Source organism: Typopeltis vanoorti, chromosome 17, assembly GCF_054136105.1.
Source record: "Typopeltis vanoorti isolate ZY-2024b chromosome 17, IOZ_Tvanoo_1.0, whole genome shotgun sequence".
Classification (NCBI taxonomy): Eukaryota; Metazoa; Arthropoda; class Arachnida; order Uropygi; family Thelyphonidae; genus Typopeltis; species Typopeltis vanoorti.
The window spans coordinates 65,687,474-65,759,562 of NC_143565.1; the positions used below are offsets into that span (position 1 = coordinate 65,687,474).

A 72,089-nucleotide genomic window follows, 5' to 3' on the forward strand; every position below is an offset into this window, starting at 1 on the left:
TGCTGTTTGTGCTTGTGGAAAGCCATTGTGTTGTTCTGACCTGGGAGAATGGCAGATATGCAGAATTTTCTGTTAAGAAAGAATATATGTGGAATTACTAAGTGGGTGATTATGATAAACTGAGGGGGGTCAGCTATCAGTAACACCATGACATGAGAATTTAAAAGGCGCAGATGTTGGTGTTGCATTGGAGGTAGTCAATTAAAGATAGCGGTACTAGACTATAGCCAGAGTCAGGAAGATAAATCAGGTAGTAGTTAAATGGATTATAGCATCATGAAGCAGGAGTTCCTGATAAAGAAAAGTTTTGAAAGGAGTATAAAAGAAAAGAGTGATTGGCACATACTAGCAATACAAGGAATAGGAAAGTAAATTAACTTGTATGGTAAAGAAAACCAAAGATAATTATGAGAGGAAGCTATCTGATAAGAAATCTTAAAGCAGGGGTCTTCAACCTTTCAGACAGTGTGGGCCGCATTAAAAATTTCAATGAAGTCCGCGGGCCACTAACTATACTGCAGTATTTAGAATTGTAAGATGCTTTCCAGATTCACAAGCAACGCTGTACATTTGATATCTTTACATAAAATCCTATAAAAATAAACAAACTCAGCTTTAACAGCGTGGGTAGGAGTCGAGTTCATGATAAGTAAATACAATCAATACTTGAAAAAGATAATTTAATGAAGAAAACATTCATTTTTTACAATGTCAATGGGCAACTTGGTAATGTTTTTCTTTGACCAGCTTGTTTGTCGATGTTGGCATCAGTGTTAGAAGTTGCTATGCGCAGAGTATTCTCGAGATGTTGATCCGTAATCTGAGTTCTTGTCTTGGACTTCACATGCTTCATTCTGCAGAAGAATTTCTCACATAAGTATGTGCTTCAGTGGCGGCCGGTGAAAATTTTAAGTGGGAGTGCTGCATATACAGAAAAAAAAAAAAACACTTTTTTTCCTAATCAGTAACGAATTTATTAATATTAAAAATATTTCTTCCTCACCACGAACAAACACCAGTAATAAAAGTTTCGTATTAATGGCAATGACAAGTGCAAACGAATATAGGCGTAAGATCGCAGTGCATTTGTTTCGTGTAACAATAATTGAAAAAATGTTAATCTTTTCATATTTTCAACAGTGACACTCGTCATAATTCAGCCTTGTATCTATAATAAATAAATAATTACGTAATTTTAACAAACTAAATAAGATTTACAAAAAATAGTTCACCACGCACACGCACCAATAATAAACGTTTCATATCTCACAGAAATAAGGCACGTAAGCATACTAAAAATACACTGCCGTTTGAGCAGTTACAGTTGGGAATGACGTAACGTGCAATGACAAGCGCAAACTATCGGTGTTAGATCGCAGTGCATTTGTTTTGTAATCTAAAGCGTTAATCGAACAATTCCAATTATTAACTATTCAATCAATGTCAAAACATAAGCTGTAACCTTTAACATTTTGTATTGCATTTATATAATGTTGTAAGCAGTGTTATTATTTATAAACACAAACAAATTAAAATTTTTTCATTTTTTCCTTGGGGAGAGGGGATGCTTCAGTGTCGCAGTGCTTATGTATGGGCTGCTACTGATGTGGTTCCTAACAAAGCACACATCTTCAAAGAATGCCGGCGAAGATTAGAGAATGCGTCCTCAGAAATGTAGTCTTTGTAAAATGTAAGCAAGGGCACATTGAATAATTTTTATCTCAAAGAAGAGTTGTTTTGGAGTTCAAGCAGCTCCATTTGTACTGAGCCTAGCATTTCGGCGGCATTGACACTGAATAGCATCCCCTCCCAAAGTTTGAGCTTGACAACAAACGCTTTGATGTGATCAAACAGAGTGTGCACCAGTTGATCTTTGGATTGTAGCCGCGTATTTAGGTCATTCATATGCAACGAGATGTCGGTCACAAAGGCAAATTCTGTCATCCACTTCGGATCGTTAAATTCTGCAATCTGATTTCCCCTTGGTTGGCATGAACTGCTGTATTTCGTTCCTTAAGTAAAATATTCTTTTAACAACCTTCCCTCTACTCAACCAAAGCACATGACTATAGTAAACCACATCGCCGTGATCCGCTTCGCACTCTAGGGTCAAAAATCGTTGGAATTGATTCAATTCCCTTGCTCTAATAATGTTGACGACAGTCACAATAACTTTCATTACATTCTCAAATCCGATAGTTTTCGCACAAAAATTCTCCTGGTGGATTAAACAGTAGTAATTGATGAAATCTTTTCCTTCTATTTCCGGTTCTTGCCGTAGCAGCGCAACAAGCCCTTTTTTTTTCCACCATAGCAGGGGCACCATCAGTTACCACACCCTCGAGGTTGGTTAAGCTGAGGTCGAAACGCTGCAGCGTTTACTTGACGGCTTCAAGAGTATTAGTGCCTTTCGTCGTTCCCTTCATAGTACGAGCGCTAGCAGTTCTTCTGTCACACTGAATTGTTGATCAATGCCACTGACAAAAATAGCCAATTGTGCTGTATCCTTCACATCTGTGAACTCATCTAAAACAAGTGAATATGACGTAAATTCGGACTGCCGTTTTTTTAAACTTTAAGCAGGTGATTAGTGGTGTACCTCAAGACTCAGTACTTGGTCCTCTGTTGTTTAATTTCTACATTAATTATATTAAAAATAATTTGACAGAAAATATCCACTTATTTGCTGATGATGCAAATCTGGGAAGAGTCATAGTTAATGAAGATGATATAGAGATCTTATGGAATGACTTAAAAATGCTGACAGTATGGGCAAATTAAATGGCTACCAGTTTAATGTGGCTAAATGCAAGGGAATGCACTTTGAGAAAGTAGGATCACATGTTGTGTTCAATATTAATGGAACTGAACTGCAGGAGGTTAATGAGGCCTGGAGACTGTTGGTGATTGCCGACAGGGATTTGAAGTGTAGAGGTCATATTACAAAAGTAGTCAAAAAAGTTCATCAGAGTACACAGTTGTTGAAGAACACACTTACTAGCAGAGATAGGGAGATTATTATTTCTCGTTATAAGATGTTACTAGGGCCACATCTGAACTACGGTACAGAGAACGAGGGTAATCCTTCGTTCTCTGCACCTGTAGTTAACAGGTATGTTAGGGCTAGATTTTTTTTCGTTTGGAGGATGGTGAATGGATTACCAAAGGTGGTTGTGAATGCTTCAACAGAGAATGAGTTTAAGGAGAGGCATGACAGATATTATGTAATGATAGTTATTATAGGAAATACCCATATAATATAATGATGATGAGGAGGAGTTCTGTAATTATGATTACATTGATTTCTGTGTAGCTCAGTGGAAGCGACACTTGCATCCTCCGCGCTAGGTAGCCCAAAGGTAGACTAGGATCAAGTCTAGTCGCCGACTGGAGGAACTTATTCTTAGCCTTTCTTTGACTAGTTCCCGAGTTAGTCGATCTTTGATCTCTGGCACAGGACAGCAGATCTTTTCTCCTGGAAACTTGGGTTTTCTTCCAGTGAACTCAAAAAATCGACTGACAAGCCCACATTATTTAAGACAAAAAATATATCCTGTTAGAATTAGGTATCAAGAAATGGCAGCACTTTTTTGCCTTTCTCTTCACCGATGCCATGCATAATTAATGATAGTCTTAAGCCAATTATCTCTGATTGGCTACTGGTGGAGATTGAACTCCCCACTCAATCTCCAAAAGCTACATATGGTTTAAAGGACTCGCCCACTCTCTATAAGGGAATGAAATGCATTAGATGATTTTTTTATCATTATAATAATAATGAGCGCCCGTGTAGTTCAATGGAAGTGGCGTGAGACATGACTGGACCGATCAAAGAAAGGAGCATGTCTTAAGTTCTATTCTAGTCACTACCTAGAGGAATTTTTACCAAGACTTTTATTCGATCAGTTCCCGAGTTAGTCGATCTCTGGCACGGGCAAGCTGGTTTTTTCTCTTGGAAGCTTGGGTTTCTCGTCTAGTAAATTCAAGGAAATCGACCACAGAACCCACATATTCAGGCAATAAAAGTGTTGGGATTAGGGACCATGATACGGCAGCACTTCTCAGCAATCTCTCTTCGCCAGAGGCCTTGTATAATTAGTGATAGTCTTGGGCCTGCTATCTCTGGTTAGGTACTAGTGAAGATTGAACTCACCCCATCCCCATATCCAAAAGTTAGATAAGGCTTAAACGGTCTCGCTTACTCCCTATACAGGAATAAAAGGCATTAGCTGATTTTTTTAATAATAATAGTTCTTTGCATTTAATATGATAGGAAGCCTACACCTTTTGTTTATCATTATTATTATTATCAACAATGAATGATAGTCTTAAGCCAATTATCTCTGATTGGCTACTGGTGGAGATTGAACTCCCCACTCAATCTCCAAAAGCTACATATGGTTTAAAGGAAGGGGTGGTGAAGCGCAATACATAGCCTCTCCCACTCAAATGTCAACCTCACCTTCCCGTGGTCCATCCTGTTCTAAAAGTACAAACGAGGCACTGGCGACCGAGTATGGGCGGTATAACCTTAACACCCTAACAGAGTAAATGCTGTTAGATCTGCCTGTCCAGAGGCGTTAGGTAGCAGCCCTACCATTGGACTTACCCAGCGACAGGTTAGTAACCTTCCCAGGGGAAATTCAAAATACTTTCAAGTTTCATGCAAAGAAAAGCCGGACGGACTGTCAGGGAAAAGATCACAACCCAGGAAACGGTAAATGAAATTGGAAAAAGAAACACATAATGAAGATTGCAACATGGAATGTGAGAAGCATTGCACACAAAGAAGAAGAACTTGATAAACAACTAAACCAAGCTAACATAAAAATATGTATAGTAACAGAAACAAAGAAAAAACAAAAAGGTACAAAAGAAACAAACAACTATATACAAATCTACAGTGGGGTAAAAAAAGAAGAAAGAGCAAAAGCAGGTATAATGATTATGGTACATAAATCCCTAAAGAACAATATTGTATATTACAACTATTTGAATGAAAGACTAATAGAAATTAGACTCAAGACATTAAGAGGCCACATAACAATAATTGGTGCATATGCACCATAAGAGGGAAAAGAAGAAGGCAGTAATATATTTTATAAAGAATTACAGAATGCCATAGATAAAACAAACAAAACTGACTATTTACTGCTAGCAGGAGATTTAAATGCCAGAATAGGAAACAAAAAATACAAAACAAACATAGGTAAATTTGGCGAAGATGCATGTAATCAAAATGGTCGCAGATTGCGCGATTTTGTCATTTATAATAATATGAGAATAATGAATTCAATGTTTAAACACAAGGAAATACATAAATATACTTGGTCAGCCAGAGGATACAAATCAGTAATTGACTACGTTATCACAAATTTTAAATTAGCGGAGTTAATTTTAGACGTAAGAGCATATCGAGGCTTTGAATTAAACTCTGATCATTATATGGTATCAGCAAAAATTCGTTTTAAACCAAAGTGGCTAAAAACACATAGAATTGAAAATTCTTACCAGCCAAGCTACAAAATTTCTTCATTACAGGATCCTCAAGTTAGACTACAATATCAAAAATGCACAAACTTAAAAACAGAAACCACATATGAATCAAGGGACATAGAAGATGAATGGGAAAATTTGAAACAAATTCTCACAAAAGCAGCAACAGAAACCTTAGGAATAAAGCACAAATGGATTAGAAAAAGAGGACTACGAGACTGGAACAAAGAAATAGAAAATATAATAAAAACCAAAAAGGACAGTTACCAGAAATGGCTAAATTCCAAAACAATAGAAGCAGAAATAGAGTATAAAAGAAATAGTGCAATTGCAAAACGAGAAGTAAGGAAAAAACATAGAGAAAGATGGAACAATTTCGTAACAGAACTAGAAAAGGATTTATTTAAGCCACAACCCAAAACCTATAAAGTAATAAAATACATGAATAAAGAAATAAAAGAAAAGATAAAAATACAAACAATAGATTTAGAAAAATGGGTGACCTATTTCCAAAATCTCTGGACAGATGAGAACAATGAATTAAAATTTTATAAGACAAAGAATGACCAAATAGAAAATATCACAATGTTAGAACTGAAAAATATAATAAAGAAGATGAAAAATAGGAAAACGCCAGGAGAAGACAATATAAATATAGAACTATACAAAAATGCAGGTGAAAAATTTAATGAAAGACTTTTGAAATTTTTTAATATAGTTTGGATGTCTGGAAAAACTCCTAACTCTTGGAAAAAAGCACTGGTCATCCCAATCTATAAAAAAGGAAATAAAGACAATTGCAATAATTATAGGGGAATTAGCCTGCTGAATACAGGATATAAAATATATGCAAGAATATTAAAAGAGAAACTAAGCAGCATTGTAGAAAACAAATTACTAGAAGAACAAAATAGCTTCCGAAAAGGCCGATCCTGCATAGATCCAATTTTGAAAGTAAAAATTATTAATAGAAAAGAGAAGAGAATTTCAAAAAGAAACACATGTGGCGTTTATTGATTATGAAGCTTTTGACAAAATTAGTCGACAAAAATTGTTTAAAATATTAACCAATTTAAACATACCAAACCAACTTTTACAATCTATTCAAGAAATATATACAGGAAATAAAATAGCAGTTAAATTAGAACACACCTCAGAATGGAAAGATATATCAAGAGGAGTACGACAAGGATGTACCCTCTCACCTCTGCTTTTCAATATATATATAAATGAAATATTAACAATCTGGAAACAGCATAACCCATTTGGTATACAAATGACCCCGCAAATGAAGATAGATACACTACTATTTTCAGATGATCAAAGTTTCATGCAAAGAAAAGCCGGACGGACTGTCAGGGAAAAGACCACAACCCAGGAAACGGTAAATGAAATTGGAAAAAGAAACACATAATGAAGATTGCAACATGGAATGTGAGAAGCATTGCACACAAAGATACACTACTATTTTCAGATGATCAAGTTTCATGCAAAGAAAAGCCGGACGGACTGTCAGGGAAAAGACCACAACCCAGGAAACGGTAAATGAAATTGGAAAAAGAAACACATAATGAAGTATTAGCTACATCAGAAGATGACTTACAAAGATCATTAAAATCATTAAATGATATCTCAAAGCAATATAATATGACAATATCCAAAGAAAAAACAAAAATAATGGCATTCAAAGGAGAAAACCCAATAAGAAGTAAAATAGTGATAGATAATAAAATACTAGAACAAGTAAACACTTTCAGATACTTGGGATGTGATCTATCATACGAAGAAGAAAAAGACATAGACACTAAAATATCAAACTTTGTCAAAGTAAATGGCATAATAAACAGTATATTTAAGCCATCCCTGGTACAAAAACACACTAGAATCAGACTATATAATGTCTTGTCAAAACCAACTCTACTATACGGAAGCGAAACATGGACCATGAAAAGGAAAGATGAAAAACGAATTCAAACAGCAGAAATGAAGTTCCTCAGAAAAACAGCTGGATATACCAAGTGGGACCACAAAACAAATGAAGAAATCTTACAATCCCTAAAAATCAAACCAATTAATTACTACATAAGACAGTATAAACAAAAATGGCTAGAACATTTAAATCGAATGGACAACAGCAGACTACCAAAAATATTATACAGATACAAAATAAGTGGAAAAAGAAGAATCGGAAGACCAAGAAAGAGATGGCATGAGACCGGAACAGGCCACATGGCCTTCCATGTTAGGAAGAAGAAGAAGATTATTATCCACAGACTTGCATTGAGTTAAGAGACTGATTGTGGGCGGTTCCACACCCACAGCTCATCACTCCTTAACTTAAATGCATTATCCCTGCGCTCACCACACCCTCAGGCAATGCATTCCAATTACCCACCAGTCTTCATGCTCACACTCACTTTATACAGCTTCCAGGAATGGCCTCTTGTTCTCCCCCTTTTGGCACATGCCAAAAGTGGCATGTGCATCCTCTTAGCTAGGCCGCCCAAAGATAGACTTAAGTTGAAGTCCAGTCGCCGACTGAGTAATTTATTTTAAGCCTTTCCTCAAGCGGTTCCCGAGTTAGTCAACCTCTAATCTCATTTACTTCATTTGTAACTGGCATCAAAGGGTGGTCGATTGGAAGAGCCTCTGCTACTAATGGCTCACCCAAAAAGTTAAGCAAGTTTGAGCGCCATTAGTAGTTGGAAGGAGTTGAATCGTTTGATGCTGTTGGCACACTCTCTCTCTCTCTCTCGATGAGTCTTAGGACTCCCTGGAGGTGTTACATAATAATAATAATATTGCTTTTCTCTTATGGCGTTTGTAATACATTTTTTTTTCTTATTTAGTAACATGCTAGTTTTATTTAAGAACTTTGGGGATCTCTTTGCAATGGCTTAATCTGAGAAGTAAAAATTATGCACCTTTGTTTCATTTAATTTATTTAGTTGCATTTTATTTTATTTTGTAAATGTATACCTTTAGCAAAGTTACATTTACAAAGAGCCTCTGCTACTAATGGCTCAAGCAAAAGTTAAGCAAGTTTGAGCGCTGTTAGTAGTTGGAAGGGATCAATCGTTTGATGCTGTTGGTACACTCTCCCTCGATGAGTCTTTGGACTACTTTAGGTGTCACATAATAATAATAATGTGTATTTCTAAATATGTAATTAAATATTATTATTATTATTATTATCAGAATCAGCTAAGACCTTTTATTCCCTTATAGTCCTTATAAGGACTGCTTTAAAGGGGCGAAGCAGGAATGCTTTTCATCTTTCCTGTTATCTGTAGAGAACAGTGTAGGGATAAGGTATTATTGAGCTATTAAAGCTCTGATCATGGCAAGAGGGTAATAGCTATAGCCGAGCCTCAGTTAGAACTTCATTGGCTACAGCATTGCCATCCATTAACCTCCCTTTTATTTATTCCCTTATCGATTGTAGGCGAGGCTTTTATATCCTATCTAGCTTTTGGAGACTGAGTGGGCAGTTCAATCTCCACCAGTAGCCAATCAGAGATAGCTTGCCCATATCTATCATTAATAATAGCAGCTACCGATGAAGTGGCTGTCAAACAAGTGCTGCCATCTCTTGGTACCTAACACTAACAAGATATGTTACTGTCTGAAAATAATGTGAGTGCTACGGACGATTATCTGGAGTTATTATTATTATAATTATTATTATCTGAGACTTCCAGGAAGTCAAGGACTCATCGAGGGAGGCAGTAAATTACCCAACCCAGTTATCATATGTTCCCTTAAATTCATTTGCACTAGATGCACTCACTTCCCCTAAGGGCAAATTATTTCACCCACCCACTCACTGCTCTCTTGGAGAAAAACCTAGCTCTTACTCCTTTCTTGACTGAGAACAACCTTAGTTTCCATGGATGTCCCTGTGTTCTCTTCCTGCCTTCCATATAACGAAAAATTTCATCATTTGAATATAACACCCATTAAAAGTTTACTAACCTGTCATATCACCCCTAATTCTCCTGTTAATCAGAGTCTGCAGTCCACACATTCGCAATCTGTCCTCATAATCTAAATCCCATAATCCGGATATAATCTTTGTAACTCTTCTTTGCACCCTTTCCATAGCTTCTTTATCCCGTTGAAACCCGGGAGACCAAATCTGCACACAGTAATCCAGGTGTGGTCTTATCAAAGCCTTGTAAAGAGGCAAAATTACTTCCCCTACATGTCATGTTCCCTTCAACATAGCAATTATCCTCCTCTCAGTTGAATTTGCAACTTTTGCTATGTGACCTTTGAACTTTAAATTCTTATCCACCAATACACCAAGATCCCTTGCCTCTTCAGTTTCTTGTAGCATAACCTAATATAACATACCAATGGAACTCTAATCGCACTAAAGTGCATACTTTACCCTTACTAACGTGAAACGGATAGTCATTTTCGTTTGCCCAGATTTCCAGTCTATTCAAATCATTTTGTAATTGCTGAATATTATTTAGTAGTATCCCTTATTGACCTGCCTACCTTCGCATCATCGGCAAACAATTGCGCATCTGATGTTAGATCCTGCCTGATGTCATTAATGTACAGATTGAACAATAATCGCCCAAGGACTGAACCATAAGGTACACCATTGGTCACCTTAAATCTAGCAGATTCGCACCCACTGTATACAACCTTTTTGATATCTGTGTGTCAACCATCCACTGATCCAAGTCACATTGATTATATTCCAATCCCATATTCCCCAGTTTATGCAACAGCCTATCGTGTGGTGTCCTATCAAAGTTATAAAATATGAGAAAATTGCTAAAACATGACCTTCCTTTAGTAAATCCATGCTGTTTCCTGCAGAGTATAGAATGTTTCTCTACCCTCTCTGTATGCGAGTTCTTACCAACTTCTTGAAAATCTTCACTACCAACACCAGAGACACTGATAGGCCAGTAGTTAGACACATCAGTTTTTTTCACCACCCTTGTACAATGGAACTATCATACATTCCTGAGCTTAGACTCAAGTTATACAAACCAATTCAACTGAACATTCGTTTAGCAAACGGGCTGATATTCCAACTGTCCCTATAGACAAATTCTTATCCAGGTTATGCAACAGCTCTTCAACCTCATTTTCATGAACCTCTAACTCTTCATCTAATGTAGCAGTAGCACTGTGTACCATGCTACATACACCTGGTTGATATATCATAGCAAAGTGAGCACTAATTAACTGAACAATCTCCTTAGCTTCTGACACTCGTGTATCATATGCATTCAATAAAGTTATTCTTCTGCATTCATTTTTTCTTTTGCTTGTGGCATAACGATAAAATTCTTTTGCATTGCCTTTAGCTTGCATGGCCGATTTATTTTCATACTCCGTTTTAGCTTTTCTCACAATACTCGTTACTTTTCTGGCCTGAGCTTCATATATTTCATAACTCCTCTCACTCTTATTCTCACGATATTCTTTCCACATCATCATCTTCTTGTAGATCTCTTGCTTAATAAGGTTGCACATGCATTTCACCCCCAGCTTATTTATTCTTCGAACACTAGGGATACATTGAGCTACCGCCTCAATTAAGCACTTTTTCAAAGATTCCCATGCATTGCTGCCATTTTTTTCCCATTCAGTAACAGATACCATGGGACCAAAGATAGTATTCTTCTAAGTTGATCATAATTTCCGGCTTTGTAGTTCAGCATGTAGCCTGTTTAAATCAGAGCTTCAATATAAGTAGATATTTCCCAAGAAAGAACAGCATGATCACTGTCACCAATTGGTGGTAAAATAGCCATATTCTTTTCAGAGATCCCTTCTGCCGCTATAAGTAAATCCACACTCTTTGACCTCGAGTTCCTTCTTTCACATGCTTGCTTTCATATGATTTGATTACATATCTCGAAACGGACAGATATCAATGTAATTCAAAACGTCATTAGATAACTTTCATAATTCATAATTATATATATAAATATATAATTAAATCATGTGTAATAACATTTAGAAATCTCTCACTAAACGCTTTCTATACTAGACCTTCTTCCAACCGTTTTAAAACTTTTTTCGTCATAGAGAACGTGCTGTCGAGAGTATATGTTTTCTTCCGTGCTTTTTTTTTTAAAAAAATCAAATTTGCCTTTAGTTATTTAGTTATTTATTTATTTATGCTGCAGTGTGTAGATGTTATCGTACGCGTTTAAATACTTTATTATCATTATATATGAATAACATTTTCAGTTGTTATATACAGTATTTTTTTTTAATTCTTTTTATATGCGTGGGTTGATTTCACATAATCGCAAATCATGGATTATCTGTTGCTTGTATTGTGTTTATCAACTGTCTTATAAACTTTTTTATTTTCAAATAACGTAATCGCTGTTAGATAATAATAAGGATATATATAGATTTTTCGCATTGAAACATAGAGAAACGCTATTATATATATAGAAATAATTTAAAATACGGAATTTCAGTTGTTGCTATACATATACAGTGTAAATATGTCTCAGCCACACATAAATGCACGTGTTAATGAAGTTGTGGTTCCTGGTGATGTATTATTTGAACTACAGAATGCCGATTTCCAGAAGGTAGTGCTTGGACCAGGTATACGTAGAGATTCTAACAAAGTGTTCGTTACCAAGTCCGGTATTTTAAAACAGAGAGATCACAATATTTATTGGGTTGAAAGTCATCAGAAAAAGGTGAGATTTTTCCCACCTAAGATATTGAATTCCCCCCCCCCAATATGTTCTTGCTAATATTCATTATAAGGAGTATATTACTTGGTAATCGGAAGATGACAGTGTATTATTATTATTTATTATTATTATTTTTGGGAAGAAAAGAATTTTTTTCAAAAGATGGTAATTTAAATACTGAGTCTTACCATTTTAGTAATATAAAGAAACTTTTAAGGATGTGAAGGGATAGATGGTTGGTGAGCACTTGTTGATGTGATTCCTGTAATATTTCTGGAAGAATATATTGGAGTTAATGAAAACAGTGAAACACAAGAATGGCTGGTTTGTGAATATATCAAAGGTGTAATAAAAGTGACTGGAGAAAATAAGTTGTAATTGCAAATGAACTAATATATGATTGTGCAAGAGTGATTTTCAGGGTGTGACTCAGTGAATAGTTTGCATTTAAATCAGTTTGGCATTTGATAGGTTGCTTATTGGATGTTAGTAAATGGAAAAAGTCAAGGGAGTAAAAGTTATTTTGAAGAAAGCTGGAGTTTTAAAAATAAGAATGAATATGAACAGTAGGGAGATTGTTTAAAGAGGCTAGTGAGGAAAAATAAATGTTGCACAGTGGTTAGTGCTAATTCTCCAGGTACATAATTGTTGCATAATCAATCATACACCATGATTAGTGTATAATTCTCAGTTATTGACATCTTTGTTCGACCAAAAGAGAAGAAGGTTATGGCCATGTGGAGAAAATATGAGTATATTTCAATTTTTTGGGCAGACAGATATGACAGGAAGTAGCAGGATGAAATAGTGTTAACAGCAGAATTAAGTAATCAGCATAGATATTTAGGATTATGACTATAGGTTTGATGTCATGTAGTGTTAGGAGGGGGAAATGGTGATACAGAAGAGGATGAATATGAAATGCATTTGCCATATTGACACTCTGAACATGAAACAAGTAATTGTTTCATGTTCAGAGTTAATTTTAATTTCAGAGCAGTTTAATTTTGTATCCATCTTTGTATATATGTGGTTATAAATATGTCACTTGAAGTTTAGAGGGCATATTGCTAGGGTTGCAAAGGTTGCACATTGTAGTGCTGCTATGATAAGAAGTATTCGTATTCTAACATGCAAGGATAAGGAAGTGGTTGTGTCACTGTATAAGGCACTGGTCAGACCACATTTGGGACTATTGTGCTCAGATCTGGTCACCTGGTTTTCAGTGTTATGTGGAGACATTGGAGAGGTCCAGAGACAAGTGACTAAGACAATATCAGGAGTTTGGAATGGTGGCTATGGAAGAGGTTGGAGAGATGTGGATTGCAGAATTTGATGGATAGGAAGAATAGAGGTGATATGATAGAGATGTTTAAGTTAGTGAGAGGATTTTATCAGGTTAATCCAGAGGAGATTATAAAAAGAGTAGAGGGTGAGAGGCAAAGAACCAAAGGTCATTCCTGGAAGTTGTGTAAGAAGGGTGTGGGGAGTAGATTTTTTACATGGAGAATTGTCATTGAATGGAATGCATTGCCAGAATGTGTTAATGCAAGGAGTGTCAAGGACTTTAAGATTCTATATGATAAATATGTTGTCAGTTGAATGAACTTTCCACAATGAGTCTGTCAACTCCATGTAATAATAATGGTTGGTAATTTTTGGGTATTCTTTACCATTCAAAATTGACAACTTTTATGAGCACATAAGTCCTTGGTTTCAGAATAGTGAATTTCATGTCATGCTTTGCAAGTTTGTAGAATTGTACAACATATTGGAAGAATAAAAAAAAAAAAAACTTTTTAATGTGTTTTTAAACACATTAAAAAGTATTTCATTGAGGATTGACAATGAACTTACTTCTTTCTAAATAACCCAATTTGAAAGAAGACTTGAATGCCTTTGGGTTGACAGTTATCCTGAGTACTTATTTCAAAGTGATAAGATTTCTATATAAGAATATCACTTTAAAACTGTAACAGTAACACCACCATGCACAAAATTTAAAACACTGCACCAATGCTGCATAATGTCAACAAACCTAACCTACTGGTTTTCTCCTTACCTCTAATGCTTATAATACAGTATTCTCACCATCCTAATACTTCTCCACTATATACACCCTAAGACACCTCATAGAGAGCGGTCCCAACCAACCCTGATGGAAACCTCCATCCTTTATAGCAATACTACACCATTTATGAAATAAGTTGCTAGGAAGGCTGTGACATGTATCAAAACTCAGAGGGCCTTGCTTTCTGAGTCATCTGAGCTTAAGAGACTCTAGTTTATCTATTCCTTCAGACTACTGCAAATGCAGAAATAAAAAAAATAAAAAAGACGCCATCTCTTCAAGTAAAACTATTTGCTTATGTAATTGAAACCAGGTATGTCCAAAAAGTGAAACAAATACCATAATAGACCCATTGATGACTTTCTCACAAATTTCTTCTTGGATTTGTCAGTAAGTAATGAATGATAATCAAATATCAGGCATCTTCACATCCCTTTTGGAACATTCATAAGTTTTCAAAACTTGTCAGTGTTCCAAAAGGGGATAAAATATCAGTTTTCAAAATAATATCCATCCACTCCTCCTTCCAAATGTGTGTATGTGCATACATTCAAACCCACACATAAAGGCTGCTAAACCTATAGCATACCAGTGCCACATATGGTAAGTGATTAAGCAAAAGAAGGAATCTGTTGTGCTCTTTTTTAAACAGCTGGAGGTTTGTCTTTAAGGAAGGCCAAGTGGGGGTGGGAACATTTCAAAATTTCAAAAATTGAGGTAGACAGTTATGAATGAGGAGAAAAAAAAAAGTTTATATGATAGGGGCCTGACAGTAAATGGATGTTGCTGCTTGTTCTTATGGTCTTATAAGAACTGATAATGGCATGTTTTGGCAGAACATTTTATATGAAAATACCTATAGAATACCTGCAGGTAGAAATAGAACATCTGTCAGGCAGTGATCAGAGTAATTTGTAAGAAGACATCACTTTTTTATACACAGTGTGCCTCAAAAAATGTATATGCACACACTTTTGTTGCTAATAACTACTGTGTTTATTTCTTTAAATTTAATTTAATAATTTTATAATTAAAGGTAAATGTTACTACAAAGATTAGATATAAAAGCATTACATGTTTTATGTTTAAATGATGCATTATCTCAAGTGTTCAAAATGTCTTTCATCTCCCACGACATTGCTGACATCTGTAAGAAACTGATCTGCAAACATCAGTTAATGCTTCTCTTGTAATTGTCTTTGATTTCTTCCTGTAACTGTGTAAGTATTGTCAGTTATGTGGCATAAACTTTATCTTTGAGGTACCCCATAATAATTTTAGATCAGGTGAATGTGCAGGGTACTCAATGCTACCCCTTTTTTGGCAGTGTTTGGAAAGGTTTCAAGATAAAATTTTGACATCATGATGAAAATGGAAAGGTACCCTATCTTCTTGGAAATAGAAATCCTTCCCATCCTCAAATAGCTGAAGAACTCGTGGTGCAATTGACCTCTGAAGCATGTTGAAGTACAAGGGACCAGGTAACTGTTTAATCAAAAAAGAATGGTCCAATCAAACCCTTGGATGATAATGCACACTGTGCACTGTAAGACCCATCAAATTTACTTGCCTTTCCACAATAACATGTGAATTCTCTGTTGACTAGTATGTACAATCGCACAGTCAACTGTACCATTCAACTTGAATGTTGCTTCATCACTCCAGACAATTTTATTGACAAACAGTGAATCCTCTGTTAATTTTGACACAAATCATTCACAAAATTCAACCCTATGATCAGGAACATCTTTGTTCAGATCATACACTAATCTTGGGATGTAGATTTTGAATTTTGCATGCTTTAAAATGTGATGAACATTTGATTTTTCCGGTTTCACGAGCACCTTATCAGACAGATTTCCTTGGTGATCGTAGGGATCATTGCAGCACTTCTTTTGATTTCCGAGTGCTCATAGATGTTTGAGTTCTCCAGATCATTGCTTGTGTATATTTTGCACTGTACTGTGAGTTTTCACTCTATCGTGGATATGTGAAATTGTAGTTCACGTTGGAGGTTCTGATGAAATTAATTTTCCTACTATCTCTAGACAGCATTCACATTTCACAGTACGTACTACTTCAATACAAATTTCCATTGTTCAAACACAAGTCTGTCATTATCTATTTCCAAGACCAATTTTAATTCCCTGAAAAAGAAAAAATGATCGAGGTGATAAAGTGTGTATACATGTTTTTGGGACACACCCTATATATATTTAGGGTGTCCCAGAATGCGGGTTGCAGAAATTGGTTGATAGGCAGAAAAGGGGTGATATGATTGAAACATTCAAATTACTGAAGGGTTTCTATAAGATTAATTCAGAGGATATTTTTGAGAACAGGTCTGGTGGTGGGAGGACTAGGAGCCATCGATGGGAACTGGGCAAGAGTGTGGTTAGCAAGGGTGTTAGAACTAGGTTTTTTACTTGAAGAGTGGTGAATGAGTGGAATAAGCTGCCAGAGTGTGTTATGGGTGCCATGACTGTGAATGAGTTCAAGGCAAAGTATGAAAGATACTGTGCGGATGTTAATAGTTGTTCTTGACATGATGTTTAGGGGACTCCTTGGAGTTGCCCATAATAATATATAAAAATCAATCCCACTCATGAGAGGCTGTCTGAAGACCTCTGTTAGGACAGTGCTGTGTGGGCAGGTAATTAGAGGAAAGGAATGTGCTAGTGTTTAGGTTGGAGGTTGTATTCATTGTGGGAAATATGGAATCGAGAACACTGTTCCAAAATACAGAATTATATTTCAGAATGAATGAGTTTGGAGCTGAACGGTATAGTATATACTATAGATGTTGACCTGCAGATGCCTATGTTCATACATGATTAGAGGTAAATAGAGGAATGCTGGTGGCCAGTTCAGTGGAGTAGCATCCATGGAAATATCTATTGAAAAGACATAATTAAGAGACAGAGCATGTATGAGTAAGTGATTGGATGAATTGGTGAATAAGTAGTTGCCTATTAGGTAAATAGCTCTCTTCTTGATACTGGCATTCTGGGGGAGGTTTGTGGTGCACCCACTCCAAATGTTGGACAGTATTCTGTGATGTGCAGCATTCAGCATAAGAAGTAATGGGTAGAATAAAAAAGAATACCAACCTTTTTTGGAAGCGAAAAAAGCTCTGGAAATGAAATATTAATGCTAGGATAAGCTAAGATGTGAAAGTCATTCCAAGAAGAGAAAACATTCCTTTCATCAACCAATATTGGAAGAACAATGGTACATTGCACCCTTTGATTGGAAAAGAATGGAGTTTGATTCTCATCATGATGAGGGGAATTTGAAGGTTAGTTAACTGATCTCATACAGAGGTATCAGTTTTTTTCTCTTGTAAGCTCTACTTTTTCATCCTGCATACAGGCAAATTGACCCTGAGAACACACAATTTACATACAATATACACTATCGGTGGTGGAGGGCAGTAGATGCCGTTATGTGTTCATGATAGTACTATCATGTAGTTGGAGAATTAAGTAAGCGAGATGATAAATTGTAATGGAGCAGTGCATGTCCTCCCATGTTGATTCCTGGGAGGTGTCGCATAAAAATAATATCAGTTATCAAAAGTGACACACAGTGTGAGGCATGGTCTCTTCAGGAAAATAAGGTAAGATTATGTTTTGGTAGCAGCAAAATTTACTAAATTATTTTCAACCAACTTGAGTATGGCTAGAAGATTGGTATTGTCATCTGTGGAGTGTATCATCAGCAAAACTATAAATACAATTGGACATTAATGAGAAAAGATTTTACACGTTATACACAGTGAGTTAGAGAGGAAATTGTTTAAAGTTTTTCACTTCGTTATAAATTAAAGATGCCAAGAAATTATATTCTTGTTTTATTGCTATTATTAAACCACCATTTTCTAAAGAATTTTGCTGATGCAAAAAATAAAATCATTTGTGAAATTGAATAGCAGATGTATTTATTAAACTTCTGATTATTTTTATGAGTGTGTATCATTTTTGAATTTATTATTATACACTAACACATATCTGTGAGTTAAATTATTTATTCATTTATTGTGTATTTTCCAGTACATTCCGGCAAGAGGTGAAACTGTGATCGGGATTGTAACAGTAAAAACAAGTGAAATGCTGAAGGTAGATATAGGTGGTAGTGAACCAGCTAATCTCTCATTATTAGCCTTTGAAGGTGCTACAAAGAAAAATAAACCCATTATTAAGGTATGCACATTTTTTGCTTAGTTCTGAAGTCTTTGCATCTTCTAATGAAATTGTTTTTTTTGCTAGTTGAGCTTTATAGAAGATTCATCAAATCATAAAGAACTGTACATTCTTCCATTTTGTTTCAAATATTACAATTCAGAAAACGATCAACAGTATTTGCACTCAAATGACATTTGGAATGCGATGAATAAAAAGCTGTTTTGAAATTTTTGCACATATGAATTAATAAATGTAATTATGAGAAATTTTTAGATCTTTGATTTTTTTTTTTTTCCTAAATATTTTGCAGGTTGGACTATCTGCACATAAAACAGTGAAAAAAAATATTTAAAATATTGTTCTTTATTTGCCTTTTCTTATAATAGGATACAAAAAAAATGAAGCCAATTGCAGTTTTACCTATTGCAAATTTAATATTATAACTGCATTGAAACAGTGTAAACTTTTCACGATGGCTTCATGAAAGGTTAACTTCATTCATTAAGGTGTTCTTTTTCACACATTTCATTTAAGATGCTCAATATTTTTAGAATTTGATTATAAAGCTTTGTTTTTTCCTTTATTTTAATTAGCTGAATGATAAAACTGTATTAATTGGAAAATCAAACTGAATTTTTCTTTGAAACCTATAACACTTTAGTATGACAGCACAGTGTAGTGCTGTCATACTAAAAACAAAAAGCTTATATTTGGTCTATAGAGCAAACATAAGTTTTTTTTCCTGACCATTTCCATCTTCCAGTCCTCCACCTAAGGCCATCTTACTGCATTTACATTACATATTACATTAGGATTCATATTTATGACCTGTTTTGGAGAGTGGGAATATCCTACTAGGCCACATAGGCTGGCATTGTAGTGATTATTTGTTACTTAGCCTTAACAAATGATATGACTCATAATTAAAGTTCACAATAACTTTGTTATGTTGTAAACAGTAAGTGACAAAGCTTTAAGATCAGTGTTGTTGAGTCCATTGAAGAGCTTCTAGATATGACCGTGGATCTGTAGAACTGCTTTGGCAATCTGTTGAACCTTGATGGAGTAGAGCTTTACTTTAGGGTTATTGTCAATTTTCTGCAGAGCAGCAACAATTGCTGGACAAGAATAGATATGGGCAAGTGTTTGTTCAACTCCTGGACAGTTCTTGCATGTTTCATAGCTTCTACTACCATCTGGCTGAATTTTCATGCCTTTAAAATGTTCTGTCCTTAGTCTGGTGGTGATTGTGTTTATTTCTGTATTTTCATTAATTTTGCTGATTTCATTCTTCTTCTTGATAGTTTGTTTTAACAGTCTTATATTGGCAACAGAGTTAGCATCAATTAGTGATAGTGGGTTTATGGTGCTCAAGCAATGGTAGGAAAGATGAAGGGAGTTGTAACACGTATCCTGCAAGTAGCTACAAGAGGCACCAAAAGTCATTGTGTTTTGCATGAACAAGCACTAGTAACAAAAAGAATTCCTACGTATTTAAAAACTATTTTGGATGAAGCCGTAAAAATTATCAATATGTAAAATCTCAACCACTTCAATCCAGATTAAACTTTTGTGCGATGAAATGGGTAGTGCACATAACGCACTTTTATTACATACTGAAGTGAGATGACTATCCAGAGGAAAAGCATTATTGAGTCTTTTTGAACTTCGTAGTGAGTTAATGGTCTTCTTGACGTCACATAATTTAGGACAAAATTTTATTGAATTATTAAGAAATTCTTCATGGTTGATGAGTCTTGCATATCTGGTATTTATTTGTATACAAAGTGCAATGAAATTAACTTATCATTACAAGGAAAGAATATTACAATTTTTAATACAAGAGATAAAATTGCATCTTTTGATAGGAAGTTGCAATTCTGGATTTCTACAGTTGAACAGAATAATTTTGATTGTTTTTCCCACCTTGCATGAATTTTTGACTGAAATAAATTCTAAAGTAAATGAAGAAGTTTCTAATGTAATTTTTAGAACACTTGCATGACTTACAATCAACCCTTTTGCAATATTTTCCAAAATCCAGTGAGGACAATTCCTGGGTTTTGAATCCATTTACAGTGACAGCTAAGCCAGCTGGCTTCACCGCAAGTGATTATGAAAATCTAATCAACTTAATTAGTGACTCTGATTTAAAACAAAAATACAAGGAACTGCCAATAAATGATTCCTGGACAAATTTAACAGAATAGTACCCCAGCATGTAAAAACTAGCTATTCTTGTTTTACTTCCTTTTGCAACGACATATTTATGCGAGGCAAGATTTTCATATTATGCTGCAACCAAATCAAAGTCCAGGAACAGACTCAACGCTACACTAAATATGAGAATTCAACTTTCTAATATTGTGCCTGATATCAAAAGAATTTATAATTCAAAGACCCAAAAACATCGAGTCATTAAGAACTTAATTTGCAATATACATGTATATACCTTAGTTTATTTTACTGTTTTTGTGTTTTGTTTTAAATAATTAACATTTGACAATAAATGTTTGTTTATTCTTAACACTTAGATTTACTCATTTATTTTATTTATTATTTATATTTACCTACCCTACAAAACAACCAAGATGTTCCGTTAAAATTTCAGGATTTGTGAAGTGTTCCTTCGTAGGAAAAGATGAAGAAAATTTTTCCACTAAAATTGAAGATCAAGGTAGTCTGTATCCAGTTCTCAAATCTAGTAATACTGAATACTTTCTTCGCAAGTTCGTATTGTAGGGTGAAAGTTTCGAAACCATAGTGCTGTGATTTTTTAAAAGTAATAGGCCTGCGGATTTAAATTTTTAATATGAATAAGAGACAAGGGACTTCGTTTAAATTTGGTATTAAGAAATCTCTTATTGAAAGTGTTTATGACACAACAGATAGTGAGTCATTCACTACTAGCCTACCAAGCGATTTCCAGGATGTACAAAAGGAGGGGAAAACTACCAGCACACGGGAGAAAAAGGCTGCATTCACTCGTAAGCACTTATAATATAAATTTTTGGTGATCAGAATGGGATATGTCAATGAAAATCAGCACAAATTAATTTAATGATGGTTTAATTGATGTTTAAATAATTAATAATTATTAATTAATAATAAAAATCAGTTAAATTACTAATTAATTATTAATTAATACATTACGAAATAACCAAGGTGTTCTGTGAAAATTTCAGGATTTGTGAAGTGTTCCGTCGAAAAAGTTTGAGAAACCCTGCTCTAAAGCATCAAAAAAATTCCTCCACTTCTATCTTAGTAGAACCTTCTGTGGGACCATAGGCACAAATAAGTCTCATTGTCCAATTCCCCATTCTGATATTTACCCACATCACTCTACTTGAGACTGTCTGCCATTCAAGAAGATTATTTATATGCCATTCAATTAGCCTCATATTTTGTGTTGAATACTATGGCTACTCCTTCTTTTCCTTGATTGTCATTGCCTGAATATAACATTTTGCATTTATTGCTCAGAAAGATCTCACCAGTTTTTGTCTTTTTTTTTGTTTCAGTCACCCCTATTATATCGATCTGGTACTTATCTAATTCCTCAGCTAGCTCCATCTCTTTGCCATTCAGGCTTCACTCCTGAATTTTCTTCCATCTATTTAATCTATTATTTGTCTGTTTTGATTCATTGCTAATTTTCTGTCTTCTAAAACACTTCTAACTGCATCAACTTCAATTTTACCAGAGCATGGTGTTGTTATTTGCAAGTCAGAACCTCCATAGTAAAATCTCTAACTAATGTAAACATAATGGCTTTATTCTTGTTCTATATGCAAAGAATGTTTTCCCAAAGTCAGACATAGACTTTCACACTATTTAATAAGTAGAGAAAGACGTTTATATTCTTCAAGTAGAGAAACATCATAATCATATTATAATGCTCCCTTCTTTATGAGCAAAACTTATTAAACTTGACTTGAAATAGTATTCAGGTCTTGAATTCTTCAATCATCTAGTTCAATTGTTTATTCAAATATGTTTATTGTTTATTCAAAAATTCAGATACAGTCATCAAATTCCTGTCATGTACCCTCATGGGATACATATCAGGAATATATGACATTGATCATGGAAGATGTTGTATTTTGGGATATGAGTACTGCAAATTTTATTAAATGATAATAAGAGTAATGGAGAGAAATTACATCAACAAAACTGTTTAAAATATGTGGTTAGTTATAAAAGAGCATTTATTAATAGGAGAAAGAAGTAGTGAGTGAAAATACAGAGTCCTCAGGAACTTCAGCATTTGACAATCTGAAGAAAGCATGCCATGATAGACAAGAAATTGGATTCATTTGCAAAGGGTTGGCTTTAGTAATTTGATTAGTAAGTGTTTTGTGTCTGACTAGTTCAGGTGCCCTGGAAATGACTAGATAAACAACAGAATTTTCAAAGATCTCCATTGCATGACAAGGAGATCTGCTGTAGATTGAGAGTGGCAGAAAGCATATTTGTCGCTAATTAACTAGTGGGCTTTGTGGTAGTGAAAGAGTTTCTCTGTTTGATGACTTTCTCCATTATTTCTATTGAACTGATATATGTACATTGAGTAATAACTTGATGGCTGGCTTTTATCTCCTTTCTTTGGAATGTTACACTTGTATAGACTTGTTTCCATGCTGTTAGGATAGATGCTAGATAAGTACAGAAAGTTGTAAAGGTGTACGAGATGAGCATTATTAATTCAAGAGCACTTGATTTAAGCACAGGGAAAATAGGTAGAAACATTGAAAACATTGACTGTATCCTAAAACATTTCAGCTATTTAGGCACAATTCTTAGTGTGGATGGCAAATTAAATATAGAAATAAACAACAGAATTTTCAAAGCTGGTATGGTAGGAAGTCAATTGAATAAATTTTTATATGGAATAAGAGAGAAATTAGTCACACCACTAAATTAGCTGTATACAAGTGTTCAAACTAATTTTAACTTATGGTTCTGAGAGCTGGGGTAAAAATAAAACACTTGCTCAAAGTCTGGAGACTGGATATGACAGTTCTGAGAATGATTATAGGAGTGAACAGATGGCAGCATCATATTAAAAATAAGGATTTATTTTTAATCAAAACAAGCGTTCTTTGCCAGGATGGCAGGAAAAAGACCTAGAAGAAGACCAAGATCTAGGCAGATTGATACAGTAAGAAACCCTAAAAGACAGAAATATAAGATCTGATAATATTGGAGTCTACAAATAACAGATTAATTTGAAGGAAAATTGTTGGTAGGAAATTATTAATGATGTAACTTTTGTTGTACTGTCATAATATCTTGTACACCCCTTGAGTGAGGGTACATGTCAAGAATTTGAGGATTTAAAGCATAATCTGGGAAAGAAAACCTGTTTATATATAAGCTATTCATTCTGATGAAAGACTTAAAGGAGACATGTAGTGAACAATTTTTGGTAAAATGGAAGCTTTTTTGTCATAGCTTCCAGCACACACTGGAAGATACACACATAAACAATCACATTATCATCCAGCCCAGTAGTATGGAATCCTGAAAGCACTAACTCATAGTAGAGCTAGGGCTATTTGTTCTAGTAATGCATCTCTTTTCACAGAATGCAACTATCTTTGCCATGCTTTTTTGGCCAACAACTACAGCTGCTATAAAATAAGATTTTATAGGAGCTGCGTGCTTCCTTGCCCCAAACACACAATAGTTGAACATTACTATTCCATATATCCAGGGTATACTGAAAAGATAGCCAAAGTACTAATAAAATATAATTTACAAACCACATGTCATTAGCAACTGATCTGCTCTCCTAAGGACAGACTTCATCCTCTAACACTTCTTGGAGTATATGAAATTCCCTGTGACTGTGGCTTGACATAGTGTGGAAAGACAGGAAGATCAGTGAACATCTGCCTTGGCAAACATAAGAAATACATTTGCTTCTATTATTATGGCAAGTCAGGACTGGCAAATCATTCTTTGGATTCCCTTTCACACAGGATTAGTTGAAAGAAAATCAAAGTGCTGAATAGAAGTCATTACATGCCAGAGAGACTATTTCTATAATCAGCAATGGCTGTGAAGCATTATATACTCCTAACCTTAACAAATATGGCTGCAATAATATGCCAAAAATTTGGAGGACTGTCATCCTCATTCTTAGAACTTCTACACAACTGCAATAACTTCTTTTATATTTTAACTTGCCAATAATTTATGTGCTGGTTTAATGCTTTGTCCAAGTGTAAGCAAACAAAATTTGCACATGAAGTATCTTCACGACTTAGCTGCTTGTATATAGAGGCTAATGATATATTAATTGACTTAGTATCCCATAATGCAAATCACACATCCTTTCAGATGTGTATAGTGCTGTGCATTATGGGAAGGACCACTGTGCAAATGGTTGTAACCTTTATTGAGGTTTAATTAGTGGGAGCCACACCCAGAAGAGATACCAAGATTGCAGAAAGTAATGCAGAAGTCATTTCCCATATACAAGTAGTGAAAAGGTGTGTCAAATTATTATTAAAATACTCCAGATTAGAGATAGTTGTAGAATTTTTTTTTTGCCCCTCACTTGGTTATAAATAAGTGTAAAAACCTTCACAACTTCATTTTTATGTTATAGGTTGCCAAATAAGACTACATCTTTTGTCCATTACAATTTGAATTGTTTCATTATTAATCATTGTTGCATGTAACCTGTGACATCTTGCATGTTGTGCTCTGAAGATGCTGGTTTGAAATCTAACAAAATATAAGCTACTCAGTAAGCATCCTTTTATAATTTAGTGTTTTGGTTCTGTAATGCTAATAAAATAAGTTATGAATAAAACATTCAACATGTAAGCATGAAGGATATCAGGATTATCAAACCCTTTTGTCTTTCTGTTCATGATCAAGTGCTGTAAGTTTTAATCTTTTCATGGGTGGAATTGTCAAAAAATGAAAAAAAAAAATTAATAAATAAGCATGATGAACCCATGCTCGTTTTTTGTTATTCATTTTAGAATACCATAGCTTAGAAACCATACAAATCACACATCCTTTCAGTTGTGTATCCCAGTTGGCCTGTCTAATGCAAAATTTAGAAAAGATTACTAAAACAGACACTTCAGGATTAGCCCATCACTTCTCGATCTCTAACCACACCATTGATTGGGATAACAGCTCCATGCCTTACATAGAAGAAGATTTTCGATGTAGGAACTTCAAAGAAGCCACGGTTGTACTCCGTTTGGCAGAAAATCTAAACAGAAATCAAGGAATGATTCTGAAAGACATCTGGAAAAGCCTAATAAATTCACTGAGCTTACCAGAATTTCATTTCACTAAAAACTATACAACACACTCAATAAACAATGACTGAGACTCCGTGCTCATGATGTTACACGTCAGTTTTAATTTTAATTTATTTGACTGTTACTACATTTTTCTTTTTTACTAGTAAACATTATTGTACCATCATACTTGTTCCGAAGAAGCCAGACAAATAGCTTGTGAAACTTGTTGACAATTTGTGTATGTCATTTATTAATATATGGTCAACTAATAAAGCAAAAAAAAACTCAAGTTTTAATATTGTGACCAAATACAAAACAATAAAGATAGGTCATCACTTGGTAGATCAAAGAAACAATATAACAGATAACTTGCATACTGATTTGATAAAAAGTTGGAATGACTATCTGCCAATTTCTTTCCAAAGTTCCATCTGTCCCCTTTGGAGGAATATAAAGACTTTTTTTTTTTTAATTATCTGTTTTTTTATATATGTTTTAAAATATCTACATCATGAGTATATCCCTAAATAGCATCTGTTGTAGTAATTAAATTCTTGTTTCTAGGTTGGAGATTTAGTTTATGCTATGGTTTTGACTGCTAGTAGAGACATGGAAGCCGAGCTAGTATGTGTTGACAGTTATGGAAAGAAAATTGGTTTGGGACCACTTCCTGATGGAGGTCACCTATTTACAGTATGTCTGGAGTTAGTAAGAAAGTAAGATGTTCTTCATGTTATATTTATTTCTTATAAATGGTTTGTAGAATATATAGCAAAATTGATTATTTTCTAGGATGAATGGAAACAAAACCATAGAAATTAGCTACAATATCAGGCATATAGAAATGAACTGATGGTAATTCTGCATATGCTTTTCTACATGACTTAGCCTTCTTAAGTGTTTAACTTCAAAAAAAGTATATGATATTTTTGCTATTAGAAGACATTAAGCTGAATATTAGGCCTCTAATGGGCAGGTGCAATACACCAATATGTCGACTCTCTCTCTCTCTCTCAAGTCAACCCTGCTTTCCCATGGTGTGGCCTTCCCCAAAAGGAACTTTGTCACATGCAGCAAGCATTCCTGCTGCAAAAGGATATCTTCCTAGTTGGAGGAAATTTTAACTAGACCACCAGATGGTAGATGACGTTCTTCACCTGGTGAAATACCACCACCCAACCTATTGGAAACCTCAAGTGGCATATTCCAAGTTTGGTCTCCAGAGCAAGGATTCTGGTTTCTGTTTAATGGGTAGGGGTGATACACATTATATATATATATATATATATATTTAAAGACTCTCTCTCAAGTCAACCTTGCCTTTCCCAAATGGAACTCTGGCACATGCAGTGAACATTCCTTCTGCAAAAGAATATCTTTTTAGTTGGAGGAAATATTAACTAGATCACCAAGTGGTAGATGACCTTCATCAACTGGTAGGTGATACTTGATTGTAAAGCTTGACTAGCAATGCACTCCGGTAAGATGAGATCCATAGCACTTCGGTCTTATCAGAATGACTCAAATCTGTTTCGGTCTTCCTTATATCCACCAGCTTGTCAGTAGAAACAGTGAGATTATGCAAATATCATGTGCTTATAGTGCTAAATGTCCCCTGGTGGCAGAATTTTTTGTAAATCAAAACCTCATGTTCCAGAGTGTAGTTATTACTCCGAGTTTGGTTGAATTTCGTCCAATACATTTTTTGCTTCAGAGCTCTGAACACTTCCTCTTTAATTATGGCCATCCTATGTGATTAATTTTTCAATAGCCAAAAAAATCTAAAGTTTTAAATCACTTGATTCGTACTGTTTGCATTAAAAGTTTAAATTTAAATATCTTGAACCATGCAGCTGGAACTCTCCATTAAATTTTAGCATCATTCATATCTTAAATTGTAATGGTTTTCAACAGTTGTTTTCTCACCTGTGCATGCACGTACACATGTCTAATCATGTTTGTGTCACAAGTTATGACAGATGTACAGGTTATACATGCATGGATATAATACTCTTAATTTTTTAGCAGTTGTGTTGTTGGTTATTAACAAGTCTTGAAGTGCAGTCTAATAATAATAAATATTAAAAATGTTTTATTAATATCTGTCATATATGTCTTAAACATTTTAATATAGATCACTGAGTAAAAATGTTTTTAACTAGTTCATAATTTTTTGTTTCTGCTGCATGTATATTAGATTCATATAACAATGTATCTAATAATTTAAAAAATCATTTCACATGTTTCTAATTTATTATAATGAGAAATGTTAAAAAAAATAAATGCCTTTATAATTATTCATGTTTCAAAATCATAACTTCTCCCAAGTTTCCTTTGAGAGTGGGTACACCAATGTTACTAAAATTTTAAAAGGATACACAAGTACTGAAAGTCAGAGAAACACTGATAGATGATTGAGTGGATGTTTTGTTACCTAATTATCGGTATGGTTTAAGGGAAGTCTGCATGATATCTTAAGAATGTGGGAAAATTTTTCTGGAATGTCCCAGATATAAGGGATGGCAATAAATTTTTTGTATTCTGGTTTTTTTGAGGGATGGACAGACAGTTCTGTTGATTTTGAAAAGCCATTGGCTAAAAAAAAAAAAAAAGCTAATTTATATCTTTTATCATATCTCAGTAGCCAACTTTTGCAATCCTCCAATCTAATGTAGGAAGCATTCTATAGATTGCTTAATATCTTGATCACTCTCGTGTGGTTTCTCTCAATTAGTTTCTCATTTCCAAGAAACTCAGGTGACCGGATCTGTTCATATCTGTTCACATGTGGATATATCAAAGCTTTATAAAGAGAAATAATAGCTTCCTTATCTCTGTTTGTTGGTGTATTCTTCATTAACCAATGAAGTTTACAACATGCTCTGTAAACTTCAGCTTCTTGTCTATCTTCACCCTTAATCCAAACCTTGTCAGTTTCCTGGAGTCCAGTTCCATTAATGTAGTATAGTTTGCCCACCGTTTGTAGGTCCCTGCTTCGCGTCTTTCCAAGAATAGTCGATTCATGCTGAAGGGGAGAAAGAAATGAAGGACGTCCGAATTGGTCGCCAACACGCGAAATCACGTGCTTTATAGGTAAAATTTTCCAACTGTTATACAAGCAACATAGTTAACTACAATAATCATAAAAGAGAAGTTAATTTTCCGACCGGTAATAATAAACAACTCATCCCACAATACGGACTGATTACCCTATTATCGGAATGGATTCTCCTTTTTCTGAGATGCGCAGAAGTGTCGAGGGACCTCTAATCGGTGGGCGAACTATACATAGCTTGCATCTTTTCTTCCCTAAGTGTATATAATTTTGCATTTTTCCACATTTAACTGGCAACTATAATCCTTTGCCATTACTATTGTATTGTTATTCACAAATTAAATATTGGCAGCACAAGTACACAGCCTCCTGGCACACCACCAGCCACTTATATTTGCTAGGATTCTACTCCTCCATAGGTAATCTATTCATCAGCCATGTTATAACCATATGACTCATATCAATTCCTATTTCTTCCAGTTTGTGTAACAGTTTCATGTAGTATCCTGTTTGAATGCCTTTGCAAAGTTTAGCATGTGTAGCTGTTCTTTTTATCCAACTCTGCTTACACTATTATAAAAACTGAGTGAATTATTATATCATACTTACCCTTCACAAACTCATGCTCTCTCTCTCTCTCTCTCTCTCTCTTCCCCTCCCCACCTCCATATTGTATCATATTCCTATCTACCATTCCTGGATTTCACCTCAGACTAACTTCTCTGGTACTTTTACCACCACTCTTGAGATATCCTAATCATATCCTGTTCATCTACTTCTATTCCTGCATCAGTGCTGTCACATCTGTCATTGCACTATCTTCACCTGAATGATAGACCCTTGCAAAGTGGCCTTTGTTAATCAGTTATCCAATCACAAAACACTAGTAATAAAAATGGTAGTGCTTGTAGGAACAAATGATTTAAGAAGTGATAAACATGGTATGAGAGAAGATATGAAAGGATTGCTGGAAGAAGTGAGAAAGAAGAGCGAGTGAGAGAGAGAGAGAGAGAGAGTGAAGATATGGTAGCAAATGATTTGATGTGCAGGCTGTGTAGAAGAAATGGATGAGTTTTTGGATGAGATAGATTTCATGGTAGAAAAAGTTTGTGTAAAAGGGATCCCCTGTACTCCAATGGATTTGACATTTAGAAGCTTGGACAACTGTTTTACTGGAGTGAGATGAGTGAGACCTAATGCAAAGAGTCAGGAAAACTGTGCATGCAGTAGTCCACATTTGGCCTTATTAAAGCTTTATATAGGGGAACAATAACTTCTTTCTCCTCGCTTGTTTGAATGTTCTATAACAACCATGTAATCTGATGATTAGACCCTTGGCTACCTTTGCAATATGCCCTCTGAACTTGAACTCCTACAATCACTCTCAAGTCCCTAGCCTCATCAGTTTCTTGCAGTTCATTTCCATCAATATAGTCCACAGCTAGATGATCTCTTCTTTCCAAAGTGCATCACCTTACACTTGGCCACATTAAACTGGTATACTTTTACCTTTGCCCATACTGCTAGTCTAAGTCTTCCTGCAGAATTTTTGCATCACCTTCATTTACCTTTACTCTTCCCTTTTAGCAACATCTGCAAACAACTGAATATTTTGTGTTAAATAATTTCATGTATCATTGATGTACATATTAAACAACAGAGGGCCAAGTGCTGAGCTTGTAGTAAATCACTGGTCACCTTCCTTTTCCTGGACTCAACTCCTCCATAAATTGCTGTTTGGTATCTGTCTATCAGCCATCCACTAATCCAAATCACCAGATTCATATCCATCCCCATTTGTCCAATTTATGCAACAGAGTTCTATGTGGAATCCTCTCATATGCCTTTGTAAAGTCTAGCAGTATTATTGAGTAGCCACTTCCCTTATCCAACTCTATTGTCATTTTATTCTAAAAAGTAAACAGATTACTAAGGCAAGACCTACCCTTCACAAAACCATGTTGTTCCATGTACAGTATCATATTCTTGTCCACCCAGTTCTGAATTGTGTCTTTCACCAGTTTCTCCAACACCTTAACCACTATTCCTGAGCTGTTGATTGGCCTATAATTTGCTACTTTTGTCTTGGACCCTCCTTTATAAAGCAGTGAGACTTTTTTCCTCTCTTTCCACTCCATTGGCACCATTCCAGTATCAAGGCTTAAATTAAACAGTTTGGTCAGAGGAGCTGATCAAATGCCTTTGCCCATGTCTCATAAGACATGGACCAATATGTCTGTCCTTTGTAATGTGGATGCTATACACAAACTATTGGATTCTTTAGCCCCAAACTGCATTCCTCATGTGAAGATATTTCAGTTACAAAATTCTCTACCCACTAGTATTGAACTACAAAACTTAAAACCAAAATCTGCTATATCACCACTAACATAATTATTATGATACAGTGGGGTTTACAGATTTAATTGGCATTCCAGATGCAATACTACATATATCAGTTCCACCATTCACTCTTTAAACTGCCTTTATTCAAGATTACTGTGATTCTAATATCCTTAAAACTTGGCTACCTACATCCTGCCACAATGAAAAAATACAAAATAACATGCACATGCTAATAACATTAACAAAAATCCACTGACTGAAATATCACTACATGCTTTATAGTTAAAAAACACACCCATGAAATCAGTAAGGCCACTTATTGATTTCTAAGAAAACAAAAGCAAACTTTGTCGATCAGAATGTCTTGCTAACTGACCAATATGTGATAACATGTAAAAACCCTAAGTAATCTTGCCCTCGTGCCAATTAGGTGGGTGTTGAATTTCATCACTCAGTGGGAAACCATATCCTGCTTATTGGAGGCCTAAAGTAATTTTTTTTTTTCCCTTGAGGGGAAAAAAAAATCTTTGTATTGCTATCTAGAGCAGGGTTTCTGGACCAGATAAAAAATGAATTAAGAACTAGAAAAAAAAAAAAAAATCATTAGCCCATTCACAGTACTATTGTACTACAGGTTTACAGTCTTTCATGGGTGGGAGTTACATAAATGAAAAAGGGAAATTATTCCCAGCCAACCTCCACTTAACATATTTATTTCATGAACTGTAGTTAACTGATAACAAGTTTCACTTTCTATGTTCTGATGGTAGTTTCTCCACCACCATCATTCACACTGCTGGTTTGCAATGTATGTTACTTGTTTATAGTGTTTTCATACTTAATTCATTTTATTTATTTGTTTCATTCCATATGTCCACGCACACTCATCAGTCCTTAACTTCCACATTTTTTTCCAATCTTGTACTACTTTCAGCACAATTTTAAACTCTGCTATATATTAATCTTCCCTACCATCAAGATATCCAGGTATGTTCAGCTTTGTACTCTTTATATCAAAATTTCAATTAATGATAAATTAATTAACCAGTAAAATGCTAATACCTGCTATTGTATTTTAGGGACAGCTCCAATCTATTTTATAAACCTTAGTTAAGTTTCTTTTGCTACAGAGTATTTCCTTTAGGATGGCATTGTTGCAATGTTGTCTTTACTGTAGTTTGTTACAATGAGCTCATTATAATGGTGTTTGCTGTAGTAAGAGTGGACTGTATTTATTAATTAGAATAAAAAGAAACATGAGTCATAGAAAATAACCATGATTTTTTTTTTTTAGTTATCAGTTTTGAGTAAAAAAAAATTTTCACTTAAAAACAGTATACAAGAATTTTGAAAACAAACATTAAAATTTTATTTGTGGTTCTCATCTTTCTGTTTACAACATTTTCTTATGACAAAAAACATTTGTGTGACATCTGCAATCTATGTAGATTCATGTTGTGCATTTCTTTGGGGTGCAACTGAGTTTATTTTATCCATTCTGAAGTCAAGGGCATCCTCAGTTATTTGTAGTCTTTGGTTTCTGTGTAATATACATTCTATGCTGTTTGCTTTTTACTACTATATTCTGCATGGTGTTTGATAGAATTTAGTGTGCAGATCAATGTTCAGTTTGGTATGAGTTCTTCCTTTGAGCATAGAAACTTCCCAATTTTCCGATTATTATAGAATGTCTGTGAATAATAGTTATCTGTTTTTATTTTCATAATAGATTATATGCATTTTTCATTTTTTTGCATTTTTTGTCTTGGACCTTATGTTGATAAATATTCTAACAGTTGCAATTAACATTTCATTATTGCACAGCCTACTATGTTTGAGTAATTATTAGACTTAAAAAAATATTGTTTGATACTAAATTTCACTGTTAGATTAAGAAATGTTTATACATTGAGCGTTAATTTTGTCATTTCATTTCTCATTCTATAGGATTTTATCTGTTCAGTTTCCATTACTGAAGACATTAGGAGAAAAGATGAAATACGAGATTGCAGTCGGACAGAATGGCAGAATTTGGGTGAAAGCTGATACTATTAAAGAGATAATGATTGTATATTATGCTATTTCTTTAGCACAAAATATGTCTAAATCAGAAGCAGAAGACATGTGTTTACATCTTTTCCATCTATTTAATATTGATTAATGTGTGAATATTTTATGCCAAATAAATGTTTATTTATTTTTGACATTATCTTTAATTGTGTTTATCAGTATTTAATAATGTGCAAGATGAGCTAATATGATATAGTATGGTGTTTAACATGTTCACCTCAGGGCAGTTGTAGCTCTCGCCATCACCCTTACTCTGACAGGACAAGAGAAAACACTGTATGCCATGGAAATTTTGTGCTTGCATTTCACTAGCTGTTGTAGCAGTTCTTTAATTTTCACCAAATCTATGTGGAGGGGAGGGAAACAATGTGTTCATTTGTTTTAAATTCACATGCATAAGTGAGTTTATGATGGCTTAATTTAAAATAAAAAAAAAATTGAAGAGGGAAAGAGATTTATTTGCCAAGTACAAATAACAGTCAATAATAAACAGCTGCTATACACAATTGGTAGTTCAATAAATAACTAAGGAAGGGCTAATCCAATGACTTAATAATTTTGATCAGGTGATTCGTTTAGTTGTGGCAGGAATACATGTGGGTTGATGGAGCAGCAAATCATCTTGTAAAATTTGTTGTTCTTGTTATGTGTATTTATTTCTGTTTTATTTATATTTTGCTTCATTTCTTAACAATTTTCTTTTGTTTAATGAGGATCTGTATATATACATTTTACACAGTAATAGAATTCATAATATCCAATATCGTTATCGGAATTATCCACACTTTCATGAATTTTACATTCAGTTTTACAATAATAGTTATCTCACATATTCTAGCATTTTGTTGTAGATCAACCACTTCTTATAAGACATAGAAGTATTCATTTTTTTTTATTCAGGAATAAATGTTCTTATACCGTGATAAACATTCCAACCACAGATGCTATACTGCAGAAACAAGAAAAACGAGTAGCTTTGTTGATCACTAAATACAGTACCCAAATTATTTACAGTATGTACTATATTTAGCAACAATTAGTATAATTAGAGACAACTGGAATGATACCCATAATAGAAAAACACTCCCCTCCCACAGACTATGTATGCTGCATGTTTGCAAGCAAAGCAGATTTATTGTAGCACTAAACATAGCAGCTAACCATACACATTTATCCTAACATCCTCTTTTTCAAATTTTCAATTCCAGAAATTATGTATAACAGCTGTTTATAATGCAGTCACTGAATACAGAAAGGATGCAGTTTATATAAAGCAAAAAGATGCATATGAAAATGAATATATATGTATATATATAACTTGAAGGGGGTGCTTAAGGGTCAAAGCTGTATAACTGAGAGGAGACCTCCACATAGCCTTTAAAGGAATGTGGAGAACCGACCAGAGCTTCTGACCTAATGTTCAATCCTCGCCTTCTCGTGGTGCACCCTGTTGGGTATCTACCTGGATATTGAACGAACAAGGATGGGCTGGCAATTTTGGATTTAGCTGACCAAATTGTAATTCTTATTGGCTTAAACCAAATTACAAAATGATGGTACAACATGACAAAATTTCATGTCGGCTGGGGCATCGCCCTGTTAAACAAGGCCCCCATTGTTTTCACCAGGGAACCCAGGTGAACAGCGAAAAGTCAGCTACTGGAACAAATCTGAAAAAACACCCGAACTCAACATCACCAGAATTAAAGATCGGTACTATCAACATAAGAAGCCTGAATGGCAAAGAAATGGAGCTAGCTGAGGAATTAGATAAGTACCAGATCGATGTGATAGGGGTGACTGAAACAAAAAAGACAAAAACTGGTGAGATCTTTCTGAGCAATAAATACAAAATGTTGTATTCGGGCAATGACAATCAAGGAAAAGAAGGAGTAGCCATTGTATTCAACACAAAATACGAGGCTAATCTTCTTGAATGGCAGGCAGTCTCAAGTAGAGTGATGTGGGCAAATATCAGAATGGGGAACTGGACAATGAGACTTATTTGTGCTTATGGTCCCACAGAAGATTCTACTAAGGTAGAAGTGGAGGAATTTTTTGAGGATTTAGAGAAAGCATCTGACACAATGAAAAAGGAAAAGTTGGTCCTTGTTGGGGATCTAAATAGCAGAGTAGGAAATGATTGTCAGACATACAAAAATATATTGGGAAAATTTGGAGAAAAGAGCAAAGCTAATAATAATGGCAAATGTTTGTTGGATTTCTGCTCAGGACATGGACTGGTTATTATTAACACCATGTTCCAACATAAAAATGTGCAGAAATTTGCATGGAGAGAAGAGGCAAGAAATAAGAAAAGTCTCATTGACTATGTTATTGTTGATAGTGATGTTTTCTCCCTTGTGTAGGACACCAGAGTGTACAAAGGATTTGAAATTGGAAGTGATCACTATTTAGTCTTGAGCAGGATAAAATTGAATTTCATATTGAAAAGAATAACATGTAAGAAAGTTTTAAAGCGAACAAAAGTTGAGCAGCTCTCAGATGTGAACTGTAGACTAAAATACACAAAGATTATTGAAGAAAAAATGAAAGAGTTTGAGAACAGGAACCAAACTTTAGAGATTCAGTGACAAGCCTTGAAGAAAACCCTGATTGATTCAGCCAGAGAGGCATGTGATGAGGTTGTCTGCAAGGATAGAAAAATCAGAACTCCATGGTGGACACAGGAAGTTAAAGAGGCAGTGAGGAAAAGAAGAAAGCATATCAAAAGTTCCTGGCAAATAAGTCAGCTTTTGCTCTTAGAGAATACAGAAACAAATGTAAGAAAGCGAAACATTGTGTAAAACTAGATAAACAAAAGACATGGGAGGAGTTTGGCAAGAACATAGAAAATAAATATCAAAAAGGTGGTAAGATATATTCTGGAGGTTGTTGAGGAAGCTTAGAAGTGGAGGAAAGAGTACCGTAAAAGGAGTTAGAGATGATAAAGGTAACATGAAAACGGGAGAAAAAGATATCCTTGAAGTATAGAGTAATTATTTCGAGAAATTGCTAAATGAAACAAGCAGTGATAGCGCGGTGGTAAAAAACACTCAACAGGCATACATATCCATACTTGAAATAGAAAAAGCCTTCAAAGTCTTAAAATTTGGAAAGGCAGCAGGAACAGATAATATTCAACCAAAAATGCTGAAGTATGGTGGTATAAAAGTCTTACAGTGGCTGCACTGCATAGTTCAGAAGGCCTGGACAGAGGGACGAATTCCTGATGAAGTAGAGCTCTCATAGTACCCATATATAAAAAGGGAAATAAAACTGAATGTGAGAATTACAGAGGTATTTCCCTACTGAGTGTTCCTGGTAAGATATATGCAAGTATACTTGAGAAATGATTGAGAAGAATTGTAGAAGAAAAGCTTGGTGAAGATCAAGCTGGATTCAGGCCAAATAGAGGCTGTCAGGATCAGATCTTCACTTTATGACAAATAGTGGAGAAATCATGGGAATATAACAAAGATCGCTATTTGAGTTTTGTACAAATTCCCGATGATTAGAGTAGAGCTCTCATAGTACCCATATATAAAAAGGGAAATAAAACTGAATGTGAAAATTACAGAGGTATTTCCCTACTGAGTATTCCTGGCATCCAGGAATCCGTTAGCAGAGTTAATCTCAGGTGGTATGGTCACCTAAACAGAATGGGCGAGGAAAGATTAGCAAAACAAGTGTTCTCTGCCAGGTTGGCAGCAAAACGACCCAGAGGAAGATCAAGATATAGGTTGATACCGTACAAAGTGCCTTAGACGATAGAAATATAAGATCTGATAATGTTGCAGTCTTGACAAGTAACAGACTGGTTTGGAGGAAAATTGTAGATAGGAAGTTAGTAATGATATAATTTTTTCATGTAGTACTATCATATCCTGTACACCCCTTGTGGGTACATGGCAGGAATTTGATGATGATGATGATGTCCCTGGGAAGATATATGCAAGTATACTTGAGAAACGATTGAGAAGAATTGTAGAAAAAAAACTTGGTGAAGAACAAGCTGGATTCAGGCCAAATAGAGGCTGTCAGGATCAGATCTTCACTTTACGACAAATAGTGGAGAAATCATGGTAATCTAACAAAGATCACTATTTGAGTTTTGTAGATCTGAAAAATGCATATGATAAGGTGCCAAGAGAGAAGTTATTCAATATGCTACAGTTATATGGTGTTAATTGGGCATTATATCAAGAAATACTTAGTCTTTATTTGAGTTGTAAGTCAGCAGTTAGAATTAAAGGAAGTATACAGGAAGGTGGTTTAATGTTTAATCTGGTGTGAGACAAGGATGTACATTATCCCCTCTGTTATTCATTATCTATATGGATCACATTGTGATGGAAAGTAGTATGAAAGATGATATCAAAATTGGAGATGTTGATGTCAGCTGTTTGCTTTATGCAAACGATGTTACACTTATCAATAAATCCACTACGAGTCTGCAAGATTCCTTGACTAAATTGAATAACTGTTGTAATAGATATGGTATGAAGGTCAGCAATAAAAAGACAATGAAAAGTGTCAACTGCATTGTGAATGGAGAACCTGTGGAACAAGTAAAACATTTCAACTACTTAGGCACGATTTTTAGTGAAGATGGTAAATTAAATATGGAAATAGACAACAGAATCAATAAAGCTGGTATAGTAGGAAGTCAATTGAATAAATTTATATGGGATAAGAGAGATGTTAGTCGGAACACTAAATTAGCTGTATACAAGACAGTGTTCAAACCAGTTTTAACTTATGGATCTGAGAGCTGGGTCAGAAGTGAAACACTTGACCAAAGACTAGAGACCACAGATATGAGAATCCTGAGAAAGATTGGAGGGGGTGGACGGATGGCATCAATGGCAATATCATATTAAAAACGAGGATATTAGGAAAGAACTTGACATTGTCGGCATCCAGGAATGCGTTAGCAGAGTTAATCTCAGGTGGTATGGTCATTTAAACAGAATGAGGGAAAGATTGACAAAACAAGTGTTCTCTGCCAGGTTGGCAGGAAAATGACCCAGAGGAAGACCAAGATATAGGTGGATTGATACAGTACAAAGTGCCTTAGACGACAGAAATATAAGATCTGATAATATTGGAGTCTTGACAAGTAACAGACTGATCTGGAGGAAAATTGTAGATAGGAAGTTAGTAATGATGTAAATTTTTCATGTAGTACTATCATATCCTGTACACCCCTTGAGGGTACATGGCAGGAATTTGATGATGATGATGATATAACTTGAAATCAGTTTGAATTACATGTGAGAGATTCAGTAGCATCCAGACACTTCACAAATGATAATTTTACAAAGAAAATTGTACAGGAAAAAGTTGCAACATGCTGTGTAAGCGTTGTGAAAATGTGACTGTTTAATGTGGCATACAAATTCTTAAGGTAGTTCCCACCAGCAGTTTACACACTTGCAGGCACTGCTCATCATGAACATGTTAAACAGAATTGCGGATGAAATAGTAGCAGAATGTGTATTTAAATTTTAAAAATTGCAGGAAAAAAGTCTCAGTAATTAATGAAGTTAGTTGTATCTCACAAGATTAGAATGTGGCACCTAACCATACTAGCCGACAAATCAGTAGTTTTCTTCTGATTTCGAAGAAAATTATTGATAAGAAACTATTATGGAAACCTTAATTATCGGCATCTTAAAATTGAAATGTGTCTTATTGTAAGGAATAAAAAAAATACAAAAAGTGACTAATTTTCAAAGTATACAAACAAAACTCATTGAAAACTTTCGCAGGAATATAGAAGACAAACCATAACAGGCATTTACAAACATCCGTGTCCATGGTAGGATTTTAATGCACCTCTGGAGGTTATTGGAGGAGGAAAAAATAGAAATGGAGGACAGGGTACAATCAAAGGAATCATAGATGATAAAGCTGACAAAAAAGTGAAGATAGAGATATGTGAGTTGTGAGAAAATTTAGGAGAGCAAACGTATGATATCAATGGTAGAATCATATGAAAAAATAATGATATTAAGAAGGAAGTGGACGTTGTTAGCATTCAAGAATCTGTGAGCAGAATTTAGTGGTATGGTCACTTAAACAGATTGAGAGAAAAGATAAGTGAATCAAGTGTTGGATGGTAGGAAAGATCCTGAGAAAGACTCATGTTTGGGTCAATTGATGCAAATAAAAGTGCCTTAAAAATACATGATCTGATATTCTTGGAGTTCTAACAAATGACAGCCTAATCTGGAGGAAAATTGTTCATAGCATGTTACTGATAATGTAAACTTAATCATGTACTATTATCATCGTGTCCTGTATGTTGCTTTGTGAGTGTATATCATGAATTTGATAATGGTAAACTTACATGTGGGAAAAGAAGTAATTTATTTTCATAAAATTTTATCCATATTTCATAGTTATCTTTAATATGAACTAATTGTAGGTCAAGTGTACTATATAAAATTGTGCAGTTCATTACAGCAGCAATAGGTAGTACAAATATCCTAATATCTGTTGTAATAAAATAAAAAATAAAAATGCATACTAGTTGCATGATATTGATGCTCAGTCTAACCATTATCCTTTTTTAAAAAAAAAAAAAAACTCTCCATCTGACCCCTGCTCCTATGGATCACTCCCCGTGCTCCACTGAAGTCCTTGCTACTTCAAGAAATGCATGCTGAATACCTTTTTTTCTAATAGTTTTAGGGATTCATTCATCAGAGTCATAAACAAACATGAACTCAACGGTTCAGTATTTATTGACAAATATCCTTTGGTGGGATACACCTGGGTTTAAATCCTTTTTATGATACATAGAATTTTATAACTTTTCCACTGAAGGTGAGTTAACTGATTTCATACAGAGGTGGAAGAGCTTTCTCCTGAAAACTTTGGTATTTATTCTACAAAACAGGAAACCACACAGTGAACATACACGAAATAGACAATATACTGGCCTCATAACCTTAGTTTCTCTGGCTGTAATTCCAGTAACAACTATAGTTCTCTTCTTCCATTCTCAGAAGAGGAAGTCATAATATATTCATTAATTCTGAACATATTGCAAAGATACTTAGGCTTCACAATATTCAAGTGGCTTTTCATTCTGTCTAAGATTCCTGCATTTTTTTTTTTGTTTTGGTGTAAGCTAACAGCTCCTGTTTTCTATTCAGAAGATCTACTGATGTTCATTGTAAGGAAGGAACATCACTAAAAAATTACATGAAGTCTACATGTCTTCTCTAAGGATGATTCCTTATATAACAATGCCTCATAGCTCTATTTATGCATTGTCTCAGTTTTAATGTAGCTCTGGATTATGTTTATCTGTGTGAGGAATGATGCTCTTTAACTCTGCTTATCTTCATTTTCAAATGGCACATATAAATGTTGGAGTCTTGACAAGTAACAGACTGATTTGGAGGAAAATTGTAGATAGGAAGTTAGTAATTATGTAAATTTTTCATGTAGTACTATCATATCCTGTACACCCCTTGAGGATACATGGCAGGAATTTGATGATGATGATGAGTTATAGGAAATATTGTTTTAAAATATTTCAGATGTGCAATAAAAAAACATTTCACAAGATCCACAAATATATAATTAAAAGCAAAAAAAAATTACAACCTTGAAAGTATCTAATTATTTTATAAAAGGAGGAGCAATGACTGTGGTTTTCTATGTGTTTTTTTTTAATTGCAGAACTGAAAGGAAATAAGAATTGAAACATTATTACATAAACAATCTTATTCAACATCAGTATATGATATACAAGTAACCCTCATGTAATGCGGATGTTAGGTTCCATAGAAATGCCCCGTTATATAAATTGCATTACGCAAGACTCGCATCACATAGAAAAAGTAGGGTTATGTTCCGGGGTCATTTTTTTTAAGATTTATATAAACAATGACATATCCAACAAACATATTTTTATTTAATTCAGGTAGATGTGAGAGCTGCTCAACTTTTATTCGCTTTAAAGCTTTCTTACATGTTATTCTTTTCAATATGAAATTCAATTTTATCCTGCTCAAGACTAAATAGTGATCGCTTCCAATTTCAAATCCTCTGTACACTCTGGTGTCCTGCACCAGGGAGAAAACATCACTATCAACAATAACATAGTCAATGAGACTTTTCTTATTCTTTGCCTCTTCTCTCCATGTGAATTTGTGCACATTTTTATGTTGGAAGATGGTGTTAGTAATAACCAGTCCATGTCCTGAGCAGAAATCCAACAGGTATTTCCCATTATTATTAGCTTTGCTCTTTTCTCCAAATTTTCTCAAAATATTTTTATATGTCTGACAATCATTTTCTACTCTGCTATTTAGATCCCCAACAAGGACCAACTTTTCTTTTTTCATTGTGTCAGTTGCTTTTTCTAAGGCATCAAAAAATTCTTCCACTTCTACCTTATACACAAAGATTATTGAAAAAAAAAATGAAAGAGTTTGAGAACAGGAACCAAACCTTGGAGATTCATTGTCAAGCATTGAAGAAAACCGTGATTGATTCAGCCAGAGAGGCATGTGGTGAGGTTGTCTGCAAGGATAGAAAAATCAGAACTCCATAGTGGACACAAGAAGTTAAAGAGGCAGCGAAGGAAAAGAAGAAAGCATATCAAAAGTTCCTGGCAAATAAGTCAGCTTTTGCTCTTAGAGAATACAGAGACAAATGTAAGAAAGCGAAACATTGTATAAAACTAGATAAACAAAAGACATGGGAGGAGTTTGGTAAGAACATAGAAAATAAATATCAAGAAGGTGGTGGTAAGATATATTCTGGAGGTTGTTGAAGAAGCTTAGAAATGGAGGAAAGAGTGCTGTAAAAGGAATTAGAGATGATAAAAGTGACATGAAAACAGGAGAAAAAGATATCCTTGAAATATGGAGTAATTACTTCGAAAAATTGCTAAATGAAACAAGCAGTGATAGCACAGTGGTAAAATCACTCAACAGGCATACAGTCAGGAATACATATCCATACTTGAAGTAGAAAAAAGCTATCAAGGCTTGAAATGTGGAAAAGTAGCAGGAGTAGATGATATTCGACCAGAAATGCTGAAGTATGGTGGTATAAAAGTCTTACAGTGGCTGCACTGCATAGTTCAGAAAGCCTGGACAGAGGGACGAATTCCCAATGATTGGAATAGAGCTCTAATAGTACCCATATATAAAAATTGAAATAAAACTGAATGTGAGAATTACAGAGGTATTTCCCTACTGAGTGTTCCTGGCAAGATCTATGCAAGTATACTTGAGAAACAGTTGAGAAGAATTGTGGAAGAAAAGCTTGGTGAAGAACAAGCTGGATTCAGGCCAAATAGAGGCTGTCAGGATCAGATTTTCACTTTACGAGAAATAGTTGAGAAAGCATGGGAATATAACAGAGATCTGTGTTTAAGTTTTGTCGATCTGGAAAAGGCATATGACAAGGTGCCAAGAGAGAAGCTATTCAATACGCTACAGTTATATGGTGTCAATGGGGCATTATATCAAGCAATACTTAGTTTTTATTTGAGTTGTAAGTCAGCAGTTAGAATTGAAGGAAGTACAGGAAGGTGGTTTAATGTTAAATCTGGTGTGGGACAAGGATGTACATTATCCCCTCTGTTATTCATTATCTATATGGATCACATTATGAAGGAAAGTGGTATTAAACCTGATATCAAAATTGGAGATGTTAATGTCTGCTCTTTGCTTTATGCGGATGATGTTATACTTCTAAATAAATCCGCTACAAGCCTGCAAGATTCCCTGACTAAATTGAATAACTATTGTAATAGATATGCTATGAAGGTCTGCATTAAAAAGACAAAAACAATGAAAATAGGTAGAATAGTTGAAAATGTCAACTGTGTTGTGAACGGGGAACCTGTGGAACAAGTAAAACATTTCAACTACTTAGGCACGATTTTTACTGAAGATGGTAAATTAAATATGGAAATAGACAACAGAATCAACAAAGCTGGTATGGTGGGAAGTCAATTGAATAAATTCATATGGAATAAGAGAGAAATTAGTCGGAACACTAAATTAGCTGTATACAACACAGTGTTCAAACCAGTTTTAACTTATGGATCTGAGAGCTGGGTCAGAAGTGAAACACTTGACCAAAGACCACAGATATGAGAGTCCTGAGAAAGATTATAGACATGAACAGATGGCATCAATGGCAATATCATATTGAAAACGAGGATATTAGGAAAGAACTTGACATTGTCGGCATCCAGGAATGCGTTAGCAGAGCTAATCTCAGGTAGTATGGTCACTTAAACAGAATGGGTGAGGAAAGATTAGCAAAACAAGTGTTCTCTGTCAGGTTGGCAGGAAAATGACCCAGAGGAAGACCAAGATATAGGTGGATTGATACGGTACAATGTGCCTTAGACGATAGAAATATAAGATCTCATAATGATAATATTGGAGTCTTGACAATTAACAGAATGATTTGGAGGAAAATTGTAGATAGGAAGTTAGTAATGATGTAAATTTTTCATGTTTTACTATCATATCCTGAAAACCATTGAGAGTACATATCAGGAATTTGATGATGATGATGACATATAAGGGCATTAGGATTATCTAGTTGTTACTGTTCTATCTGAATTTTTATGTATATTTGCAATTGTATTTCAATTAGTTCTTTCCAAAAATGTCTCTGAAATGGCCAAAAATTTTATAATAAATTTCTAGTTTCATGTAAGATCCATTTGGTTATTATTATCATCATCAGATTCTTGATATGTAACCTGGTGGGGAGGGGGGGGGATAACAGGAAATTGTGCTAGTACTACATAAAAGGTTTATATCGCCAACATCCTACTAACAATTTTTGTCAAAATTAATCTGTTATCAGTCATGATTCAAATATGAGATTTTATACGACGGTCTTCTCAGGCACTTCTTACACTGTCAGCTCACCTGGGTTTTTTTCCGGCTTTCCTTCTGAAAAAAAAAAAAAAAACCTCTTTTGCTAAACTTTTCCTCTCTCATTCTGTTTAAGTGACCATACACCTTAGATTAGTTTGGCTGACATACATTCTTGATTGCTAACAGTATCAAGCTCCTTCCTAATATTTTCATTTTTAATATGGTTCTGTCGTTGATGCCTTCTGTTCAATGCTCTAATTTTTTCTCAAAACGCTCATATATATGTTCTCTGGCCTTCAATTATGCCTAAATAAGTGAACTTGTTCTATAGGATGTTCCCCTATTTTCGTAGGCATTCTTTTCATTGATTTTATTATTATTAAGAGAGACCTCCAGGGACTCATCGAGGGAGGCCACATACTACATGCGCTCACCTATCATACTTATTCTTGAATTCATTCACACTGTTTACACTCACAGCATCCAATGGCAATCCATTCCAATCAGGCACCATCCTATGAGAGAAAAATCTAGCCCTTCACCCCCCCCCCCCTTCTTAGCAGCATTCATTCTCAACTTCCAAGGATGACCTTTTGTCCTTTCCCTACCCTCCATAAATTGAAAAATTCCATTGACTGAAATCCTGTTTGACTTTTTCAGAAGTTTGTAAGCCTCAATCATATCACCTCTCTTTTTCCTGTTTGTCTGCAGTCTACAAATTGTCAGTCTGTCTTCATAATCAGTATTCCACAATATCCTGATATCATTTTTTAACACACTCCTTTGCACTCTCTCTCTCCACTATATCAGAATCACAATGGAAACCAGACCTGCACCCAATAGTCCAAGTGAGGTCTTATCAAGGCCTTATCTTTACATGCGAACATTCGTTTCAGCATTGTATTTATCTTTTGAGTTGTATTTGCAATCTTTGCTACATGGCCCCTGAACTTCAACTTCCTGTCTACTAACACTTCAAGATCTCTAGCATAATCCCACTAGTATAATACGACATTAGATATCTAATCACATCAAAGTGAATCACTTTACATTGAACTGACATCCATTTTACCTTGCCCACAATTACAGCCTATTCACATTCTGCAAGTACTGCATATCAGCAGCATTCCTGATTACCCTACTTATTTTTCCATCATCAGCAAATAGCTGTATGTCGCTTGTCAAATCCTTCCCAATATCATTAATGTACTGATTGAATAACAGTTAACCAAGCACTGATCCTTGTGATTCACCACTGGTTACCTTAAATCTTGCAGACTCGCATCCCCCCATATATCACTTTTTGATATCTGTCAGTCAGCCGTTCTCTTATCCATGCTAATATTCTATAATCCAAACCCATATTTTCCAATTTATGCAACAGTCTACCATGCTATATTCTGTCAAAAGCCTTAGGAAAATCCCAAAGCATCATTATATATCCATTCCCTATGTCCAGTTCAATGGTAACATTGTTATAATGTACCATTGGCACCATATAATTGTAGCATTTTGAACAGCTTTCTGTTGCACTTGGTCATATGCCTTTTCCTGAATATGTAAAACTCAAGTATACATCATTATATTTGCATGATTTCTCAACTGTTTGTTTTAAAAATTGCTCTCCAAGTCCACAATTTTTCTTGGTCTCTTCTGAAGTATGCATGCATAAATTTTATGTGAAATGCTTAGTAGAGCAATTAATCTAATTTTCACATTCAGTTTTATTTCCCTTTTTATAGATGGGAACTGTGAGAGCCATACGTCAATCATCCAGAATTTGACCTTCTGACCTGAGCTTCTGAATTATGCAGTATAACTGCTGAGAAATTTTTATACCTCCATTTCTGATTGATCATCATCTACTTCATCTGCCTTTCCATATTTCAGGCTTTTGATAGCATATTCAGTATTGATATTTGCTCCTGATTGCATTTTTCTTGAATATATTCTACCACTGTTCTATCACTGCTTGTTTCATTCAACAGTCTTTAAAAGTAATTACTCCAGACATCTAGAAGATCTTTATCTTCAGATTTCGTGTCACCTTTATTATCTCTAATTCCTTTTACAGTAATCTTTCTTCCATTTTTAAGCTTTTTTTTTAGTAGCTTCCCATAATTTATTTAGGTGTTTTTTGCATTTTTTCCCCTCTGTCTTCTTTCTCTGAGAGAAAGAAGACAGAGGAAAAATTGTGAACCAGAACTTCCAGGGTCACCATGGAGTTCTGATATTTCTGTCCTTGCAGACAAATTCATTATATGCTTCCCTGGCTGAATCAGCCAATACTTTCTATATAGTTTGCCAATGAGTCTTCAAGATTTGGTTCTTATCTTCAAGTCTTCATATTTTCTTGAATAATATTTTAAGTTCATCTCTGAAAACTGCTCAACTCTGATTTTTATTAAACCTTTGTTACACACTTTGTGAACACCCTATGTTCACACTTTTGAGTGACATAGTTTTGTCTTACTCAAAACTAAATGTTGATTGCTTTCTTTTTCAATTCTCATGTGTACTCTTTTATCCTGAACCAACATTATGACATCATTTTCAACAATAACAGTTAGTGAGGCTTTTGTTATTTCTTGTGTCCTCTGTTCATGTGAATTTGTTCACATCTCTATCATTAAACTTGGTATTAGTAACAACTAGTTATTGTCTTAAATGGAAATCCAGCATGTACTTACTATTATTATTAACTTTGATCTTTTATCCAGAGTTTTCTATAACATTTCTGTGTCATTTCTCACTCTGCTCTTTAGATCTTCAACATGAATCTACTTTTTTTTTTTTTTTTTTTTTTTTTTCTGTTAGCTGTCTTCCCTAATAATTCAAAAAAAATTCTTGCTCTTATTAGTGGAATCTTCTATGGAACCATAGGCAAATAAGTCTCATTGTTCAATTCCTCATTTTGATGTTTGCCTTCATCATGATACTGCCTGTCATTCAAGAGGATTATCCTCATGTTATTTAGAAGAATCTCACCTGATATTATTGTCTTTGTTTCTGTAACATCAGCTTTGTTGACCTGGTACTTTTCCATTTCTTCAATCAATTCCACTTCATTTCAATTTATTTCTTTTATGCTGATGTTGTCAATCTTGAATTCTGCTGATGTTGATTTAGAGTTTGTTCTAGTAGCAGACTTTTCACAGTTTGCCCTGGTGAAAACAGCAAAGATAGCTTGTTTAACTTGGCAGTGCCCCAGCCAGCCTGAAATTCTCATGTTTTGCCACATTATTCTGTTTTAGTTTAAGCTAATAAGAATACAGTTTGGTCAGCTAAATCCCAAATTGCCAACCCATCATTGTTGTTCAGTATCCTCCAGGTAGTTACCCACTAATACAGTAGCGAAAAATTTATCCGAACAAACAAATTTTCATCAAGTTTTTGGTTTTGATTTGGTTTTTGTTTCAGTTCACAGTAGTTTTAGTTTCATTTTGGTTTTAGTTCACTATTTTGGTTGAGTTCTGCATGTTTTAACAGTGTAAACAAGGTGTCATTCATAGTGTTTTATTCATTTTGTGTGGCTATAAAATGAATACATCTCCAAAAAAGCATTCAAAAATATTCAGCACACATCCATGACTCAAAGACAAATTGCTGATGAGTATGGTGTTGGTTTGGATACTGTTAATGTGATTTTAATAGTAGGGAGACAGGTACCTTTTCCCCTGACAGAAAAGGAAAATTTGACAAAAAAAAGGAAAACTCTACACTCACTGAAGATCATTTGTGATTCAGTGAAAGCAAAATTAATCCAAGATCGTCTGCTGTAGACTTAAATAGAGACTAGCAGTTAGTGGGATTGATGTTTCTGAAATGACAGTCCATTAAAGATTGTTGGAAGCAGGGAGGAGTGCCCACATACCAAAAAAGAAACAACTGTTAACAAAAGCTATATATAAAAAGATGGGCAAATGAGATAGAGTGTACAAAGATTGGACTGTTAAGAAGTGGAAGGAGATCATATTCTCAGATGAGAACCATTTCTTTTTCCAAGGAGAGCGAGTACCCTATGTTTGCAAATCAGTGGCTGAGAAGACTTCTTCCACTCACCTTCAACAAGCTCCTAAACACCCATCTAAAAAGATGCTCTAGGGTTGTTTTACACATAACAGTCCAAGATCATTTTTGCTTGTTGACGGTATGATGAAAAGTGACCAATACTAAAAATATTGGAGAAAAGAGTGGTCCCCACAGATCCAGAAAGACAAAGAACTTATCTTCCAACAGGATCTCGCTCCATGCCACACCTCAAAAAAAGTGAAAAAGCTCCTCAAAAATCACAACTTCCAATTGCTTCAGTGGTAACTCTCCTGATATTAACCCAATGGAAAATTTGTGGGCCATAGTGAAAAAGAAACTTGGAAAATTAAAGTGTAATACAAAGGATAACTTAATACAATCCATTATAAAAGTATGGTTTCGAGATGCAGAAATAAGTGTCCATAAATTATTAGTCAAGTTGGTATTTAATTTTTATACTTATTTTCTTACAAAATTAAACTTTTTCTTTAAAATGGATTAATGGTCTTCGGATTAATTTATTTGCTACTGTAGGTGTGCCATGAGATGGTAAGAATTGAACATTATGTCAGAAGTCCTAGTTTCTCACATTTTCTTAAATGGCTATTTGGAGATATCCTCCAAATAGTGTTTTAAGTAATGTTGCTTTTAACCTTGAGGAAATTCTCCATTTGTTTCTTGTTATTGTTTCTTAATATGTCTACTTTAGTTTCGATTGGCACACAAACTTAGGTTTACAGGAATTTCTGTTTAACCATTATAGCCTTTGCATTTCTTGTTCTAATTATTATTTATTTTAGCAACAGTTAATATCTACAAATGTGTACATACACATCTCTTATAAAAGATATATAGCCCACAGCCATTAGAGGCTTCAAAAACTGCATCTAACTTCAGTAATATTGCTGTTTTCATTGAAAAGATAAGGCAGATTTCTAGATATTGTATCTCTTGTACTTAAGAAATCATAAGAATAATAATGCTAATGCTGTCTTGATTTCTATTCAAGACATGGATTAGTTATTACTAACACCATGTTCGAACATAAAAATGTGCACAAATTCACATGGAGAGAAGATGGTAAGTAATAAGAAAAGTCTCATTAACTATGTTAGAGTTGATAGCAATGTTTTCCCACTGGAGACACAAGAGTATACAGAGGATTTGAAATACGAAGTGATCACGATTTAGAACATCATAAAATTGAATTTCATATTGAAAAGAAGAGTGTGTAAGAACGTTTTAAAACAGGTCAAGGTTGAGCAGCTTTCAGAGGTGAACTCTAGCCTCAAATACACAAACACCATTGAAGAAAAAAATGGAAGAATTCAAAAACAAGAACCAAACCTTGCAGACTCAGTGGCAAATCCTGATTGATTCAGCCAGACAAGCATGTGGTGAGGATGTCTGTAAGGATAGAAAAATCAGAACTCCATGGTGGACTCAAGAAGTTAAAGTGAAGGAAAAGAAGAAAGCATATTGAAAGTTCCTAGCAAGTATGTCAGCTTGTGCTTTTAGAGAACAACAAAGAAAAATCTAAGAAATCAAAGCACAGTAAAACTTGCTAAACAAAAGTTCTGGGAATACTTTGGTAAGAACATAGAAAATAAATATCAGAAAGTGGCAAAATATTCTGGAGACTATGGAAAAACTTAGAAATGGAGGAAAAAGTACTGTATAAGGAAACAGATGATAAAGGTGACATGAGAACTGAAGGTAACAATATTCTAGATGTCTGGAGTAATTACTTGGAAAGACTGCTAAATGAAACAATCAGTGTTATCATGATGGTAGAAAACTCCCAACAGGAATGCAGGCAGGATTATATATCCATACTTGAAGTAGAAAAAGTCATCAAAAACCTGAAATGTGGAAAGGCAGCTGGAGTAGATAAAATTTTGCCAGAAATGTTCAAATATAAAGGTATAAAAGTTTTACAGTGGCTGCATTGAATAATTCAGAAGGCTTAGTCAGAGGATCAAATTCCAGGTTATTGGAACAGAGCTCTCATAGTACCTATCTATAAAAATAAAGAAAAATGAAACTGAATGTGAGAATTACATAGGTATTTCCCTACTGAGTGTTACTGGTAAGATTTATGCAAGTATACCTGAGAAATGGCTAAGAAAAATTGTAGAAGAACAAGCTGGATTCAGCCCAAATAGAGGTTGTCAGGATCAGATTTTCACTTTAAGATAAGTAGTTGAGAAATCTTGAGGTCCACGCAGTTAGCCTAGTCACTTTGCAACCATATGACTGGGAAAGGAGTGTCCCAGGTTTGATTCCGTTCAAAGACATGAGGAATTTGAGGTTCTTCTTCAGCCATAGCCAAGTTAGCCGGTCTTGGGCGCAGATAGTAAGGTTTTTTTTCCACCAGTTTATCTGGCATTTTTCATCCTGCAAGCAGGCAAACCGGCCTCGTGAACATACACTACTACAGCCAAAAATATATTCCCCCCCCCCCCCAGCAGCAGGCTAGGCGACAGGTCGGTTGGGAGTGGTACTAACAAGAAGTTGCATCTAAGTAACACGTGGAAATAATGCTTAGTGAAAGAAAGAAGTTGAGAAATCTTGAGAATATAACAAGGGTTTGTGTTTAAGTTTTGTTGATCAAAGACTAGAAACCTCTGATATGAGAGTTCTGAGAAAGATTAGTGGAGTGAACAGATGGCATCACTGGCAGTATCACATTAAAATTGAAGATATTAGGAAACAACTTGCCATTGTTAGCATTTAGGAATGTGTTAGTAGAGCTAATCTCAGGTGCTGTGGTCACTTTTTTTGCATTGGTAGGAAAAAGACCCAGAGGAAGACCAAGATGTAGGTGAATTGATACAGTAAAAAGCACCTTAAAATATAGAAATATAAGATCTGATAATATTGGAGTCTTGACAAATAATAAATTAATTTGGAGGAAAATTATTGATTGGAAGTTAGTAGTGGTGTAACTTTTTCTTGTAGTACTATCATAATTATCCTGTACACCTCCTGAGGATACATATCAGGAATTTGACGGTCATGAAATCATAATTTCAGTTTGAGGACAAACCAAAATTCTTTGTCTGCTGCTGCTGGCTACTTGACATCAGAAACAGAATTAAGCAGCCTTTATTTGCTGTATTATATAATTCATGCAAATGGTATTTTCCAGTTCTTGGATATTGGATCTTCTTAGCAATGCTACAGAATTCAGACAACAGAATTATGTTAAGTTGTCTTTGGAAGAGTGAAATTAATTTCTGTTGATTTCTCACAGCTTCAACTATGAAAATTACTGCAGAACTTTGTCAGTTATTGTAATTACGACAGTTCTTTCTAAGTGAAACATCCTAACCCGTAATATTTCTTTTCTTTTTCTTTCTTTTTTTTTGTTAGGAACATCAAACTAAATTGAACATTGTGCTTAAAGTATAAAAATATTACAGCAATAAAACTACTGTTCATAAGATGATGGACTGAACTGGAGGAAGTATCACAACACATGTTGAAAACATGCCAGTGAGTTAAGTGCTTTAAATAACAAATTAAATGAAAGCCTTATAACTGAAAATTGTACTTGCCAAAAAATTATATTCTTTTTTAATCTTTTATATAAGTATAAGAGCAAACAAAGTTTGTAAGTAAAATATCTTCAAGACTGTATAAAGAGGCTATTGGATACTTTGTTCTTGGGTGAAGGATTAACTAAAACATAATTTCTTGGCAAATATTGATTTGCTTTGTAAGCAAGTGAGGGAAAAAAAACTTTCTGCAACCATCTTTAATCTAGAGTGTTTCAGGAATAAGGTAATACACCTTTTTGCCACTTGCATATGGAAAATATATGATTTCTACATAGCAGAGATGAAGTATGGTGGCTTGCGTGTTATTGTTTCGTGTCGTGTATTATTGGTGGTGAATTTGACTGATGTGCTTTTAGAGATTTATGCTTATTCATTAGTAATAGTAGTTAATTGCTTGCTGCCATAAACAGACACTTTATTTTCCATACTGGTTTATCCAGTTAAGTCAATTGAATTTACAAGGGCGATACGCTAGGCCTACTGCCACTAGTATTGCCATTGTTTTATTTTATATTGTGACATCTTATTGCTGGTAGACACCTTAGTGTGTCTATGGGATTTGCTAGTGGATCCTCAAAAGTCCACAGGATTATCTTTACCTGCTCAGAACACCTGAGCAATCTCTACTCTTTCTCCATCTGTGTCTTAATGCATTTCTAAATTATTGTCATGGCAAAACTTCTGAATGAGGGCAAATTCGAGCAGACTAGGAAAGCTGCTGAGTGATAATTGGCCAGGAAAAGTCAACCTCTTTGACACATTTCCCCCCCACAGCAGTCACAGAGGACAATATTTGTGACATAAGTGAAGAGCCCATAACCATGATGCAATCAGATTTTGCACACTCCCCAAGTATGGAAGATGCTACATCCCAAGACAGCAGTTATCATACCTTGGAAACAGATACAGAGTTCCAATTGGTCGAAAAGAAGAGGAAAATCTCCACCAATGTGGAAGAACCCAAAACAACAAGGATAGAAGCACTCAATGGTCCTAAAGAAAAGATACCACTAGTCATATTAAGGGATAAGGAAAAATGGATCCTTGTCTCATCAGCCCTCAGAGAACAAAACATCTCATTCTCACAGTCTAAAAACTCAGATGAGGGAGTTAAAATACAACCCACTACTCTCTCAGATTACAGACAGATGACCAGATTTATGGACAATGCTAACGTCCCATATCACACCTTCACTTTACCCAGCGAAAAGAACCTGAAGGTAGTTCTACGTGGGATAGCTGAAGGTATCACTCCTGAAGATGTGACCACTGATCTCTCCAGACAGGGCCTGTCCCCAGTTAAAGTGAGCAGAATGATCAGATCAGATAAAAGACCAATGCCTTTGGTCCTGGTGGAAATAAACAACACACAAAAGCAGATCTATGAACTGACTGTAGTATGCAGTCTCAAGATTTCAACTGAGCCTCTTAGGAAAAGAGCATCTGCAGGTCAGTGTCACAGATGCCAAAGGTTTAGACATGCCCAAAAATTATGTAAGGCAGCCTTCAGGCGCTTGAAGTGCGGCGAGGGACACCAGACCATCACATGCACCAAACCACGCACAACTCCAGCATGCTGTGCAAACTGCAGAAGACCTCACCCCGCCAACTACAAGGAATGCCTTTCCAATTCAAAAAATCGAGGATCAACAAAAGTCAATCTTGCTCCTCCACGTAACAACGTTTTAAGCAACCAAACAAATCGTCCTCCAGTCCGAAACACCTTGCCTTCTACTTCATAGGAAGGAACAACCATGACCAAAACATATGCTGAGGCTGCAAGAACTAAGCCTCCTACATCTCTCGAGCTAGAAAGCTCCAACATAACATCCATTTTAACAGCCTCGCTTGCCACTATGCTGCAGGAATTCAGCAAGACATGCCCCTCAACATCCTCTAGAAAGAGATTCCTGCAAGGCGCTCAAAACATTATAACAGCCATCCGTCATGAGTAATAAATTCAAGCCAAAAGCTCTTAAGATAATCGCATGGAATGCAAATGGATTGATGAACAAGATTTTGGAAATTCAAGAATTTTCAACTCATCTCAGTGCTGATATCATCTTGATTGGTGAAACACACCTAAGACCAGCTAATAACCCAAAAATCCATGGATACACTATGTACAGAAACGACAGAATTGGCACAAGAGGTGGAGGCACAGCCATATATATTAAGAGTTATTTGAATCATAATACAATAGACAAGCCCAAAACAGTAAACCGGGAGGTGACCAGTGTGGAGGTACATACCTTCGATGCTGGGAGTCTTAAGATTTATGCTGCTTATAACCCTCCAAGCATTCCTCCACTGACAACAGATCTGGACTCCATACTTGGTCCAAATGACTCCATAATAATAGCAGGAGATCTCAACTCAAAACACACATCTTGGTACAGCTCATCAACTAACACCAAAGGCCACGCACTTTTCAACTATACAGTGCTCAACTCTGTTGTTGTTGTTGCTGGCCCTACCGAGCCCAACCACTTCAGCCCTTCGGGTGGCTCGGATGTGCTCGACATTGTCATCTTTAAAAATTTAAGATACCAATTCAAATTGGAATTATCAACGAATTATCTTCTGACCACAGTCCCATAGTGCTTAATCTAGGTTCATCAGATCAATTCTCTCCTCAGCACACATTCATACTGTTAGATTGTGATAGAGTGGAAATTTATGAATTCCTATCTTATCACAGTCTAACATGCTTTTCCAAACAAAAGAATGAGATAAATACAGTAAATTGCCTCTAAGTGTAAAATAAGTAATGTATGTATATGTTTCAAGTGTGTTCTGTTATGAAAAGGTTAAATAAGTATGTATTGTGTGCCATTCGCGAACGTGGTTAATTTAGTATTGAAAATGTAGAACATTACCAGAGCTTTAGAAATTAACTTATGTAAAAGAATTAGGAATGCAAGCACATATTCAACAGTTGGGGGAAGGGAGAGTCAAGTCCAAAGGTTATGCGAGGGAGCGGATCGCCCCGAGTAAACAATGACGTCATCGTACGTTCGATTAGCGGCGGAGACGATGGACGCCGTGACGTAGTAGTTCGCTGGACATCGAAAGGGGCGAGAAACGCCGAGAAAAAGGAGGTTAATATAAGGGTCATGCGACCCTGTAACAAGGCTTTTTTTCTCCTGGATCCCTGGTGTGTTCCCCTCTCGTAGTGGAGGAAGGGTGCCAGTGCCTGGTACCGGCAGTCACGGGTTTCGGCGACAGTATCTCCGCGGAAAAGTCCGGCTATCCACAGAAGGCCAATTTCCTGTGAACTTATGATGCCATAAAGGAAGATAAGTAGACTTTGTTTGTGTTTCACTGAATATGAATGAAAGATTTGTGCCACGTTAATATGCTATAAAAGAGAACATTAATGATACAGGATATGGTTGTATTGCTAGGACTTTAAAAGGATATTGAATTCAAATTTTATTATCTGTCGTTGTGTTAAAGTTCGCCTTTATATTGAATGAAATTAAGGATATGTTAGTGTAAAGAATTGGCATAATATAAAGAGATTGTGAAAGATATGAATGAGCTACGGAGTTTTAGATTGATTGTGATAATAGTACATGACTAATGCATTAGCGAAGGTTAATATAATTCATACTTTAGGAAGCTACTGTATATTAGTTTATAAGTGTAAAAGTAGTGTTTGAATTTTATATACCTTGTCTGAAACTCCCTTAAGATGGGATTTGATTTAGTGTTATTATGTGTATCAACCTTTGAGTATAATAAACCTTGCTTTTGATTCTAACAAAGACTTTCTGTGATTTCTGGAATCCGATGCACCGCTTATAAAATATTAATGCGAACCTATGCGGGATATTAAAAGGGATATTTGAAAAGGGTATATTTTGGTCACGTCTGCAGAGTTGATAGGTATCATTAAGTACTGTCCAGAGATTACCTCTTGGTTGTTAATGTTTGATAATCTAATAGCGCTAAGTGGCACAGCGAAACAAATAAATTTCTTGGCGTTTTACAAGAGGTAAATCTTAGACACTCTGATACTCTGGTACAGCCTCTATCTTGAGGAAATTCCATTGTCACTCAGAGGTACCACGTGTTACCCGATAGTGTATTACAGAGATAAGCAACAAAGGTTTAAAATAAGTGTGAATAAGAAGAAGCGACACAATATAAATGGCGTAACGGTAGGATAGTTATAATAAGGAAGAAAAGGTTACAACATAAATAGCGCAGCCGATAAGGTTAATATAGAAGGAGGTTTAGGTAGAAAATATTGAATAAAAAAAATACAACCGTTGTACAATAAAAGACAAGAAATCGTTACAACAATACCATGGGACAAGTTAGCCAAGGTTCTTCCCGATCATATTGGTCCGGTGCCCAATATCAGCAAAAAGGAAGAGATTGACACAGCAATAAATAACTTAACCATACAAATTCAGAAAGCAATAGAATCAGTCAGACAATCCACTGTCTTCCACCCAACGAACCATATCCCTGAAGAAATAATGGATCTTATCAGAGCAAAAAATAGAGCCAGGAAGAGATACCACAATACCAGAGCCCCACAAGATAAAACAGTATTGAACAATTTAAACAGGCAGGTTCGAGAAGCTCTTCAAAAACACAGAAACCATTAATGGGAAACCAAATTGGCTAACATCAATACTGAAGATCATTCTGTATGGAAATTCTTAAGAGCAATCTGCACCAAAAAGCAACTCATACCCCCTATACAAACCAAGAAAGGGACAGTTCACAAAGATGAAGAGAAAGCCGAAACACTAGTAGATAATCTAGAATCTCAGTGCAATCCATCTTATACAAATCTAAATATCAACCTTATGTACAAGATTCATCGTCATGTTAGGACAGCCTTAAGACAGAACACTGTTAACTCCGATCATATCGCTCCTACAAATCCGGCAGAAATGATAAATATCATCTCCCATCTAAACAATAAAAAAGCTCCAGGATCGGATGGCATAACTAACATCATAGTAAAACTACTTCCAAGAAAGGCTATAGTCCATCTCATCAACATTACAAATGCCATCTTTAGATTCCAGCATTTCCCTACTATATGGAAAACAGCCACAATCATACCACCGAAGAAGCCAGGAAAAAATGCTAACCTTCCTGAAAGCTACAGACCCATTAAGCCTATTGTCCAGCCTCGGAAAGATGACAGAGAAAGTGATCCTCTCAAGATTCCAAGCAAAAACAGATAAGTTAGGAATTTTGCCTAATGAACAGTTCGGCTTCCGTAAGGCCCATAGTACAGCTCAACAAGTGCACCGGCTGGTAGAAATCATTACTAAAGGTTTCAACTGGAAACTCAATACAGCTGCCATCTTCATCGATGCAGAGAAGGCGTTTGACAAAGTATGGCATCAAGGCCTTCTCTACAAACTGATAAAATTTAACTTTCCAGTCAAGTTAATAAAAATAATACATTCTTACCTGAAAGGCAGATATATGCAGGTCAGGGGCGGCGAAATGGTTTCAACCAGACGCAGGATCTCGGCAGGCGTACCTCAGGGATCTCTTCTGGCACCGCTCCTGTTTTCAATCTATGTAGCAGACATCCCTCTGAACCCAAGAACAACATTCGCTGCATTATATGCAGATGATACTCCACTGATGGCAAGATCACTGAGCCCAAAACTGGCAACTAAAAGACTACAAACTAGCATACACACTTTAGAAAAGTGGATGGCAGACTGGAGGATACAAGTTAATCCCCAGAAAAGCTCAGCTATATTGTTTACTAGAAAGAAAATCCATACCATGGAGGATGTTTATTTATTGGGAGTAAAGATTCCATGGCAGACTGAAATTAAATATCTTGGAGTGATTCTTGATAGTAAACTCCTATTCAGCAAACATATTAGTTACATTACATCAAAGACATCCAACGTCTTAGCACAGCTCTACCCTATGATCAACAGACAAAGTAAACTGGACACACAAACAAAATTAACAATTTACAAGATGGTAATTTGACCGGTTATCACTTACGTATCCCCAGCATGGAGCCACAAAGCTAATTCAAACATTCTACAACTTCAGGGATTACAGAATAAGTGCCTAAGGATGATTCTAGATGCCCCTTGGTTTATAAGAAACACCCAGATCCATAGAGAAGTTAATATCCCTTATATTTCTTCCTTTCTCATAAATCTAGCTGAGAAGTTCTTTACCAAGACAAGTAACCATCTAAACCCATTAATCAAGGTAGCCTTGGAATATAATGAAGCAGAAATCAACAAATATAAAAGACCAAAGTGTATCTTAAGTTCAGCTGAACACAACTAACTTCACTGCCCTCAAAGGGCGAGCATATAGCTCACTAACACTCCATTCAAAGTTCTTTCATTATTACAAGACAAAGGGGAATATGAAATGCAATTTTGCTTCACCCATCTAGCCAGAAATGTTTATGTTTATGTTAACTTTTGCATCTTCATGGGAGTAGAGTTCTGCTTGTTAGTAGGTTTTTGCTTGTCACTAAGTAGAGCCACTGCAGAATGTCCTGTCCTGGAGTTATTCAGGTCAGGAGTAATGAATTTAGTAGTGATTCTTTTGGGTCACTCAGTGAAATTTAGAGAGATCTTGAAGATCTGTTAAGAGCATTTGGAGGTGTATCCCTCTGAACCTTAACATTATCTCACTAGATGTCGAAGCTGGTGTGAGTAGTGACCCTTCCTATAATGCACAGTAATATGTACACAACTGAAAGGAAGTGTGCTTTGTATTATGGAATACTGAGACAATTGATGTGAAATCAACAGCTGCTATATACAAGTAGCCTAGTTGTGAAGATACATCATATGCAAACTTTGTTTGCCTACACTTGGGTAAAGGGTTACAAAGAACATAATTTCTTCGTAAGTATAATTTACTTTGTAACCAAGGGGGAAAATGTTTAGCAACTGGAAAGATCCTTAAAGTGTTGAAATAGATTGTTGTGAGATAATACCAAATTGAAATGCCTTGCTGTATCACCACTTACCAGTAGGACTGCATTGTCTTTTACTGCTTAAAAACTTGACATGGGAGTTATTGCACTTCACTGGTTACCAAGGATCCTATCAATACACGAAGCTTTAATATAATATATGATCCTGTTAAACTTTGAAGCTGGTCATTATTCATCTTCAAACTTAATGATCCATCTGCTTGTTATCCAAGCATAACACTTGCTCTCAAACCAATAGGTGGTGGATTCTAATTTCACCATAAGCATGGATGTTTGTGAATATCTTTCAGTGGTATATGAATTTTCTTCACCCACTCTGAGGCCACGATCGTGCTTGTTTGCAGTCCTGAAGTGACGTAAAAGTTCCATGTTTGGTCTCTATAGAGCAGAGTTTCCAGATTATTTACAATCTTTTGTGGGTGGGATTTAGATAAATTCATTGTCTTTGTTTTTGGTAACAACTTTCTCACTCTTTATTATCAAAAGGCTACAATGTCCAACTGATCAAGAAACCGATCAGCAGATTTCTTTTTTCTCTTTCCTTACTTGCCCACACGTGAGTGACTGTTGTTCTGTAGAATTTGCTACCTCTCGTGTGGGATTGGCATTAAGAAAAAAAAAAAAAAGCTTAGACATGTAACCCTAATTTTATTTATAGATTTTTGAATATTTATAGTATAAAAACTGTAAATTATCATATCATCTTAATCAGCCATGAGAACACATGCAATTTACAGACAAAAAGTACTGTTGTTGGGGTTGATGGACAATAGATGGCATTTATGGTAGTTGTTTGTAGTGGGACAATTTAGTAGTAGTAGGGAGAGATGGTATGATGTTTGTAACAGAGTGGAGTGCTCTCCTGCGATGACTCCTAGGAAGGGTCATGAAATAATAATATAATGTTTGCAACTTCAGAAGGAGTTTCTAAGTTATTCTTATGGAGGTCAGTCTTAGCTAGATTGAGAACTATATGGTTGATAATTAGCTCACACATGTGAGCTCACTTAATATTGATGATGCCCTCTGGTTAGAAAGACCTGAGTTTGAATTCCATCTAGGCTGTGAGGAACCTTTATGAGGGCTTTTTAGTTGTAGGCGAGTTAGTCTATCTCATATGAAGGTGGCAGGGTTTTTTTACTTCTAGTAACTGGTTTTTCATAAAAAAAAAAAAGATGAACACATTCAATTAACAGACAGAATACACTGGCCTTGTGGCTTCAGGTGCTTCTGTCAGAAATCCAAATAAACATCCTAAAACCAAGAACTTATTTGTAATTACTAAATTGCCTTATTATATTCAAAAGTTGCAGTTGATTTGATGAGACCAAAATCAATCCATCTCCAAAAGTTATGAATAGGTGCTCTGACTGGTGGAAGTGGTTAGTGCAGAGAGAGGAAATGAATTATGACAAGGCAGTGTAGCAATAGTTAAATTACATTTTGTGACTCTAGAGGTCTGATAATTAGTGCTGCCATCAACAAATTATTAAATTAGCTAAGAATTAGACTGATTGTAAAGAGTTGTATTTTCAAAAATATATCTAGTAATTATTTACTGAGTAATTATAATTTTTTTAAACAATCCTAATATGTGCACTGCAGATTCTGTAAATTCTGCAAAGAATTTATTAAAAGGCCACAGTTGCCAGCCAGGTTGACAGAGAGAGGAAAGCACTATTGCTCTCCAATATTGCTATCTCATAGTATAAATAGATGTTTGTGACTATCTAGGTATGAAATGAATAATAACTAAAAGTGATGATATTAACTATCAGTTCATGTCATCAATATTGCTACCGTAATATGTGATGCCATGGTTAGTGTTACCTTTGAAAAATGCAAAGTAAGTAGTTGGAAGTTTTCCACTTTGCCCCAGTCCTGAATTTCTTGGTACCTTTAATTTATAGTATAACCAATGGGAAAAACTTCCAACAACTATCTCTAATCCAGAGTATTTTAATAATAAGGTGTGACACCTTTTGGCTACTCGTATATGAAAATATGACTTCTGCATTATTTCAAGCTTGGTATCACATCTGGGTCTGGCTCCCACTGATGAGACCTCAATAAAGGTAGTGACCCTTCCCATAATGCATAGCATTATACATGTCTGCAAGGAGATGTGATGTGCTTTGCATTATGGGATACTAAGGCAAGTGATGTGAAGTCTTAGCTTCTTTATGCAAGTTGCCCCAGTCCTGAAAATAGTTCAGGTGCAAACTTGTTTGCTTACTTGGATAAATAATTAAACCAAGCATATAATGCAAAGAAGGTAGTGTACTTTGATTCAATAAAAGCCATTAATAATATATAAACTGGAAAATTTAAGTCTCCTTTTGAAAACATTGTTTGTCATCAGTTTTCTCTGTTGATTTTTGGTGATTGTTTTAATAATTGAAACTTGAAGTATTTATTATAAGATGCAATTAAATGACTTCCATACCTACCTGTCTTCTTTGTGCTTCATGGCACATAAAGTCAAGATCCATCTTCTCTAGCTGACCTCTATCTTTTTCATGTAATTTTCTCTCCAGTTCTCCTAATCATCTGTCTTTTTGTTTTTGTTTGTTTCCATTCTTTACAAATTAGTTTAGGCCTTCCTCTTTTCTTTGTTCCATAAAATAAATGTTGATAAATGGACAATTTAGTTCAGCCCATTCCTCAAATAGGTACTTAAATTTTTAGTGAAGTCATACGTATTGGTCATGTTTACTTTTCAGAGATATTTTAAAAGGTTTTGATCTGTGCTGATCAGTCTGATTTTTACACTTAGATTTCCTCAAATTCATTTACCAGCCTGCTTTATCATGCTGATACTTTCCTTGGCCTTTTTCATAGAAGTACCATGAACTAGACATCAGAGAATTGTCTAGGTGTCAACATAAGGTTTAATGTGAATTTTCCTTTTTTTTTTTCTTAGGCATCTTAACAATGGGTCTAGTCCAAACTGAAATTCATTTGCATACAATAACACCATACTTAACAAATAATAAATAAGAAGATGCATGTTCTGGTAAACATTCTCCTGACAGGTGCTGTACTGAAACACATTCACTTTGTGATGTGGTTCAAAAAACTGCATCATAATCCATCACACTGTATCACTTGTAACAGCCAATCATCTAATAATAAAAAAATTTGCATTATTCAAATGAAATTGTTTGGGAGGGTGGGAAGGATGTTGTATGTACTACAGAGTATACCACATAAAATTTTCCAGCACAAATTTCTACAGGTGTGCCTGCCTTGAACTCCTGATTGAGAAAGTACTAATTCATATCTCATTACTTTTTGATGTTTCTCCTATCCTTTCCCACCCTTTTGTGATCGTTTTTTTTTTACCATCATATTTTCATACATGGAAGCAACCACAGTCAATTTCTAATTGTGCTGCAGTCATGAACTGATTTCCTATCAGAAGTTTGTCAACCCTAAACCTTTTCCAGAATTGTTCACAACTACCCATTCACTGTATACTTTCTTCACCTTTATATCTTTGATTGATTGATTGCAAAAATTGGCTACTAGTATGATTTTTACAACATTGAGTAAATTAGAATAACTGCATAGTCCAATGCTATGGTATGAATTTTGTTGATGGCCTACTGATAGTCTTCACTTATCTATATAAAAGTTTATGACATTTAGTGTGTGCTTTGTGTCCTTTTCTCTCTCTCTCTCTCTGTTAATACAGTTGACCTTTCATGTCTTTTTAATCAGTTAAAAAGATATGACACTGAACTTGCTATTTGATAAACAAATGGATATTTTACTCATGCTTGTACATCTTTGGTGATTGCAACATAGACATATAATTTGGTTTATTGACTTTAAAGCAACAAAATTATACTTACAAATTAACATTGCAATGTGTAGTGACAACTGTCCATGTAGAGCAGAGTCATTGTTCACTTCATACTTTGTTAATGTCATCATAACATGGGAAAAAGCTGTGAACAGAATCGTATTGTAGATAGCAACTGTGTCATAATAGTACCTGCAGTGATATGCACTATAATGTTGAAAAAGAGGTTGTATTCTGTGAAACCTGGAAGATAATCTGTTGGCAGATTATCTTCCAGGCACTATAGCCATGATGAGATTTGCATTCATATCAGGAAGAATAGCTCAGTAGAAACAGACTGCAGCTGTACACAAAGTCCTATTAATAATAAACTGCACTAACTTAGATCTTTAAGGTTCATAAACATATGTTAGTCTGATGCCTAAATAAATATATACATTTTTATGTGTTTTCCTTGCCAGTCATGTTTGTGGGATGAAAAACCTGAGCTTTCAGGAGAGAGAAACGTTGTACCTCCATATGAAACTAGTTAACTCACTTTCAATTGAAAAGCCCAGAACTTGAGGATGAACTTTCCAGCCAATCGAGCTAAAGATGCTCTCACGTCTTACTCATCTGAATCCTCATGGACTTTGAACACTTATCACATCATACTGCCAATATTTCTGTACCAAGTAACCTGTTCTTTTGTTAGCTTCCTGTACATTTCTTGGCCAAGGTGGAACCTACTTTCCATTTGCCTGACAGTGTTCATTTTGAATGATGCAGTCTTTTCCGAAAGTAGTAGTATCATACAGTGCTATCGGAAAAGACTGCATTATTCAAAATGAACACTGTCAGTTCGACTAATACTGTTTCAACATATTGTGTATTTATTCATTTAATAATTCTTGCTTTTGAACAGGTTGCGCTGTCATAATGAAAGAGAATTGAAGCATTATGGACTACAATATTAGTGATGAATTCTTCTGAGTATTTCATTAGCTCTGATGACAAATGTTTTAGAACCTATCAGAGCCAATTGGACCTATTATAAACAATTCAGTCAAAGAAATACTTCGCAAGATTCAGTCACTCAAATACAAAAAAAGTGGGATTGGTGACATTATTTGGATTCTATTGAATCACGTAGTCTCAATAAGGATGATCAGCTAGGCTGCTGACATCTGATAAAGAAATTGGGTGTGATTTGTGTTCTTTCCTTATTTCAGCAGTACTTCAGTTTGTCCACCACTAGTTCAGGACGCACGATCAAGAAATGCTATAAGCACGTTAGAGATCACGAGTGGATTTATTTTTAAGAGGAAGTTTAGCGGATGGATTATATTTATCTCAAAAGTGAAAAAGGATGTAAAGTATCCGAATCTCTTTACGATATATGCAATGCTTTTCAAAAATACCTTTTACATAGGAAATAAAAATTTGGAGGATGTCATCTGATAATACTGATTGCATGGGTCTGTATTTCATAGAACTTCCAAATTCCAAATTATTTTTGAACTGACGCTTTAAAATAAATGCTGTTTGCTCTATAAGCCAGAATCTTAATGCCGTGCTATTAACTCTTTGGATGATGAGAACATGTACCAACCTTCAAAAGTGGTTGTTCATAAACAGAGATCCTAAAATACCTATTTGAAAATATAGTGATGAGGCGATCGAAAACAGTAACCTGCTGTTAATTTCTTTTTTGTTTCGTAAATGTCATTAATTTTCTTATACACATGTTTGAAGTTCGGTTTCTGAACTTTCCATAAATCCAATGTAGCATCGTCAAATCGGATTCAGGTTGAAGAGAAATGCTAGAGAACAACTGCTATTGGATTTTCCACCAAGTATAATTAGAAATAAACAAATTGAGAACAAGCGGTAGTAAAAAGAAAGAACTATTTAGAATTTCTTATGGTCTACTTTTCTAATTTCCTTGTAGAATGATTTCTTATCATGCTGGTCACCTTTTCTTGCCTGTGTTTGACTTTCATGAACTTGATTATCACATCCCCCCCTTTTGCAACACCCGTTTTAATGAAGCTGCTCATTCATTTACTCCCACCCCATTTATTCTTCTGATCATGGATATGCGGTCAGATACTGCTTCCTTCAGATACCTCTGACTACACTCTATGCACAAGTGGCATCCTTCCGTTCACGATTTTTTTTTTTTTAAATGCTCTGGCATAATTCCAAGCCGCTCCCTAAGTTTTTATAATCACTATCTCTGTATTTCCACACTTACTCTTTCTTAACTGAAAATTCCAGAGCTCTCCCCAGTTGGACGCGACTTACGCTTTTGATTATTAATAAGAAATCCTCTGATGGTAATACTAGACCGAAGACTTAAATCCTCAGCTTTTTTCCATCATGTGCCATTTTACTTAATTGTCTCTTAGTAGCTACATATATTCTATCTTCCCTTCATTTATCCTTTGCTATTTCGACCTGTGTCGGCATAGTTGAGTAATCATGAAATTACTCGCCCTATGCTCATCGAGCTAATTTGACGAAGCATCCATCTCATCTTTCTTTGCACCCTTTGATCTATAGCAAACCGATTTCATCTTTTATCCTGTTTTGGCCTCTGTCTTCAATTAAATAGCCGCAAATGCACTGCCTTCTGCGACTTACCTTTTACTCTTGTTGCCTGTGCAATTCTGCTGTCATCAATAATACCTCTCGACAGTTCTCTTCTCTCCGTTCTTCCTGAAAATATTTCTTTTACATTCGATCTTAGGAACTGTCGTAGCCGTTTCCATCAACCAAGTCACATTATCAAATAAGCTTATATCCAAAAATCACGTACTGTATTATTAAAATAGCAGCATAAAACAAATACTGCAGGTATGGATTTAATTTGAACAGCCATTGTGGATCAAAAATTCCCTGAAATCATTTTGATTGGGCGATTCATTGTCGTATATTTGATGTAAGCTTATTTCATGTATATGAATAGTCATTGTGTCGAAATTGTTTAAAAATAACATATAAAACTTGTCTATCTTCACACAAGGAAAAGTAAAAGTGTGACAAATCGCGTTCTCTGTACCATGCATTCTTTGTGTCCCTGGCACAGGATGTCGTCTCACGCACGAGTGACAGAGGATAGAAGAACGGGATTTTAAAATATTTTATTGCTTGCTTATGACATTTCTGTTGTCTAAAATGAGTTCTTAGAGAGCTTCGAAATCAGCTTACCAAGTTCTTGTGGCCTAGAAATCATTTGATAACGTACTTGAGTCAGAGTCTTATCAAAAACTTTGATCTTGCCCTTAATTTTTCGCAATCTTAAGAGTTAATCTGTGATTGTGAAGCATTTCACAATCACAGAAATACTTTTTTTAAAAAAATCTTAGATAGCTTTAAAAAGCCATTTTATGACATAGACAAGTTTTGTTAAACATTGAGGAAATTTAGCTATTAAATTAGCTTTTAAAAAAAAGCTGAAGTATAAGTGCTAATTAAAATATTGAAATATATATATATATATATATATATATATATAAATGTTTCGCTTAATATTTCTAATTGGAATATTAAAATAGAAAAAAATTGTGAATCGAAATAGTATTAAAAAGAAAGAAAAAATCTCGTATCGTATTTTTCTTTTTTTTCTGAAAAGATAAAAAAAATGCATATGGGTCAATAGCGAAATAGCATTGCTAAACTGAACCGAAGCGCTCACACTTAACAAGTATCCATGAATGATTTTGTATCTGTCTTTAATTTTCAGCGTGCAATTTTTGCCCTTGTTAAAGTCTATTTGGAAATCACGTTTATGTTTCCAATTTTTATTTATTTAGTTTCACTTGCTTCTTTTTCAATACTCTGATTTTATTTAATTCTATCTTTATTATATATATATATATATTTTTATTTTTATTTTTTATTTTGAAAACATTATGCAAGTAATTTATATTCTATTCACGAGAAAATAAAATAAGTTAGAGTGAAAAGCATACTTTTTACTATCTTTGTATAGTGAATAGTAAATTGACTTCCCTGTTTCAGTTATACAATGCAGCTATAAACTGTTCACTTTAGTTTCAGTATGTATACTTTTAGGTAGATATAAACACTGCTGTATAATTTTTTTTCCGATCTGGTTTTGTTTAATTTCAGTCCAATTATTATTTTTATTTATTTCTTTATTATGGTTTTTGAAATCGGTAAGTAGCTACATATCTCTCATCACCAACATCAAGGGTGATCTCTTAGGATTCAGAACATCTCTAATCTAGAAAGCTGTGGGACTCACAGCCTTCCAAATAAGATATGTTCCATATGTTCCAAACTCTAACTGGCATTGATTTGTATGCACCACCAGGGCAGTGTTTTCCAAACCGTACCCATGTAATCGTTTGTTTAGTAACGCCGGCGTATTCCCCCCCCCCCTCTTCTTAGACATAGGCAATTTGAAAGAAGTTCTATTTCATTCAGACACGAATAATTATAAAAGTGTTTATTTTTTGATATTTGCATTATAATAAATTACAAATATATGAAACCATTTTTAATTATTAAATTCATTTTTAGTTATACGAATCCAATATACATACAGTATAAACGAAAATTATGAAATGTAAATTTTCAGTAATAAAACTGCTTAACAAAATAAGTGAAATTGTTTCTGTTTGGAAGAAGACAAATTGGTGAAATAAAGTTTCATACTTCTTATTTTTAACTTTAGATAAGACTCCGGGGTAGATCATGACCACGTGATTCAACTATTTCAATTTAAACTTTTAATGGATATAGTTTGAACAGAGGTTGAAGTACCATCAATCAGACACTGTCCCAACGGAGGTCAGTCGATACAAGAGACGCATTATCTATATATATATATATATGTGTGTGTGTGTGTGTGTAAATAAGTTTTTTTTTTTTTTACCTTGGGTAATGTATATTAAGGTTACCAAGTAATTTTATAAACTTGGTTATTTTACTCCTAATCCCAAGTAAGCAAACAGTTAAGTTTCCGCCTGAACGTAGTTCAAGTCTAAAGGTGGTGCAACACTAGGGCAACTCATTGTAAAGGTGGATAAAGCTCTGATCACTATTCTTAGTATTTTCCATAATGTAAAGCACACCTCACTAAGAGATGTATACTGCAATACATTATTGGTGGGGTCACTACCCAGACCGGTTTCAACCTTTTTTGAATGTAAAAGTAAAACGGGCTCTAAAAATAAGACGATCCCGAAAGATCGCCCAACTCTGCGTTGTTCCACTCAACGACAGGCTCACCCCGTCACCGAGAAGAACTTCTCAGTATTGGCTCTACCCAGTGGCAGGCTCACCCCACCAACAAGCAGAGCCATAATCTCAACGGTGGACCCACTCAGAGACAGGCAAAAACTAATCCCCAAGCAAGGTCTCATGGAGCCCCCACCAGTTTCAACCTTTTTTGAGGTCTCCTCGGTGAGTAGCTATACCCTAAATATACCACGGTTCCTTATAGTCCTTATAAGGACTGGCTTAAAGGGACGATGCAAGAATGCTTTTCATCTTCCCCGTTATCTGTAGAGGACAGTGTATGGATAAGGTGTTATTGAGCAATTAAAGCTCTGATCGTGGCAGGAGGGTAACAGCAATAGCAGAGCCTCAGTTAGAACTTCATTGCCATCCATTACCCTCCAAGGGTATTGGATTGAATGAATCAATCACCGCATCTCACGGTCGATTGATCTCTCATCTTCCTCACCGCCATACCAAGGTTTTAGTAATACAGAGCCTTATCAACTTTACCTATACAAGTTGCTACAAGGTGTTTTTATTTTGAATAAGAATCTCTGGAGGAGATATAGATGTAAATAAGTTTTTTTTTTTACCTTGGGTAATGTATATTAGGGTTACCAAGTAATTTTATAAACTTGGTTATTTTACTCTTAATCCCAAGTAAGCAAACAATTAAGTTTGCACCACCTTTAGACTTGAACTACGTTCAGGCGCAAACTTAACTGTTTGCTTACTTGGGATTAGGAGTAAAATAACCAAGTTTATAAAATTACTTGGTAACCCTAATATATATATATATATATATATATATATATATAAATAATTGGGTGGTCCACTGGTCTTCTCCATGTATGGAGAAGTTCGCTTTGTCGCTGATTTTTCTAATTGCTATCTCCTTCCTTATATCTAAGTTCCTCCTATGCTCTTTCCTTGATGTGCCATTTATCCATCTTAGCATCCCCATCTGTTCTTTCCAATTTTTTCCTCCTGAGTTCTCTTTGTTGCTCATGTCTCTGCTCCGTACAAGGCCGGTCTAATGGCTGATTTATATATACTTGTTTTTACTTTTTTCGGTGCATATTTGTCGCATATCACTCCTGATATCTCCTTCCATTTAGTCCAACCTGCCTTAATTCTTTCTCTGACAGCCAATTTCATGTGCCTTCTCTCTCTCTCTCTCTGGTTGATCCCAGGTACCTAAAATAGTCAACTTATTTCGAGATACCACCCTCTTTATCTTTTATACTAATTTCTTCATGTCCTTCCCACTAACCATGACTTCAGTTTTCTTAGTTTTCTTTAGACCCGCAACCTTCAAGGTATTTTGCCACTCTATAAAACTCTTTTGGGCATCTTCTTCAGTTTCACATGTGATATCCCAGTCATCTGCAAATAGTATATTCCATGTTGTATTTTTGGCTACTCCCTCACTAAGTGCGCCTAAAATAATCACAAATAGAAACGGGCTCAGTGCTGACCCTTGATGCAAGCCCACTTTGATGTTAAAATATTCTATTGTTCCCATGCTCGTTTTTACTGCCGTCTTCGTTTTTTCATACATTGCTTTTATAATCTTTGCTAAATTTTCTGTTACACCCTTTTTCTGAGGATCCAGTATTAGGCCCCTTGGTATTCTGTCATATTCCTTTTCCAGGTCTACAAATATATGGATAAGTCTTTTAATTTTTAATGGGCTCCAAAAACTAGCTGATAGACGTAGGAGAGGAGATATGATAGAGGTATTTAAATTGTTAAAGGGATTTTACAGGATTGATACTGATGATATTCTTAAGACCAATGCAGGATGTGAGAGAACGAGGGGCCATCCCTGGAGATTGTGTAAGAGTGCAGTTAACAAGGGTGTTAGGACTAGATTTTTTACTTGGAGGGTTGTGAATGGGTGGAATGCTTTGCCAGAACTGGTTGTGAATGCTTCAACTGTGAATGAATTTAAGGAGAGGTATGACAGGTATTGTGTAAATAATGGCTAGTGTGTCAATGTCGGGTCTCCCGCGATGAGTCTTTTGACTCCATGGAGACACCGTTAAAATAATAATAATAATAATAATAATAATAATAATGATTTTCTCGAGATACTTTTATTGTAGTTGTCTCATCATATAGATTGCATCTGTTGTTCCTTTCTATGAACAAAATATGTTTCTTCATAGAAAAAATTTACCCTTTTTTGATATAGGCGGTGTTTTTTATTTTTATATGAAATATTTTTACATCGATTAGTTCACCAAAAAAAATTGGTCTTAAATGTTGAACCATCAGTTCAACATTTAAGACCAAATTACGCAAATTACGTTTGGAAAGAGAGAACGTATTCACATATTTTTTTATCTCTACAAAATCTAAGAATTCTCTGATGGCATACCACCTTGCACACGCACTTGTCCAATATTTCACAAACTTGCTTAAACAGATTAACATTTATATTTAAATATCGTCCATTGCATACTGATATCCAGTCGTGAAAATTACGAATAAAACTTTGTAACAGACTGATTTAAGACGAATTATTTTATCTACCTTTTTTTTCGAATATGAGACTGGCAGGACATGTATCGACGGGATCAGCAGGACAGAGGACACTAACAGCTTTAGAAGAAAAGATTATAGGAAAAGGATCAAGAGGTAAAAAAAAGAAGGGCATCGTTTGATGATATAAAATCATGTGACTATACTGAAACAAAAAGGAGAGCTGCCAGCAGAGGACTGGAAAGACATATTGCTGCACTCTCGCATTGAGGAAGCTACATGAAAAAGAAGAAGAATCCAATTCCATTTTTAATCGCTACTGTCTAACCATTAATTTCGTTAAATCATGAACCCTCTCGTGATCAGCCCTTTTCTGATATCAGCAGAGGCAGAAAAAATGGAATGGCAAGCCATCATAAATTTACAACGGTACAAGCCAGTACTTATAACAGTTTTTTCTCTTTTATTATCGCTTTTGAATTAATTACAATAAAATGTAGTAATATCATTCAGATCACAATCAGTGAAATTCAGTAATATTAGTGGTTTATTGTTGTCGTTTTATAACCTTTATTTGAAAAAATTGTAAAGAATTATTTTTTGGGATAAGCTATGTTTTTAGCAGAAAAGGATACTACGTTTTCTGAGGGCAGAATAGATTGGATATAATGTGTTTGTTTTAGGAAAGGCTAAATGAATAAATCATTGCAACAACAGGAATCTTATTAGGCCTGGAGATAGGAGTATTGGCAAAAAATAAAGTAATTTGAGGTGAGATAGCTCGTGTAAGAAATTAGACACGAGTGTGTTTTGGTTGTATTGAAACTCGCAAGTAACCAGAGAGGAAACTGAATACCCAATTATAAATGGTAGAAAGACCATAAGACGGTTGTTTATCGCATACGTTTTGCAGATCTTTCCATATCCTGAATATAAAGGTGAATAATGCTGGCCATGAGATCTGCCCTGAATCCAGACTGACGGACATATTTGTAATCACTAATTAATTTGTAGCCTTCCAGGTGAGGAAGGGGCTTAGTCACTGATGTTTCGAGAGAATTGGAGTGCAGGCAATAGTACTATAGTTTGGTGGCTGAAGGTCACTACCGTGTTTTTTTTTTTTTTCTTTATTTCCTTAATGGGCTGAACAGAGACTGGAGGATAGATGCTGAAGGATAGATGCCACACTAGAATCAGCATTAGTAAAAACGATATGTTTTTGTGTGAATTTCACCTCCGAAAGATTGTAAGCCTATCGAGCTATTGGTAGGCTGATTTTAGATAATTTCTTTCCCCTGTTCTAGTGACCAAACATTCAACTTTTCCAAGCCAATTCAGGCTTCCACCACGCTGCTTCTACCGAATAATGAAATTGATTTGCCACCTAGACTTTCACAAACATCCATGTCCGTCATGCGATTCGAACCCATAGCCTACTGGTTGTAGAGCTTATACGATAACCACTCAGTCAATAAGTTGATTATGTCCGAGTAATAATACAAGATGGATGCTAATTCTGGAACATAAATAAATACAGTTACGGATATCATCAGGATCAGAAATCTTGCTATTATCGTCGCATAGTTTTTGATAATCATGTTAGTATTCCTTTGATGATTTTTCTGAAAGAAAAAAGAAATATATTACAATGGAGAGAGAAAGAGAGGGATTTTGGTATTATTATTACATATTATGGCATCTCCAAGTAGTGCCCAGTAGAAGATGATTGGCCTTCGTAATCTGTACAGGGACTGAAGGAAAATGGTGATGCTGAGAGGTTAGAGAGAGAGAGAGATGGAAAATCAGAAGTTGCACAGTAGCATTGAGCGAGGCATCTGAAGGTTGAACTACTGTATTTGTGCAGGAAGCAGGGATATTTCTGTCTGACTGGACTACCTTCACACACTTGTTAGATAATAGTGAGGCTTAAAATAATGATTCGGA

General features: G+C 35.1%; 1 protein-coding gene across 1 annotated transcript; it reads left to right on the forward strand.

Moving 5' to 3' along the window:
* Positions 1-11,664: 11,664 nt before the first annotated feature.
* Positions 11,665-33,319, forward strand: Rrp40 (exosome complex component Rrp40). Its single transcript, XM_090407428.1, has 4 exons — positions 11,665-12,191; positions 18,312-18,461; positions 26,279-26,430; positions 33,063-33,319. The coding sequence occupies exons 1-4, from the start codon at positions 11,988-11,990 to the stop codon at positions 33,274-33,276; spliced, it is 720 nt and encodes a 239-aa protein (XP_090263554.1). The 5' UTR covers positions 11,665-11,987; the 3' UTR covers positions 33,277-33,319.
* The last annotated feature ends 38,770 nt before the right edge of the window (positions 33,320-72,089 follow it).

Coding starts and splice junctions, on each gene's coding strand:
- Rrp40 (XM_090407428.1), top strand. CDS start 11,988: ATGTCTCAGCCACACATAAATGCACGTGTTAATGAAGTTGTGGTTCCT. Junction 18,462..26,278: donor AAAATAAACCCATTATTAAG/GTATGCACATTT, acceptor TCTTGTTTCTAG/GTTGGAGATTTAGTTTATGC. Junction 26,431..33,062: donor TGTCTGGAGTTAGTAAGAAA/GTAAGATGTTCT, acceptor CTCATTCTATAG/GATTTTATCTGTTCAGTTTC.